Raw genomic sequence first — 70,958 nt, forward strand, 5'->3', positions numbered from 1 at the left:
TTGCTCAGCTACTTCTACTTGCTGAACCTCAGAATCCACAGTGGCTTGCTCGTCTACTCGCATCAACACAATACATACATAGTATAGCATAAATTAACATCACATCAAACATGTAAATAAAATATACAGTAAAACTCTACACATTAAAATGAGATCACAGGAACTGGAATCATTAAATTTGGAGTTATAGATTTCAAGTTATGAATTTCCTAAGATTTAATGTGCTTGAAATAGGATTAAATGATAAATTAACTTTCTTACTGTTTCATGTCAAAACAGAGATACTAAATGATAGAGAACAATATTACAAAATTTTAGAAACTGGAATGAAGTGATTTGGAATAAAAATGGATTTTCTATGCTTTTTACAAGTTTCTAGATTTATTTTTGTATTAAAAACGAATTTCTAATGTTATTTCACTATTTTTAATCTACTCTGGACTGGGCGTCAATTTCTGGTAAGCATAGGGTTCTCAGTGTAAGTTTTCTAAGACACAGAGCACAGTACGAGTGGATGGTGGGTTGTTTTCTGATAAGCGCAGGGATTCTTTTGTAAATTTACCCGGTCGAAGGGGTAGGTTTCGACCGGGACCACCGGATCTTAAATCTACGGTCAGGATTAGATTGTTAACCCGATGAAAGGGTACACATCGCCCACCGTCCGATCCAAGATCAACGACCGCGATATAATTTTGCTAGATCCAATCTCGTCCATCAGATCACGATCGACGGTCCGGATATAAAGCGCGAAGGGGTAAGCTAGGATCTAATCTCGGTCGTTCGCTGTCCATCCAACGGCCAAGCGATTTCTTCCCCAAACCACACTGGACACGGCGGCGCCGCCGGATAGCCGCGGTGAGGCATCGCCGGAGGGGTCTTGTTCTGCGATTCCCGGCCCCAACTTTCGATCCGACAGAGGCAAAATGTAACTGAAGTAAGGGCGGAACTATGTACAGGCATCTCACCGATGATGGTGCGCGGTGGTGATCGACCCGCGGTGAAGCGTGGATCCACAACCACGCCAGTCTCCGGCGAGCAATTCCCGAGTTCCACGCGGCTCTCAGCTCGACTTGAGGGCTCCTGCGGCTTCACTGCTTCCCGACGGACGTCCTCGCCCACACGCGCGGACCCGTGCGCGAGCACAGAGGAGAATCACCGGCGACGATGGAGTTCTTCCGCCAAGGTAGCTTTCAGTGGGGAATTTGTGGACGACGCGAGCGAGTACGGGTGAGAGGGGAGCCGTTGGAAGGCTGGGGTTTCGTATTTATGGTCCGACCGAGCGGAGTTGGCAGGTGGCCCAACTGGCGCGAGGAAGAAGGAGGTTCTCCGCACGGTCCGCGCGGGTGGTTGCAACGGAGCGCGACGGGATGACGAGTGGGTCCCGCATGCAGACTCCCAGCGCAGATCAGTGTGCGGCGCGCAAAACGCGAGGTGCGGCTGTCGAGGTGGACCCGCCTGCCAGTGAAGTGAGCGCGGGAGGGAAAAGGAGCTGGTGTCTGGGCCGCGCGCGCTGAATGGGCCGCACCAGAAAATAGAGGGTGGGCCAGATTCCAGGGTTTAGGCCCATTACGCCATTCCCCTTTCTTTTTCTTTATTCTTTTCTCTCTTCTCTATTTCAAAAATTAAATTTGAATTCAAACTTAAATTCAAACTTCTGTGGTTCATCACCACACTTATATTTGAGAAATTAGGGGTGTTAATTCCATATACATCTATATATATATTGTTTATATTTTCATAACCTTTAACTTCTTCCTTATTTCCAACCCTAATCTAAATTTAGGGTTTTAATCAAACTTCAAATAATTATTACCTTATTATTTTTATCCTCATTATTTTATTTAATGCACAAACATACATAACTCCAACAAAATGCACTTTCTTTTATTTTAGTTTCATTGGTTTAATTTAACCATCCTTGATTTTATGTATGCTCTTTTCATGATGCAATTAAGGCACATAAAATAAGGAAATCACTATATATTCCTTATATACAATTTTGGAGTATTACACAACGAGCAAGAGACCAAGAGCAGACGAGGAGCAGACCTGGATCCACGAGCAGAGGAGGAGAAGAGAATGGAGATCTACAAGCAGGAGCACCACCGATGAGGTGGACATATGTTGCTCTGTGAGCCGCCAACGATGCACGAGAAGGGAGCAAGGAGAGAGCTAGTTCGTACCATACCCGTCGTAGTTGATAGAGCGGGCTAGGAGGGAGAGAAGAGGGAGATCTATTTGCAGCACCAATGAGGTGGACATCTGTGAGCCGCCGACGATGGTTCCACACCGATGACCGAGCGTGATGCGGCGGCAAGGGTGGGGAGCAGGGAGCTAGGGTTAGGAAATCATCAATCGAGTGAGAGTGTGGGCAACGAGGCGAGGGCAAGATGAGGTAGAGTTATCCCCTATCGGGCCACATCGTGCCTGGGAAAATAAACGGGCTGGGTCCAGGCCGGCACGCTGTGCAGCTACATTAGCCTAAGCACGACACGGTGGCCATGCCGGCCTGGCCTGATCATGTTTTTCCTTGGGTCGGGTCGGGCCCGTGTCGGGCCAAAACCGTGTCGTGCCACGGGTAGCCTAAACGGCTCAGTCCGACTGGACATGTATAGTAATTACAAAAGCTTCTAATTATCTAAAAAAGTTGAATGGTCACACGTGCCATTGGTCTGGATATTTCTAGTGCTACAGAAGGTTCAAAATTAGAGTTGCTTATCTATTTAGATGAACCAAGTGTGCCTACTAGTGATAAGAATGTCAGCTTGCTCCCCTATTGGCAACAACATGCTCATAGGTTTCCAATAGTCTCTAGTACGCCAGAGGGATTTTTGGCTGTCCCAACAAGTAGTGTATCATCAGAGTCCACTTTTAGAATTGGAGGAAGAGTGGTTGATGATTATCAGAGTTGTTTGAAGCCTTCAATGGTTCAAGCACTATTTTATGCATCTAGTTGGATAAGGGGCTCTCAACATGAAGAAACTGCACCTATTCTTGTGGTATGTAATCCTATTATAGGTTGTAACATAGCAACTACATCTAATGTTTCTTTTGATTTTTGTTCTATGTAATTTCAATGTGTCATGTTTGGACTGTTCAGGAGGGAGATGATGGTGATATCGAGTTTGTGGAGTTCCCTAAGTGTGTGGTGGCGAGTAGTTAGTAAGTATATGTATATTAGCTATCAAAATCAATAATGATGTGTTGATATATAAACTATGCTGATTTATAAATTTTTGTACAGTCAAAGGAATAAGTGATAGCCTTTTGGTTTTGGTGGCATGATGCTAGCCTTTGAATGTTGGCAGATTCTAACTTAGAACTTCTAACGGAGACATTAGTTGTAGTTGTAGCCTTTAAATGTTGCTAGCCTTTTGTTGGCAGGTTGACATACAGCAGTTGTGTTGTTATGCACTTGTGCTTCTAGTGCAGCAGTGCTAGCCTTTTGGTGGTTCACTGTGACTGGTTCTGGAATCTGGACTTCTGGACCTTTCGTTGTTTAATTTTCATGGCAGGAAAGTGCTTGTAAAAGTGGCCAAAATCTTACTCACCTTGGAACAGAATGCACAATTGTCTTTAGTCTCTCTAGTCCAGTGGTACAATCTTGTTGGCGCAGAATGTACAAAGTGCTTGTTGGCAGGGGAAAGCGCCTTGCTGTGATGTAATGCTGTTGCTGGGAATCAGCCAATCAGGTTCATGGCCTCATGGGCGGGTCCTGCATGCTCTCGCTACTTCTCTGTCGGTTGTTGCTTGCTTGTTCAGTTTTCACTTTGTGTCTTTCAGTGATTCAGTCTTTGTCTTACTCTTGCTTGTGTGCACGATGCACTTGCTTGTTCAGTTTTCGTGCACTTGCTTAGTTGCTTGTTCAGTTTTGCCTTACTCTATTGGCTGTTGACTGTTTTGCCTGTTTACTATTCAGTTGTGAGCCTAGTTACTACAGAAAAGTATGCTATCTGCAGCAAATGATTCAAGGAAGGTAATTGGTAAAAAGAGTTATCTTGGGTGGTCCTGATGTCGGTACAGATAAGATCAGGACTAGATACATGCGTGCACGTCTAGCTTTTTATGTGGCTCGCGAGACAAACGAGCCAGCTCAAGCTGACAAATGAGCCAAGCTAAGTTGGCTCGTTAACTTAACATAGCAGCGACCGGTTGTAGAGAGCCACATGCGTGTACCGTCCAAAAATGAATGGAAAAAGGGAAAACAAGCACACAAAAAAATAAGTGGTACATAAAGAAAGGGATATATGGGTGGGCCCGGTTGACATGCTGATACCACACCGTACTATAGATGGCCAATAAGCACGAGGCCCGTGAGCCCGGCACGAAGCCCACTGTTTGAGCCCGATCTGAGCCCAGCACGACCCAGTTCTATGCGGGCCTGGACCGACCCTGCATGAATCACCGGGCCGGGTCTGGACAGGAAACTATGCACGGTGGGCTGGCCTGACATGACCCGTTTACCTTGAAGCCTGTCAAGCCCGCTTTTTACACTAAATTGTGCTTAACTGCCTGCTTAGCCCGTTTTCGGCCCACATTTTCCGTGTTTACCGGGCCGGCCCAGCCCGTTTAGACCCGCTGCGAGCCAGGCTCGAACAGGGAAACGAGCCCGCGGGTTTAAATGGCCCAGCCTGGTTTCCTAACCATGCCTAGTGGGCTGGACCTAAAACGGATCGGGCTTCACCGGACCCAGGCCGAACGGCCCGTTTGGTCATCTCTACACCGTACCAATACCAACGGCTATACCGTACCCTCCTTTCACAGAATAGTTTAATTGCCTACAACGACTGCACAAATAATATCAGCTGCTATAATTTCTACATGAAGAAATATGATGCACAGCTCATAAATCAATTAAATCCATATACGGAGTGCAAGTTAACCTAGAGGGCCGGAGAGGAGGAGGATGAACCAAATTAAGCACTATTTTGAGGCTTCTCTTGTTGCGCTTCCTCGTAGAAGAAATATAAATGGAGGTCGGGATGGTAGTATAGATTTTGGCATGCAGGGGGCACCGCACTAACTATACATAGCAATTCTCCATTTTTTATTTTCTTGTGCCGTGTCTGGCTGGCCCAGAGCGTCGGAGCGCTTGATGCCGCCGCCACCAACGCTGCCACCGTCGTCCCCGGACGACCCCGCGGAGCCATCGTCCATGGGGCGGGAGATGGACGACGAGGACCTGGTGGAGGAGCTCCTGCTCACCGTCAACGCGGCGCGCGCCTTCGCGGAGTTCCGGCGCACGCAGCGCAAGGAGTGCGCCAACCTCCTCCGCTGGCTGCAGCTCGTCCTCCCGCTCCTGGAGGAGCTCCGCGACGCCGCGCCCCGGCTCACCGACGACGCCTACCGCCGGCTCGCCCTTCTCGGCCGCGCGCTCGCCGCCGCGCGACGCCTGCTACGAACCTGCCACGACGGCAGCAAGATCTACCTGGTTGGTTCGATTCGATGTGCCTGTCAGTGCCATGCATGCTCATTAATGCCCTGGCGGCCCGGCCGGCCCATGCATGTTGTCATGTTGATACTCTTCCTTTTGTTTTTATTTGGTTTGGTTTGATTTCAGGCGCTTGAGAGCGAGACGGTGCTTGCCCAGTTCCGCGACGTGTACGAGAAGATGCACAGCGCGCTGGACGGGATGCCGTACGCCGAGCTCGCCATCTCCGACGAGGTCAAGGAGCAAGTAAGCCCTCGCGCGCGCGCCACCTACGCATACGCATCTCCGGCTAGCTGCCATCAATTCTTTACAGTGCCATTCAATTCTTCCAGGTGGAGCTGATGAACGCACAGCTGATGAGGTGCAAGAAGCGAACGGACACTCAAGACATGGAGCTGTCGATGGATCTGATGGTGATCCTCCAGAACAAGGAGGAGGAGGAGCAGGAGAGGAACGCCGACAGGGCCATCCTGGAGAGGCTCGCCAGGAAGCTGGAGCTGCAGACGCTGGCGGAGCTGAGGGCAGAGACGATGGCCGTAAAGAAGCTCATCAACGAGAGGAACGAGAGCACGACGCAGATGGTGGGCCTGCTGAACCGCTTCAAGGAGATCGCGGGCGTGGACGAGAAGGACGTCCTTGGCGGCGACGTGTCCATGCCCAAAAGCCTTGACAAGTGCCCCTCCCTGATGATCCCCAACGACTTCCTGTGCCCCATCACGCTGGGGATCATGACGGACCCGGTGATCGTGGCCAGCGGGCAGACGTACGAGCGGCGGAGCATCCAGAAGTGGCTGGACGGCGGGGAGCGGACGTGCCCCAAGTCGCGGCAGCCGCTGGCGCACCTGTCGCTGGCGCCCAACTACGCGCTCAAGAACCTGATCCTGCAGTGGTGCGAGAGGAACATGGTGGAGCTGCAGAAGCGGGAGCCGGCGGAGACGGAGTCGGAGCGGAAGGGGGAGGCGGCGGACGCGGCCGACAGCATCCCGTCGCTGGTGGAAGGCATGTCGTCCATCCACCCCGACGTGCAGCGCAAGGCGGTGAAGAAGATCCGTCGGCTCTCCAAGGAGTGCCCCGAGAACCGGGCGCTGATCGTCGACAGCGGCGGCATCCCGGCGCTGATCGGGCTGCTGGCGTGCCCCGACAAGAAGGCGCAGGAGAACACGGTGACGTCGCTGCTGAACCTGTCCATCGACGACAAGAACAAGGCCCTGATCGCGAGGGGAGGCGCCATCCCGCTGGTGATCGAGATCCTGCGGAACGGCAGCCCGGAGGCGCAGGAGAACTCGGCGGCGACGCTGTTCAGCCTGTCGATGCTGGACGAGAACAAGGCGGCGATCGGGAGCCTGGGCGGGCTGGCCCCGCTGGTGGAGCTCCTGCGCAGCAGCGGCACCGCCCGCGGGAAGAAGGACGCGGCCACGGCCATCTTCAACCTGGTGCTGAGCCCGCAGAACAAGGTCCGGGCCACGCAGGCGGGCGTGGTGGCGGCGCTGATCGGGGTGATGGACGACAGCGCGCTGGGCATGGTGGACGAGGCGCTGTCCATCTTCCTGGTGCTGTCGTCGCACGCGGCGTGCCGCGCGGAGATCGGGACGACGGCGTTCGTGGAGAGGCTGGTGCGGCTGATCAAGGACGGCACGCCCAAGAACAAGGAGTGCGCGCTGTCGGTGCTGCTGGAGCTGGGCAGCAACAACAGGCCGCTGCTGGTGCACGGGCTCAGGTTCGGACTCCACGAGGACCTCTCCAGGATCGCCAAGAACGGCACCAGCAGGGCGCAGAGGAAAGCCAACTTGCTCATCCAGCTCGCGCGCAAGCTCTGAGCCTGAGACCTTTTTTCTTTCTTTCTTTCTTTCTTTCTTTCATTTTCGGGTGATACAAACGTTTGTCAGCTGTCCTAATAGATCACTATAGTTTAGGAGTTTCTTTTCTTCATTGTTTCACCGAAATTTGTGAGAAAAAAATGTCTTCTCTTTTTTTCCCCTACTTTTCCATGTTGGGCAGGCCATCGTATTTTGGGCCTCTTTTGCCGTTTCGTCCGGATTGGATATCTGGAGCGGGCTAGATAATAAAGTGTATCCATCCATGGCATGAGCTAGGCTAGGTGTGATAGATGGCACGTAGGGTGATAATGACTCTAAAGATTTAATGATCGAATCAGGTTAGTATTAAACTCTATTTTTATTTATTTTTTAATTAAACTTTATTTAGAGTCTTAACAGTTTATGAAAAATTATTTGGATCATAATCCATTAGCACCCTAGTGGCACGTGGGCGCCTGTCGGCCTGTGTGTTGGGCACAGCGCATGCATGCGCATCCATACCAACGCGCCGGCCCATGTTTGCTGCTCTACCGCCGCCACCACCCCACATCACAGCTTTTCCGTTGCAGCGGTTCTTACCACTGGCAGAGGCGCGTGGAATAACTTGTCTTTTCGCCTCTGTGGATAGGATTCGTGCCGTATACAATACTCCGTATTAGACTAGATGTTTTTTTTTAAAAAAAAAAGAACCGTATGCTTCAGCTGTTGAAAACATCACGCTCAAATCCTGACTTTTATCAAGATACTACAACTTTGCTAACAAGGTATAGTAGTGCTTGGCAAGTGGGATTAAACCATTCCCGAAATAAATCTGAACAGACCAAAACAAACCAAAAAAACAAAGAAAGAATTATCAATCGAGTGGACGGGCGCTACATGTACAAAACTCGAACCCCAAAGTGGACGCTGTCGAGATCCCAAGCGACCGAACACAAGTTCAGTGCAGCAAGTTGTTTTTAGTTTTAGACTTTTTGTCAGGAAACGAAAAAAGGGGGCGCGCGAACAGCCAAGGCAGGCAGCGCCGTCAGAAACAGCAGGGCAGTGCCCCGGGGTTGGCTGGCTGGCTGGGACGCACGCGACCACGGTTTGGGCGGCATCCAGAGTCCAGACCACCCCACGGGCCATGCCGCACCACGTTAAAGCTTTATAAATGAAATCACCACGACGACCGCAATTCCATCGCAACAGCTCACCACCACCACCATGGCGCTCCCGCCGCACATCATGGCACTCAGCAAGGTGCAGCGCCTCTACGACGCCTGCGACGTCGTCTTCTCCTCGCCGCCGGTGGCGCCCACGCTCGGGGACATCACATGGCTGCAGAACATCCTCGGTCAGTTTACTACCTCTGCCTTGTTCGCCGCCTGGCCGCCCGGTCAATATAAATTAATTAATGTTTTTTTTCCTCTGCTTCAGATGGCGTGGAAGCAGCCGACGTCGGGATCGACGACGGGGAGAAGCCGACGTCGTCCTCGTCCTCGTCCGACGACGACCTCCTCCTGCCGGCGCCGGCGTTCACGCGGATCACCTACGTGCACATACACCAGTGCGACGATTTCTCGGTAAAGCTAGCTAGCTACCTAGCTGGAGTCAGTTTTGTGTTGTTGTGCTTCGTATCTGACCGATTCCCCCGCGTCCCTGCTCGTGCATTCATCACGCAGATTGGCGTCTTCTGCTTCCCGGCCGGCGCGACGCTGCCGCTGCACGACCACCCGGAGATGGTAGTGCTCAGCAAGCTGCTGTACGGCTCCGTGCGCGTGCGCTCCTACGACTGGGTCGCCGCGCCGCCTGATAATTCGCCGTCGCCGCCCAGGAGGAGGAAACGTGGCCTGGCCAGGGTGGTGGCCGCGGACGTGGTGCGCCGGGCGCCCTGCCCGGCGTCCGTCCTCTTCCCGCGCAGCGGCGGCAACCTGCACGCCTTCACCGCCGTCACGCCCTGCGCCATCCTCGACGTGCTCACGCCGCCCTACTCGGAGGACCACGGCCGCCCCTCCACCTACTTCACCGACGTCCCCGTCCCGTCCCTCCCGGGCTTCGCTGTCTTGGAAGAGACGGACCTGCCCGAGGGTTTCACCGTCGCCGGGGCGCCATATCTTGGCCCTCAGCTCACGGTCGATACGGAGGATGACGACGACGACAACTACGACAGCTACGACGACGAGCTAGTAGTTTAGCTTAGTTATGTTTTGCTTTTCATCTCTTGGTCGAAAGAGATAGATAGTAGTACATAGTTCATAGTTGCAAACTCAAAACTCTCTCATCTGATCTGTACAAATCCTTCCTTCGTCCAGGCCCAACCAACCGACGTGTGTAAATTACTAAGAACCTGCTATTCGTAACAAAGTTTGACAAATCCCACTTTATAATGTGAAACAAAACACACATGCCTAGAATTAATTAATGTGGTATACCAAGTTTTAATTAGCAGCCAACCAAATAGGAAGGTAGGTCCTTGTCAAGATGCCAAGGCAAGCTCCATAGTCGTCGTTAGGGCTGAAAAATATATAACTTCAAATTATTCATAGCTTTATTATAGATTTAAAAAATCATAAGAGCAAGAGAAAGCAATTAAAAATAGATTGTTATGTCATGCAACGTGACTCAAAATTGCTATATACATATATGTTTATAATAAGAACATATATTCTACTAAGATGAATATAAGAATCGATGTTTCCTATAACTTGTATAAAGCAGTTAAAATTATTGGAGCATAAAATAACCATAATGTTAGTTTACTAATTCGTGTCTCACTTCTTGGTGTGCCAGCCTCAGCGTAGGCCATCTAATCGTGTTGAGTCACAGCACAATAATTTGAGACATGTCGGGCCATGTTTTTTTGAGGTTCTATTTTTAGGCCGTGGACGACCCAAAATGGTCAGCCCAAATTTTCAGATCTAGTCGTGGTCCTGCTTGATCTGACAGTCTTCACCCCGAATCTCTATTTATATCCATACGGAAAAATATAAAGCGTCATTGACAATTGTCTCTGCTGCTGCTTGTGGCCTGTCACACCCTCACTATCACCATCCTATCCCTGTAGCCATGAAATTCCGTGGAGAATATTTAAGACCGCCTATTAACAGTCGTCTCAAAGTAATGGTCTCTGCTGCTTTTTTTTACGATTGGAAGTTAATTACTCAATCGGTTGCCATCCACTCGTTCATATAAAGGAGCAGTGGAGCATATCCTGTACGCAAAGGATGCCGGTGCTTCCATGCGCAAAATGCATCCAACCCATCGGTCCAATATTCAACGGTGTTGTGGTCTTTTTACAAATAAGGTCTTCCACTACCCACGCTCCCCACGCTAAGTGATGTTCTTTTTTTTCAAAAAAAATCCGACACCCCTTCTTTCCAAACAGCAGCAACATTTAACTAGTCTCTTGGTGATGCCCTAAGGCAGCAACATTCAGAAAATATAGTAGCTCAGTTTACATTCAAAAGCAAAATACTGAGGCTTTATTTGGATAACATTAACACATATAAATAGAACAGCACTAGCGTTGGGATGCGTTTGCCTGCTGTTTGGGGAGAAGGGGCGTACCGGGGTTTTTTTAATGAACAACACTAATGTGGGAAGCGTGGGAAGACTTATTTGCAAAAATGTCATAACACCGTTAGATACAGAACGGATCGGCTGGATGCATTTTGTGCCTGGGAGCACATGACTTCTTTGCGTACAGGATATGCTCCCACCTTTATCCCTGTAAAAATTATGTCAAACACACAGTCTACAGGTTTTCTATATTAAACATAGATTCAAAACCGATCTACAGGTTTTCTATATTAAACATAGATTCAAAACCGATTTGAAAACAAATCAGACTCCGAACTGGTTTTCTCGGTGTCAGGCTCTCCGGCTCAGCCACCAGTTTGGACAGCGGAAAGCCTAAAGGGATCCAATTTTTTTCCCCTATTGCTTCTTGATGCCAAGAACTTATTAGTAAAGTCTAATCTCTCTGTTAGCCCATTTTTTTAATGTGAACACTATATATGATATCTCTCTTGTAATAAGTTTTATTTTAACTTTCGTCCCCACGTGTGGTGGAAGTCCATGGACCAAGTCAAGCGAGTGAGTCTTTAAGGTAAGCCCAAGAGCCAAGAGACTATAAAGTTCATAGTAGCTACTAGCTAGCTGCCGGACCGATTTTTTTTTTCCAAAAGAGAATGTGATAACATAGTATGATATGATGCTTGGTTTGCAGCTTGCCACTAGCACCGTGCTGCTTGGGATAAAGGCGCAGAAAAGCTAGTGTGCCCACAAATGCTTGGACTGAACAAGGAAGAAAATACGGCACACGGCAGGAGAAGGGGGAAAAAAAAGCGATGTGATTTTGATTGCGCTCAAGCCCATTAAACTACTGCAGCCAGCTGCTGCTGTTCTGTCCTTGACTTGGAACCCCACGGGCAGGTAAAACAACCAGGCAATAAAATTACAATGACGAAGGTGACAAGAGTAAAATTACCATCCATCATCCAAATCGATACGCCATCCTTTCAAGGAGATCCTTCCTATCCGAGGGAGAAACCATAACGTTAATGGTCCCCTTCCCTCTCCAGCAAACAACGGCAATTGTGGAGGGATCCTTACAAATGGAATCTACACGCCTATTCCCTGAAATACCAGAGAAAGTTAGATTATGAACTAACTCATGGTTTCTTTTATCTTTACTCTTCAGGTAGGTCATAAACATTACCTTCGAGTAACACTACAACACAGCAACCAGGCGTCAAGGACGCAGCCTGCTCCCCGAATCTGGTGTCGGTAAAATGAGCAAAGCTTATGCTTCGGTACTGTACAAGGCGGTGGAACTCGAGTGCGGATGCATATAGTATCCTCTTGCTGATGGATGGAAGCACCAGCGATAATCCATCATAAGACAACCTATATGCACATGGACAGGGATCCTTTGATCTATGCCTTTCCTGAAACAGAACAGAGTACCTCAGAGTCTGAGTAAAATATGCAATGCTGAATCTTCCTGCGAGATCTTGAATCGGTAAGGGACACCGCGTGTTTAGAGCGCTTACAAACATTTTAACACCAAGTGAAGCTATCTTCAGCTGCCCACCAACTTTTGAATTCAGCTCCAAAATCTCTTTAACTGATTTTGATACGTAATATATTCTCCTTGCATTATCAGGACTTCTAGTCACCAGATGACCTTCGAGTGGGAATGATTCCTTGATGCCAAAGAAGGATTGTATACTCTTTATCACCGCTTCATCGTTCAAAACTAAGACAGGATCAACCCCTTCCCACCTGCTTTGCTTTTGCAACTCCATTCTATCTCCTGACTCTGCTAGAATGCTAACTATTTCGACCTCGCTTGAGTTCTTATCCTTTGAAGTTTGGCTGTCTGTGCCTAATTTCTGTCCCCTACCAAGCACTTCAGTATCATCAACTTCAGAAACATTGTGCTGACGGCGTGTCAAAGTAGTTTCATAGGGTCGTGTTTCTGGCTTGGGCTCTTTCTGGAACTGTATAGTTCTGTCTGTCCCAAGTCTGTGCTGAATTTTAGTATCCTTTATCTGACTGCCTGAAACAATATGGAACATTCAAGCATACAGTGGGAGTATTAATTATGCAAACGAGAGGTATTGAGTGGAATCATAAAAAAGGAAGTGCAGGATTACCATTCAAGGGCGATAATTTGTGAAGAACTGCGATGAAAAATGCCCCGCTGTTCTGGTCATGAGGAACAATCCTCATGCACCGATGCAGTGGAAACTTTGAACTCACAATGTTAGAAGTGCATTCCAAAATTTTAGTGGGACTAACAGAAACTCCATCCATATCTTGATTAAGTTTGCTTGTTTCTTCAATGTTGATATTTCTTGAGAAGCTGTTCATATTATTTATGTTCACTTCAACATCACCACACACGGTATGGCTTTCCTCGGTGCTATTACTTGCAGGAAACATGCTTGGAAATACTACATTCTTCCTATTGTGTGGAACTTCATCGTGACTCTGAAACCAAGATTCTCGATCTTGTACCTGCAAGAGTCAGAAAAGAAACCTAAGGAATAACCAGAATAGAAGGATAAGATTTTCGCCATGTTGAATATGTATTGTACATTGTCAATTAGGGACTAACTGTTCGACTAAAGTCATGAGATGGAAAAAAGGGTTTATTCTAAAAACAATCATAATTCTACAAATAAAAAAAGACAACAATAGATCCTCTGCTTAAAAATAATTGTCAACTTCAGCCAACACATAAACCATTTAAATCAACTGTGATGTCAATTGGACCAAAATGCTCATAGTTATCACCCGCATAAGAAAGAGGAACCAAATTAGATGGTATAGACAGAATCTATAGGGGCATTCGGGGAAAACATTTCAGGAATCATGAACAAGCTAAGGGGGTGTTTGGTTTCTAGGGACTAATTTTTAGTCCCACCATTTTATTCCATTTTAGGCCCTAAATTGCTAAATACGATTTTTTTGTCCCCACCATTTTATTCCATTTTAGTCCCTAAATTGCTAAATCGTATCTAGTAATTTAGGGACTAAAATGGAATAAAATGGTGGGACTAAAAATTAGTCCCTAGAAACCAAACACCCCCTAAATAAAGTGGTCAAAAGTGATAAGTATCTATACTTCGAGAGAGTAAAAAATGAGACCTTTGCTGACACGCTCAATTGATTTCTCCAAGTAAAAGATTATTAGTAAACTAAAAAATCATTATGAAAGTAAAGCTATTGGTATAGTATGTTGAGTCTTGAGTGTCATAATTGTGAATCCATACACATATACAAACTAGGATAAAAATTGTAATTAAGAATTAGCGATCTTACTAGATACAACACATAAAAAAGAATGTAACCAAGGGATCAACCTTGATATAGATACACAAACCTTCCAAGTGCTAAGCCCAGGACGCCGAACCAATTCAGGTAGCTCGCTAGAAACATCAAGGAGTTCAACAGAGTTTCCACTTCTTCGAAGGAGCTATATGATTACGAGGTACATGAACAACTTGCAAAGTGAATTCATATTACAGCACACATATTGTGAACAGAATATGAAAATGATTAAACGAATAGCAAATGGTATTTGTATGCAGTACCCTAAAGAAAAGGTAATTATGCATAGTCAAGGACTAAAGTTTTCAAAACTACACCAACACAAATAACATGTGGATTTTTTGGAATTTCCTCTACAAATCTTCAGAGTTCCGATGAGACGGTTCAGATTGCAGCTTGTGCTCAAGCTGCCTCATAAATCGAGTGGCATGAGACTGTAAGGCATACAAATTGAATTTCTCATCATTTTGGATTCTATAAGCTACCATAATTGCCTTATTAAATTACCAGCCGATAAATCACCCAAAACTATGTGACTAAACTGTAAGAACTTGAAATTGATTAGCCCATTAGGATCACTAGCCTAGTGGTATGGACACACTAATTCCCAGATTAATTAGTACATACCTCAATGGCTCAATTAGCAGCAGATCATTAGGGCAGGGATGTGCAGTGGAGTGCCATGTGCATCGGTCTTCACCTGACTGCCATGCCCTCTCGATTGGTAGATTAGGGGAGCACATTCATTCTGAGTGGTGTCCTCGCACACGTTTTTGGTCACCAGGAACCCCTCTTATGGCATCGCATCGGATGGGACCGAGCCAGTAGGAAGCAGTCAGCACCTCCGATCACGGTGTGCATTAGTTAGGGCATGTACAATGCATATTAATGTGTGCCTATGGGGTAAGTGTAAAAAAATGAAGACACACCTCTAGCTCGGTTTTCTAAGCCTAAGACACAGCTTCACTAGTAAACACACATAAAGAGTCATGTCTTAGAGAATTTTTATTAATTAAGACATAAGGTTTAGATACACCCCAGTGTAACTACATGTGTCTTCGTTGTGTCTTCTACTTTAAAAAAAAATCGTACCATCTACTATGGTGTCAAGGTTGTACATACCCATAGAGGTGGTGGGTCCCCATGCCCCTTAAGACTCAGTCATTAGTCCTAAGGAGATATCAACTCTAACATAAACTGCTCAACGCAGAGATTTTGCTCGTATCTAGGCTATAAGTCACAAAATAAATAACAGCTTTATGTTCAACAGCTAAAAGTAAGCAACTACAGTAGATACCTCAGCTATGACAGCTTCATTTTCAACAGGATTCAATGAACAAGTCGAATAGACCATCCTTCCACCCACTTTAAGTAACGCAATACCTTAAGAAATAAAATAAAACTGTGATATTACATACTGTTAACCTTAAAGCTTCAAATCATATATTTTGCTCCCAAACTGTGATATATTATGCAGTAGAAATCCTCACAAATTTCCAGGTAGGTATGTTTAAAACCTCATGGTATACTATGATTACTTGATTAGAATGAAAAAAAAACACCCCCAACAAAGTGTCAAATCAATATAAACAGATCCATACCACGCATTGCAATATTTACTTGCAGAAGATGAAGTTGGTTACCCATGCCTGAGTTCCTGAACAACAATAACAGATTGCGACCTGAGGATACATACAGGGAAGCATAAAACAGCAGACAAAACAAAGATCCTGTTATTACCACTTTCTCCACATGTCATGACCCTTGCGAATAGTCCCATCACCACTACACGGAACATCACAAAGTATGCGGTCGAATTCTAGCTTTTGTAGTTTGCAGGGATCTTTATATGAACCTGAACAATCCTTTGCAAGAGAACAATAGGGGAAGTTTTCTGCTCCATGGTTTGTTACTATTAGGTTGGCGGTGCACATTCTCTTTGTATTATGGATAAGGAGGTCACATCTTCGCATATTGAGATCGTTGGCTATCACCTAACCAGTCTCACAAGAACAAGGGAGAATATATATGTTAGTACTTAGATTGCCCCAGATTAGGGAGGGGGATTTGGGGAGAAATGAGAGGACAGGAAGAGTGACCAGTAGGACAACGCCCAAGTCAGGGGAAGAAAAGATGGGCTAACCCTTTGTCCCTTTGATCTACTTCTCCTTAAGTTGCAAGGGTACATGGGGCCTCTATATATAGGGACTGACTTAGGGACAGGGGTAGTACAGGACTACAGGAGATAGACCTCCTAGCCACCTAGGCTCTAGGTCCTCCTTAGTCCTTACCATGCCGGCGCCACGGCCTACAGGCCAGACTGAGCCGTTTACTGGGCCAAGTTGGTCCTAGGCCATATCAATATAACTAAAGTATTAATTTCTCATAAGTCTTTGGAAATTATAAAACGACTAGTTCTACTAGCTACATGTAACAAAATTGAATACTAACAACTAACATGACTCCAAAAATCATCAAGAGTTACACGAGCAATAGTTTTAGTGCCAGATGCAACTTAGGGAGAAACGTACCAATGCTCCTGGAAGTAGACCTAGTTCTTTTGATTGGTGAATCATCTCAAGTAACTGAAAAGTTTTAGAGCCTGGAGCAGCACACACTGCACAAGATATGCAGATACATGTGAGGCTATACTATTGGAGTATTCGGTCATCCAATCAAAATGAAAGAATACCCATTGACACAGTCGGTTTGCATGAGAAGCACAGGATATTTAAGATGACAGAGAAGAATTAAACAGGGACATACTATCAAGAATATGGTGATCAGGTTGTACATTCAGAAACAGTGGTGGAACCTGCAGAAATAAATTTCAGTTAATGAAACAAGACTTCATCTAAGAGAATAAAAAAACAACTAAAATACAAGATAACAGAGGTGGCAATGTTTATCAACAAACTGGTACAGGATGCCCACCATGCTAACAGCCTCTTGTCTAGTTATGTTACCAACCTCACTCTCATGCTTCAGAAACTCATGAAAACTGGAAAAGAAGATTGGATCAATAGAATAGATTAATCGATAGCACATCAATATAGAAACAGAAATTAATTGTTCAGAATAATAATAATACTTTGAAAGTAGAAGAAATATATAGCCGACTTCCCCATAACAATTTAAGCTTTTGGGAAAACTAACTGCTCATAAAAGCCAATACTACATAAGCCAATTTTCCTGAAATTAGATAAATTTTAATAACATAAATGTGGAACAGATATTTCCTGTTTAATCAGATGCTCTACCAATCTGCAGTACCAGTATCTGATGCTTATTGGATATCCTGATTCTTCTGACCCAATACAACTCAGTTTGAAGCCCACTTCAAGACCATCTCAGACATCTCCACCCCACCCCAAATCCCTACCATATATTCACTAATGCAAAGGCAAAAGTGTCTCGTATTTACGCTACATAGACCAAGCAAGATTCATGTCATGGCAAGACTTAAACACCATGCTACAATTAATTACCTTTCGAGTGCCTGATTTTTCCTCAATTCCTTCCGGGAGAAATTCAGGTGCCATGCAAGACTGCATGGATACCAAGGCAAGGGAGTTATAGCATCTTCTCCATGCATATCACTGACCTTTGCAGTGAGTTATTAAATTGTAAATTAAAAAATGTCAATGATCAAGTAAGGAGAAAATCATAGACGACAGAGAAAAGGCTACCTCACTCTCCAAAGATCGCCTAAATTCATTTTCTAACTTTGAACAGATATCTTTATAAAACTGGCAACTGAAAAGGAAAGTAAAGATGTAAACCTGTGAGAATAGCATGGTATTGCCTAATGGAATAAACTTTTGGCAGTAATTACACTGAAAGGTTTGGTAATGGCACACTTGAAGTTACCCTGAAACTGCATGAGTCTTATAATAAGTGACAATCACCCATTCCTAAGATAGTTCAGAAGTACAGGTCCCTTATTGGAGTACCATAAAGCGCAGGCTGCAAATAAACTATCTAATACCACATTTGCACATGACTACTTGAATGGCAGATTAACCAGATATACAAGTCATGGAGCAGCCAGCCTTCGATAACAAAAGGCTCCGGGCGCAGGACGAGAAGAAGGGATGGGCATCACGTTTAAGAGAACATGAATATCTTTGACGACAGTGGTCCATGTGGAGTTACTCAAGCCAAGGAATCCGACAAGTAAATTAAGACCTCAGTGAAAATTCATGATTTCACTTCAGAGTAACCAGCATTACCAGGCATTGATTCTAAAAGTCGCTGGTAATGGTTTCCGTAGAACACTCATGAAGGCATCCCACTCCTCCTCGCGGACAATTTGCTGAACCTGCCCAAACAAATATGCAAGTGCGATCACACACACTGACACACATCCAGAAGAACAGGACCCTGAAACCATGCCATTTTGTACGCGACACTATAACTCCAAATAGGAAGACTAAACTCACCTAGCACAAGAGTACAAAGTGGTAACCAGTTAAACCGCAGACCAATGATACAGAAAGATTGTTCATATATGAACACATTTGTCATTATTGCAGCAACGAAAAAGTTCCAATCTCAACAAACAAGCTGTCACCAGAGACTGCAGCCTGAATTCACTCCAAATCGCGCCAGCCAATGCGATAGATAGGGAAAACGCTATGCGAAATCGAAATGGGAACCACACCTTATAGTACTCCTCGAAGGCAGCGTTCTCGAGTACCGGCGGCTGCCGCGAGGGTTCGGCCTCGCCGCTGGTGGCAGCGCCGGCAGCGGGAGGCGCAGGAGGAGGGATCGGGGGACTGTGCCTCCAGAGGCTCTGGAGCGCCTGGGTGAACTGGCGGCACGGCGCGCCACCGCGCCTCCTTTGGCTGCCCCCGACGCATCGCCCCCGGTGGCCGCCGGCGACGATGCGGTGGTGGAGCGAGAGCGAGACAGGGGTCCTGGCGGCTAGCATGCTTGTGCTCGTGGACTGTGATGGCCTGGTGGGGTGGGGTGAGGTGGGTGGGCCCAGTAGGATTGGGGTGTCATCGAGAAGGATAAATGTGCAGTTGCGACTTGCGAAGATGCACAGGCATGGCAACCGAACATCTGGTCCTAATTTCAAAATCTGGCATGTTAAGTATTTAGATTTTACGGAACAAAATGATGATCCCCAGATTTATTATACATAATATAAGCATTTATACTTAGCGTGCTTTGATTCCTCGAAAACTGAAAGTCGTCTACGGTGCAAATGCATGAAACCTTGGAGACACACAAGAACAAAATTTGACTAGTTCAAAACGAACTTAACAACGAGAATATGCTGGTAAATTAGGCCGTCTCCAATAACATACTTTAAATTACATCCTCTAAAGTAATATTCGATGTTTATTATAACACACTCTAAAAGATTATATACACCGTATATTCCTCGTCTGCAGCAGTATTCTCTAAATTTTATCATCTATATCATATTCTCTACATTTCTTCTACCATATGTAGATAACTTTTTTAAACCGTATTTTTGACAAAAAAAAACCTTGAGTCGTTCACGAATTCGAAATTATTTTTTATCCGTATTAATAAACACTTTTTACAATCACCGCACACATAGCACATCGTCCTTGTAAACAGCCACTTTCTTGTTCGTTTGCCTCTCCCCGGCAGCTTCGGTCACGCGATGTGCATAGCGCCGCCGCAGCCAACCGCCTCCGCGCAGCCGCAGCCAGGTTCCTCCACGCTGGTCGACAGTGGACTGGTGGTGCACCTTCCCGACCGAGCTCCTCCATGCCACCGTTGGCCTTCTGCGACTGGGTCCCCCCGACACCCTCGACGGCTCAACGCCTCAACCTCTCCCCCAAGTAGCTCATCGCCGAGCTAGCCCACTAACACGAATGTCGTCGTGTCGTGGAACCTTCGCCCCGACGGCCTGGTACTCAACGGGTTGAAGCAGTAGCGGAGCCGGCGGCGCAGCGAAGCTACCGTGGTGTGGCACGCCGTTGGTGGAGACGAGGAGAACCAGACAACAGCTCCGCGCGGACATATAGGGCGTGTTTGTGATTCTGTACCGCTCGGCCCGTCCAACATGATCAGGTCTGGCTTGGGTTGGCCTCCTGCAGCTGCGACTTACCATGTTTGAGTTCATATACAAAATGAGCCCGGCCAAAATAAGATATTGTTTTGTCACCTCTCAGTCACCTGTCATCACGTGAATTTTTTCTGCCTTGCACCGCGAGCATGCTGCGAGCAGCCGAGCCCAAAAAAACGAACCCCATCGTCGTTTCCAGGGAGCCAGGCGAAGCCGTCGCTTTTGCACACACACGACTGTACTCTTTAAGCGGGCCAGGCACGCAAACACGTCCAATTGCAGCTCGGGAGCGCAGTCAGGCTGCTGGGCCACCGTCGCAAACACGCCCATAGCGGATGGATAGCAACACTCTACATTTAGAGGTCACTGAGCTGCCGCTATATTTTAGTGAACCATTTATTGGTTCTTGTTGGACGGCAGTGAACGATGATAGTGTCTCTTGCTGGAGACAGACTTATCTATTATGTAAAACGAACATAGCCATAGTTGACAGATTTTGTATAAATTTGAATGTCCATTTATGAACCGGAATACACACACAACTTCTTTGATCACCCACAACCTGAAAGAGAAACCGAAGGTAGTATTTGAAAGATTCCTGCTTCGAATGGTCATACTGCCAGTCTTTCACCGCCTGTTCATTCATGTTTCAACCGATTAATATCAACTTCAGCAACTGCATAAACCTACCAGACAGATTCAACGTGTAGTGCAATTTTCAAGAGAGAAATTTAGAGCAGCTACTTTACTAGTAGGAGAGCATGTGAAGGTAAGCTTGGCGACACAAACACAAGATTCTTCCACATCATAGCAAATTCGCGTAGGCGAAAAAAACTTCATTGCATATCTTGAGAAGGTCGGTTATGAGGGTCACCTGGTTTCAAGTCATAAAGACAAGGCACACGAGTTACACCAGTTCTATGCTTCAACCTTTGTGTTGAGCACCAAATTGAGCGCGCGGACGGTCCGCGGTCCGGACGGTCCGCGCCTGTGGGACGGACGGTCCGCGCGTGCGAGAACAGATTAGGGTTCCGAGTTTTGTGCTACGGTTGTTAGCTAAAATCATGGGATAAACTCGGAAATTAGTTTGTAAAGGGTGAAAGTTGCCTAGAGGGGGGTGAATAGGCAAGTTAAAACTTTTTCAACAAAAACTAGAAGCAAACTGGGTAAAACTGAATTGATCTCGAAATTCACCCAGTTAACTTTGGAAATGAGATGTTCTAGTTGATCCACAGGGTTCAAAATAGTAGATCTGAGAAGGGCACTTCTCAAAATCCACACACCAAATATATATAAACAAATCTTCCACGCATTGGTGAGAGAACGAAGAACACAAACAAACACAATGAGCAAGAACACAAGAGACACAAGATTTATCCCGAGGTTCGGTCACACCACAAAAGGTGCCCTACTTCCTCGTTGAGGCGCCCACAAAGAGCCGGGTCTCTTTCAACCCTAATCCTCCCTTTGCCGACCACAAAGGTCAAGCCCACACAATATTTTTTTTGCTCAAACGAGCGGGTAATACAAACTTTCTTGTGGTCTTCCACAAGATTTGGAGACTCACAAGAGACACCTAGTCGTCTAGGAGCTAGAAGCTCCAAGAGTAATGAATCCACAAAGAACTCGATGTAGTACCAAAGCTCGAATGAAGAAGAGCAAGAGAGATTTAGAGATGGAGCACAAAAACCGCAGCTCTCAAGCTCACTCAAAGATTCCTCTCCAAAGATTTGAAATGGGAGAGGCAAGAGATGTGTGAGAGAGAGTGGGAGGTGTTTCTCAGGTTAGAAATGGAGTTCAAGTCGTGCTCTTCTGTGGAGGAGAGAGGTGGGAGTGAGTATATATAGGTGGGGCTCCAAAACTAGCCGTTTTTGACTTTTCTGCCCAAAAACCGGTTGAACCGGTCCCAAAACCGGTTGAACCGGTTTTTCAAAAAAGCTGCGCACAGCTTTTTGGCTGACACAGCAGACTGGCAGAAAAAGTGAACAGTGCAAAAACCGGTTGAACCTATTTTAAAACCGGTTGAACCTGTTTCCACCAGACAAAAACCGGTTGAGTGTCCGGTTGAGTGTCCGACTGAACCAATATTTTCCAAAAAGGTGAACAGTGCAAAAACCGGTTGAACCTGTTTTAAAACCGGTTGAACCTGTTTTTCCAAAAAGCAATTTTGGCCAAGATAGATTTTAAAAGGTTGAACTACATACTTTCACTAAGGATTAACAAGGGTAAAAATTGAAGTTTTAGATCAAGGATTTTGAGCTTTAGTACCAACACCAACCTTCTTTATGGATCCCCCTTTATAGTACGACGATTCCTATACTCAAGTCAAATAAAATATAATTAAGTAAACTCCTTGAGTCATTGGTGTCTCAAGTGTGATTTCTCCATGATGTTGCTTCATAAGGATCACAAACATCTTTGTCTCACCTTTTGAAGCAAACACAAATCGAGCCTGTGACTTGTGCCATTTCACCATATATGAGTTCAAATCATGGCTTCAAGTCACCTTACTGATGCATCAACATGTTGTAACTCTTCATAGCTGATTAGTTCATCGACTTAGTGCAAGTACTCTCTTCTTCACCTTAGCCATGGTACCTCGGTCTACAAGCCATCGCTTGGCCTTCACCTTCGCTTAGTTCCTCGAAGCCCTTTCCTTGCTATCTTCACCCTATCAAGCCATTCTTGAGTCACATCCTATTGAGCATCCATTGAGAGAATCATTTCTTCAATATTGTGAACCTTGCTTGAATGTCATCTAGATATAACTGCTAAGATCAATCAAGCTCTAGTTTGATTCTCATATATTCATATATGGACTAATAGTAATATGGTCAAGCCAATTCACGATTCCTCATATCTTATTCACTTTGGCTTGACCAATCCTCTTAATCACTTCAACCTCTATTATGATCATATTTATGCATAGTGATTTCTCAGGACTTGTCCATATATTCAAACCAATATAGAGACCATTTTATATCCATTTGCATTGTCTCACTGGTTATTTGACCTTGTGTTGAACCTTGTTCACTGATCATTATACACTATTCAAGTATGTTCATCATACTGAATTTCCTGTTCAACACTTAGCAAACTTGTTAGACCTTTAAATGTGTTGTTATCCAAATCACCAAAACTCACAAAAGGGATGAATGCACTTTCAAAGGGTCCAGCCCCCCTCCTCTATAAATAGAGAGGTATACGGCCGATTTGTAATCAACAATCGAATCAATACAACTTCTATTTCGCATTTTATCCTAGGAGTAGTTCTAGTCTAGTTTAGGTTTAGCCTCTCAATCCCCAAATTCTTCGTCTCTCTTCGGCTCTACGTCGATTAGAGGAGTCTAGGTCGGCCGGCCCGAGCCTAGACACCACCTAGGATCTCTCCTCCCCGACGGGGTCCCTCCCGGGAGTGAGATCCAGGCGCCGCCGGCGACTCCCGCCGCCTCTGCGTACGCGCGGACCGTCCGGTCCCCAGGGCGCGGACCGTCCGGCCGTCAGGCAGAGAAGCCCTAGCTGGGCACCAGGTCGCGGACCGTCCGGCCCCAGGCCGCGGACAGTCCACCCCTGCGCAGAGAGTACCACCGCGCCTCGCACCAGGTCGCGGACCGTCCGGCCCCGCGCGCGGACCGTCTGCCCCTGTGCAGAGGGCACCGCCACGGTTCTTGTTGAGTGTTTGACGCTCCGAAAAGGCGTCAACATACTTTTTGGCGACTCCGCTGGGGACAACACATATAGACCTATCAAATCGGCCCTCAATGGCCGGTTCAAAAGATAGCTCTGAGGTTTCCACCAGCAATATCATCACACCGACATGGGAGACCTTGCCGGCTGAAGAACAGCTCCTGTTCGAGGAGCGCTAGGAGCAGCTGATCCAAGAAGCAAAGGCGAAGTTCCTGGCTGACTTCAAAGTGGACAGGAACAACAAAGTCGTTCGGCAACGGGCGACAGATCTGGCTTCGCTCCGACCTACTACGATTACCCCAAATGTAAGTAGCACCAACGAACTCCAATCTCTTAAAGCTTACATAGACGAACAGCGAGAACAGATGCAAAATATCATAGGGGTTATGCAAAACGATTGTAGGAGACTAGTACGTGCATTTGATAAATCTAGTATAGCAAATTTTCCTTCACACGAGGTTGAATTAGGAGATAATACACGTAATACATCGGTTAGAGGTTGTCACGACCAGTCACACCCCCCTTATGGGATGCCGATGGACACGTACCCTGAGCAAACGCAAATCGGTAGTAAACCAGCCGATCTACACATGTTCGGACCGTCCGCTCGCGAGCGCGGACCGTCCGGGTCAGCCACAGTCGGGCCCATTTTTAATGAGTTACCTAGACACGCACCCGAGCCACCACATAGGGCACCGAATTTAAACTATCTAGTCGGACGGTCCGCATACAACGACGGACGGTCCGCATATAATCACGAACGGTCCGGGTACGTATCCGGACAGTCTGCACATGAGTCTTTTGAGGGGGATTATTACCTGAATCCTCGCCCGTCCCAGCAACACTTCCCATCACATTATGCAATGCACCAGCCCATTAATTCAGGATCCAGAGCCCAGGAAAGCTTTCCGGCCCCACCTAGAAGGCCGGAAAGAAACGATCAAACATATGAGCCATATAGGGCAAATGGAAATGCACCACGTAGCTCAAACCAATGGGGGAAACGACAACATACTAACATGCAACCAACCCCACCTATGTTTGACCAGAGAGCCGGTGGTCTTGCACCGACTGCCATTGATATAGTGAGGGAAGAAATAGCTGGGGCGCTCCGAGATAAGCTCGGAGTAAGCATGATCCCTGGGGGGCAATCATATCGGAAGCCTTATGACAGCCGATTTGATCACCACCCATACCCACAGGGAACCAGGATACCCGAGTTTGCAAAGTTTTCGGGTGACCAAGGAAAGAGCACGCGTGAGCACATAGGCCAGTTCCTAGCACAATTAGGAGAATTGGCCGACACTGAAGCATTCCGTGTGCGTTTATTTTCATTATCCTTAACAGGGACTGCATTCACATGGTATGCCACGCTCCCTCCTAATTCCATTTTGTCATGGGGAGACTTAGAGCAAAAATTTCATGAACATTTCTTCTCTGGTGATTATGAGCTAGATTTAGTAGACTTAGTGACCCTACGACAAGAAAAGGATGAATCGGTTAGTGATTATATCCGGAGATTCCAGGATACGAGAAACCGATGCTTTCAAATTCATTTAACAGATAAACAACTAGCGGGAATAACCTTTGATGGATTGCGCTATTATTTAAAAGAGAGATTAGAAGGCATCCAGTTCTTTACTCTAGCACAATTACATCAGAGAGCTTCGGCTTGTGAAAGCCGAAGCAAAGAACTAGTCAGAACGGTTCATCATAATGTCCCTATAATAGAACACAATCAAAGTAGTTCGGACGATGAACCAAAGAAAGTTTACACTGCCGAAATAGTTTGGCCCGAGCAGGCCAAATCTTCAGCTTGCTCCTCCTTGCAGTCAGTTCAAAGGAACGACAGGAGGAGGTTAAGTTTACATTTAATGTCGGCAAATGTGATAAGATATTCGATGAATTACTAAAAAATGGTAACATTAAAATTGATTATATCGTTCCACCTGCCGACGAACTAAAGCGTCGCGCATACTGCAAGTGGCACAACTCATTTTCCCATGCCACTAATGATTGTAATGTGTTCCGACGACAAATTCAATCAGTCATTAACGAGGGACGATTGAAATTTCAGGAGGACACGGAGCCCTTCCCAATGAATGTGATCGACTTTAATGGCAAAAAGGTCCTAATTCGGCCCAACACAGCCGATAAGGGCAAAGACAAAGAAGTCATCATCGGCAACGCACGGGAGGCCGATGGAAACAACAAAATTTCTTGCAGGAAAGTGATGGCCGAGAAGACTCCTGATGGAGGAGAGACACTGAAAGTAACCATCACAAACTCCGGCACTGGGGGGCAAGCGCAGACCAGGGGATATGTGCGAGAACCCATACTACGCATCGCGGACGGTTCGGTGTCCAGGCGCGGACGGTCCGTAACATCACCGGACGGTCCGGAGCGTTCCAGCGGACGGTCCAGCAACGCCGAAGAGCCGCGACGACCACGTGCCTTCGAACCACGACGACCAGAAATAGGTACGTGGAAAACTAACACGTTCAAGGCAACTGGTCGGTTGGTAAAATCTAGCCCGACCTTTGATCAATTATTGTCTAAATATGTGAAAAAGAAGGCTGACCCCAGCGACCAGCCACCAAAGGGACCTCGCTTACCCACCCAGGTGCGACGGCAGGTTAGGCTGATTGGACCACCACACCAATCGGAAAGGACAGGAGGTCATAATGTTCAATTAAGACCTAACGTACCTGCATGGACACCTCCACCACCATATCCAACTATGCCATATCCATATACATACATACCTCCACCATATGTCCCAAATCAAATGTGGGACATGCCACCATACCCATTTGGGATGCCACAGTACCCCGCTTGGGGGGCACCCCAAACATCTGTATTCAATAGGTTGACACCTTCAGTACAAGACCGATTGAGAACCCCTCAATCTGGTCCACGAGCACAGGCCTAGCAAGATTGCCGAACAACTCGGCCCCAAAGGCTGACTAATCCGGCAGAGGGGCATACAACTACAACCTCCAACAGTACGAAAAAGGGAGATGTCATTAAAATAGGAACGACAGATGTCGTCGTACAACAAAATAACGAAGGGCCGATGATTTTTGGTGAATCGGCCAACACAAACAAAAAAGAAAGTACGACTGTCAATAAAATAGCTGATCCAGAATACTCCATGCCCCGATGGTGCCCATCGAGACTGACACGATCGCAAAAGCGAAAATTACAGTGCCTCAGAGCAAAGGAGAATCAGGAAAAAGAGGCAGAAAGAATATTCAATGACACGCATCCGCAGTATCCGCCAACACAAAAGAGATGGAGACCAAAGGCCGTTGAGAAAAGTCAAACGGCCACAAAGATAGTAAATAAAATGACAAATGTGCATCTCTCTGCAGGTATGGTAGACTGTCCGGCTATAAAGGCCGGATCATCTGCACAGGACGCGGACCATCCGACCCCTAAGGCCGAACCATCCGCACTACACCAAGACACCTCCGACGACGTACCGACGCCCATGGAGGAAGACGACCTGCAAGGAGAAGACCTGGTCGACTACGGAGCTACGCCAGAACACTTAGAGAATTAGGAAGGCAAGGTGACGAATTGGTCAGGACCAGTATGACGCTCGGCGATGTTGGGATTGACAGTTCGATCAAATCTAAAGGGATCACGTCCGTTGAGTCAACCATCGAGACCAAGGCCACTGCGTACCATCCTAGTAAGTGGCAAGATGCCTAAGAAAACCGATGTGATAACATCGAGTTAATTGCTTTTGGTTCGCTCAGCTCTACCAAAAGGCAGGGGGGCATATGTTGAGCACCAAATTGAGCGCGCGGACGGTCCGCGCCTGTGGGCCGGACGGTCCGCGCGTGCGCAGAACAGATTAGGGTTCCGAGTTTTGTGCTACGATTGTTAGCTAAAATCATGGGATAAGCTCGGAAATTAGTTTGTAAAGGGTCCAGCCCCCCTCCTCTATAAATAGAGAGGTATACGGCCGATTTGTAATCAACAATCGAATCAATACAACTTCTATTTCGCATTTTATCCTAGGAGTAGTTCTAGTCTAGTTTAGGTTTAGCCTCTCAATCCCCAAATTCTTCGTCTCTCTTCGGCTCTACGTCGATTAGAGGAGTCTAGGTCGGCCGGCCCGAGCCTAGACACCACCTAGGATCTCTCCTCCCCGACGGGGTCCCTCCCGGGAGTGAGATCCAGGCGCCGCCGGCGACTCCCGCCGCCTCTGCGTACGCGCGGACCGTCCGGTCTCCAGGGCGCGGACCGTCCGGTCGTCAGGCAGAGAAGCCCTAGCCGGGCACCAGATCGCGGACCGTCCGGCCCCAGGCCGCGGACAGTCCGCCCCTGCGCAGAGAGTACCACCGCGCCTCGCACCAGGCCGCGGACCGTCCGGCTCCGCGCGCGGACCGTCCGCCCCTGTGCAGAGGGCACCGCCACGGTTCTTGTTGAGTGTTTGACGCTCCGAAAAGGCGTCAACACTTTGGCTGCCATACAACGAGGTCTACGACGATCAATTACAATGGGCTAGACATAAGATAGCATGACCTTCGATGCTTGGATGCACCCATATCTGTAGATGAGGTCAGATCGGTGGTCCTTAGTATGCTTCTAGAAAAATCGCTAGGCCTTGATGGGTTCATTGGGTCTTTCTATAAGCTTTGCTGGGAAGTTATCAGATATGATATATGCATGGCTCTTCAACATGTGTTTAATTTCCAAGGGCATGGAGTTTATTGAACACAACATATATAACCCTCATCCCAAAGAAGGAAAATGCAAGGACAACCTCAGACTTCAGACCCATCAGCCTAATGCACAGTGTGGCGAGAATCTTATCAAAGATTCTGGCAAAAAGGTTAGTACAACATCTACCTACCATGGTTTCGCACTGTCAGAGTGCATTCATTAAGAGCAGAAGCATCCATGATAATTATAGATACGTGCAAGGGGCAATAAACCACTACCACAAATCAAAGCAACCAATGATGTTCCTGAAACTGGATATTGCAAAAGCGTTTGATAAGATCAGGTGGAATATATGCTAGAGGTTATGCACCAGTTCGGCTTCAACCATAGATGGAGGGAGATCTTATGTTTCATGTGGGTACATAGCCATTCCAAAATTTCTTCTCAATGGGACGCCAGGTAAATCAATCAGGCACTACAATGGGCTACGACAGGGGGGGTCCTTCATCTCCGATGTTGTTCATATTAGCAATGGAACCGCTGCATATGCTACTGGAAGCTGCAAGTAGGGCACTAGGCGTGGCCTGCTGCAACCGATCAGTGATGACTCTATCAGTATGAGAGCAAGCCTTTACACGGATGATGCGAGGTTATTTGTTTGCCCATCTGTTCACGACATCAGCAACATTCAAATCATCCTTCAACATTTTGGAAATGCATCCAAACTAAGGGTAAACTTCCTAAAATCAGAACTGTTCTTGATCTCGAGCAATGGGTCGCAGCCATCAGTTTGGACTCAACACTTTCTGGGAAAAGTATCGCATTTACCAGCAACATAACTTGGCATGCCTCTCTTAGAATAGGCAGACCTACGAGAGGCAATGAACAAAAGTTGGTGGACAAGATTGCAGGTCGTTTGGCAACTTGGATGGGCAAACTTCTAAACTGCGCAGGAAGACTTGCACTAGTAAATGTGGTGCTCTCCAATATGTCAGTATATTACATGACTACCAACGCTTTATCCAAACAGACGGTAAAAAATTGACAGAATCAGATAGAATTTTCTATACAACGACGATGATATGGGAGGCAGTAAGTGTTGCCCGGTCAATTGGAGCATAACTTACAGTGACAAAAGGGTGGGAGGGTTGGGGATAAAGAACATTGAATGTTTTAATAGAGCACTAAGGTTAAGGTGGCTATTGCAAAAATAAGTGCACCCCAAAAAAACATGGGTTCAACTGCCACTGTAGTTTTCCGATGCTGAGCTCAAATTGTTCCAAGTTTGCACATTGATAGAAGTCGGGAATGGACATAAAATGAAGTTTTGGAATGACCGATGGCTTCAGGGATTCGCCCCAAAGGAAATTGCACTGTGTAGGATCTAGGGCACCGGCTAGAGGGGGGTGAATAGATGATTTTGACTAAAATAAAATACACTAGAGAAATTTAATCAAATCAACAAGAGATATAAAATTACTAGCCTTGATAAGACAACAAAATATAATGAGCAATTTAAGCTAACTCCACAAAAGATAGACAATATACAAATTATCAACTACTTATAAGTAATGTATAAAAGTTGAGAGAGAGAGACCGAAATTTATTCCGTGGTATCGGTGATTTGACGTTCACCCCTAATCCACGTTGAGGTGGAATTCAAGCTCTCACTTGCTCCTCTACCAAGACGCGACTTGATCTTTGAGTCAAGTGGACAACAACTCACTCAATACCTCGATTTCACTAGTGTCGCCTTTGCCGCTTCGGCGAGGTGGGCGGCAACCCCTCACAATCAATCCCGCGGCTCCTCCACAATCTTCACGGAGAGCTCGACGGAGACAACACCCGAGCCGTCTAGGAGGCGGTAACCTCCAAGAGTAACAAGTCGATGACGCTTGCCCGATGTACCACCTAGTGCCTTAAAAGGTCACAACGAATGCAAATGCACTAGAGCGTCTCAATCACTTACTAGAATGTAATATCAATCAACGAGTGTGAGTATTTGAGTGGAAGGATCACAAATAAGCTCAATGTGTGCTAGGAGTGGCCAAGAGAGCCCTCACACATGAGCTCCACTTCTATTTATAGCTCTCAACACATACATAGCCATTATGTGCAACTAGCATAACTTCTGCGCACACGCGGACGGTCCGCGCCCCATGGCCGGATGGTCCGCCATACCAGTAACGACTATATTGACCATTTGAAACCTGTCAGAGCTGTCAAAAAAGTCAAGGCCGAACGGTCCGGAACCTGACAACTTGGAATAACAGAGCGCTAGTCAGTCAAAGTAATTCGAGCAGACTGTCCGCCATTCATGGTCGGACGATTCGCACATGGACCACTTACCGCCCGGCTAAAAACCACGAATGGTCCGTAGTACAAGGATACAAAACACACCATCCCTGCCTAAACTCAATTCATCTTATGGGGACGGTCCGGCCTCCTGGCCCATACGGTCCGCCAAGGGGAGATAGAGACAGACGACCAGGAGACCTCTCTAGTAGAGTCGCAGATGATCTGGCCTTCTGACCCGGACGGTCCGCCGACCATAGAGAAAAAAGATTTTGTGCTAGTTCAAAAGAATTCTAATTTTGAAACCCGAAGCGTTGTTAGCCCTCATGCAAATGCTACCGTTTATGCTCTACGAAGCACTAAGTTTTACACCATTCAAGTTCATTGACCCCTCTTAATAGTACGACTGTCTATCCTATTAATCCGGTTATTTCTTCTCTAAACACCTGCTGACTGGCAAAAGCAAAAACCTATGTTTTACCTTTGCCTTCACTTGATCCACAATCAATGGTTATGAGTCTCAAGGACTTTAATGTATCCTATGGTCTAGTCCTGCATTCTTATTTCTCTAAGAATTGTTAGTCCATAGTCAGTTGTCATTAATTACCAAAATACCACTTAGGGGCCTAGACGATTCACACACGGATCAGCTTCAGAACCGCTGGCGCAAAAATTGACGATGGCACACGCATTTGAAGACAACAAGTGGATGCGAGGCTTGCATCGGCTGTTTACTGAAACTGGTTTGTTGCAGTTCCTGATCCTATGGCACGTGCTTCGTACAATGCATCTAACCGACACTCCTGACTACATAACATGGCGGCTCAAGTCCGATGGGCGTTACTCGATAAAGTCGGTGTATGATGCACATTTCTTAGGGGCTATTCCATGTAATGGCCGATCAATGATTTGGAAGATAAAGGTGCAGAATAAGTGCAGAATATTTCTGTGGATTCTTGTTGGGCCATGTGTCTAGTGTTGGCCCATTAACGTGTACATATATACTGAAGTGTGTGTGGTGTAGTGTGTTATGTACGCTTCCATCTTCCAGAAAAATCCACATGGTACCAGAGCCGGGATCAACGGCGATGGCGTAGCGGTGAGGAGGTGGAGGAGTGTCTTCGGCCTTGACGGAGAAGACCACCGAGAAGGAGATCAGCGACGGCCGAAGGAGGCCGCCGAGGCACACGAGCGGTCAAAGAAGGCGAGGGAGTACAAGGACGCGGCGGCCGGTGATAGTCGCCTAGAGGGGGGGTGAATAGGGCGAAACTGAAATTTACAAAAATAATCACAACTACAAGCCGGGTTAGCGTTAGAAATATAAACGAGTCCGCGAGAGAGGGCGCAAAACAAATCGCAAGCAAATAAGAGTGTGACACGCGGATTTGTTTTACCGAGGTTCGGTTCTCGCAAACCTACTCCCCGTTGAGGAGGCCACTAAGGCCGGGTCTTTTTCAACCCTTTCCCTCTCTCAAACGATCCCACGGATCGAGTGAGCTTTCTCTTCTTCTCAATCAACCGGGAACAAAACTTTCCCGCAAGGGCCACCACACAATTGGTGCCTCTTGCCTTGGTTACAATTGAGTATGATCACAAGAACAAATGAGAAAGAAAAGAATGCGATCCAAGCGCAAGAGCTCGAAAGAACACAAGCAAATCACTCTCGCTAGTCACTAAGGGCTTGAGTGGAATTGGAGAGGATTTGATCTATTTGATGTGTCTAGAATTGAATGCTAGAGCTCTTGTAGTAGTTGAGAAGTGGAAAACTTGGATAGCAATGAATGTGGGGTGGTTGGGGTATTTATAGCCCCAACCACCAAAAGTGGCCGTTGGCTGGACGTCTCTGTTCGATGGCGCACCGGACAGTCCGCTGCACACCGGACAGTCCGGTGCCCCTGCCACGTCACCATTGCCGTTGGATTCTGACCGTTGGAGCTTCTGACTTGTGGGTCCTTCTGGGTGTCCGGTGCACACCGGACATGTACTGTTTGATGTCCGGTGCACCGGTATGGGCGATCCTGACGTCTGCGCACGCTGCGCGCGCAATTAATGCTCCGCAGGGAGCCGTTGGCGCCGCAGAGAGCCGTTGCTTTGCTGGCACACCGGACAGTCCGGTGCACACCGGACAGTCCGGTGCACACCGGACAGTCCGGTGCCCCCAGCCAGAGGTGCCCTCGGTTGCCTCAATGCTCCTTTGTTGAATCCAACACTTGGTCTTTTTATTGGCAAAATGTGAACCTTTTGCACCTGTATAACTTATACACTAGAGTAAACTAGTTAGTCCAATATTTGTGTTGGGCAATTCAACCACCAAAATTATTTAGGAACTAGGTGTAAGCCTAATTCCCTTTCAATCTCCCCCTTTTTGGTGATTGATGCCAACACAAACCAAAGCAAATATAGAAGTGCATAATTGAACTAGTTTACATAATGTAAGTGCAAAGGTTGCTTGGAGTTGAGCCAATATAAATTTTTTTGAGATGCGCATGGATGGTTTCTTTGTTTTTGACATATTGGACCACATTTGCACCAAGGGTTTTGTTTTTGCAAATTCTTTTGTAAATTCTTTTCAAAGTCATTTTGCAAGATAGTCAAAGGTAAATGAATAAGATTTGCAAAGCATTTTCAAGATTTGAAATTTTCTCCCTTTGTTCAAATGCTTTTCCTTTGACTAAACACAAAACTCCCCCTAAATGAGATCCTCCTCTTAGTGTTCAAGAGGGTTTTAAGATATCAATTTTGAAAATACTAGTAACTCCCCCTTTAGAACACAAAGAGATACCAATTTTGAAATTTTATCAATTGAAAATCATCAAATTTAAAATTAGGGTGGTGGTGCGGTCCTTTTGCTTTGGGCTCATATTCTCTCCCCCTTTGGCATGAATCGCCAAAAACGGAATCATTAGAGCCCGATGAAGTACTTTCTCCCCCTTTGGTCATGAAATGAATAAGTGAAGATTATACCAAAGTTGGAGAAATGATGCGGAGCGACGGCGAAGGATGAGTAGTAGAGTGGAGTGGAAGCCTTTGTCTTCGCCGAAGACTCCAATTTCCTTTCAATATACCTATGACTTGGTTTGAAATTCACTTGAAAACACATTAGTCATAGCATATATAAAAGAGACATGATCAAAGGTATATTTATGAGCTATGTGTGCAAGATTAGCAAAAGAAATTCCTAGAATCAAGAATATTGAGCTCATGCCTAAGTCGGGTAAAAGATTGCTCATCAAGTGGCTTGGTAAAGATATCGGCTAATTGATCTTTAGTGTTAATGTATGAAATCTCGATATCCCCCTTTTGTTGGTGATCCCGAAGAAAATGATACCGAATGGCTATGTGCTTAGTGCGGCTATGCTCGACGGGATTGTCGGCCATTTTGATTGCACTCTCATTGTCACATAGCAAAGGGACTTTGGTTAATTTGTAACCGTAGTCCCGCAGGGTTTGCCTCATCCAAAGCAATTGCGCGCAACAATGGCCTGCGGCAATATACTCGGCTTCGGCGGTGGAAAGAGCAACCGAATTTTGCTTCTTTGAAGCCCATGACACCAAGGATCTTCCCAAGAACTGGCAAGTCCCCGATGTGCTCTTCCTATTGATTTTACACCCCGCCCAATTGGCATCCGAATAACCAATCAAATCAAATGTGGATCCCTGAGGGTACCAAAGCCCAAACTTAGGAGTATAAGCCAAATATCTCAAGATTCGTTTTACGGCCGTAAGGTGTGATTCCTTAGGGTCGGCTTGGAATCTTGCACACATGCAAACGGAAAGCATAATATCCGGTCGAGATGCACATAAATAAAGCAATGAACCAATCATCGACCGGTATACCTTTTGATCCACGGACTTACCTCCCGTGTCGAGGTCGAGATGCCCATTAGTTCCCATGGGTGTCTTGATGGGCTTGGCATCCTTCATTCCAAACTTGCTTAGAATGTCTTGAGTATACTTGGTTTGGCTAATGAAGGTGCCTTCTTGGAGTTGCTTGACTTGGAATCCTAGAAAATACTTCAACTCCCCCATCATCGACATCTCGAATTTTTGTGTCATGATCCTACTAAATTCTTCACATGTAGATTTGTTAGTAGACCCAAATATGATATCATCAACATAAATTTGGCATACAAACAAATCATTGTCAAGAGTTTTAGTGAACAAAGTAGGATCGGCCTTGCCGACTTTGAAGCCATTAGCAATAAGGAAATCTCTAAGGCATTCATACCATGCTCTTGGGGCTTGCTTGAGCCCATAAAGCGCCTTAGAGAGCCTATAGACATGGTTAGGATACTCACTGTCTTCAAAGCCGGGAGGTTGCTCAACATAGACCTCCTCCTTGATTGGTCCATTGAGGAAGGCACTCTTCACGTCTATTTGATAAAGCTTGAAGCCATGGTAAGTAGCATAGGCCAATAATATACGAATTGACTCAAGCCTAGCTACGGGTGCATAGGTTTCACCAAAATCCAAACCTTCGACTTGTGAATACCCCTTGGCCACGAGTCGAGCTTTGTTCCTTGTCACCACACCATGCTCGTCTTGCTTGTTGCGGAAGACCCACTTGGTTCCTACAACATTTTGGTTAGGACGTGGAACTAAGTGCCATACCTCATTCCTTGTGAAATTGTTGAGCTCCTCTTGCATCGCCATCACCCAATCCGAATCTTGAAGTGCGTCCTCTACCCTGTGTGGCTCAATAGAGGAAACAAACGAGTAATGTTCACAAAAATGAGCAACACGAGATCGAGTAGTTACCCCCTTATGAATGTCGCCGAGGATGGTGTCGACGGGGTGATCTCGTTGTATTGCTTGGTGGACTCTTGGGTGTGGCGGTCTTGTTTGTTCATCCTCCTTATCTTCATCATTTGCATCTCCCCCTTGATCGTTGCCGTCATTTTGAGGTGGCTCATCTTCTTGATCTTCTTGTTCAACCTCTTGAGCCTCATCCTCAATTTGAGTTTGTGGAGATGCTTGCTTGGAGGAGGATGGTTGATCTTGTGCTTGTGGAGGCTCTTCGGATTCCTTAGGACACACATCCCCAATGGACATGTTCCTTAGCGCTATGCATGGAGCCTGTTCTTCACCTATCTCATCAAGATCAACTTGCTCTACTTGAGAGCCGTTAGTCTCATCAAACACAACGTCACAAGAAACTTCAACAAGTCCTGAGGACTTGTTAAAGACTCTATATGCCCTTGTGTTTGAGTCATATCCTAGTAAAAAGCCTTCTACAGTTTTGGGAGCAAATTTAGATTTTCTACCTCTTTTAACAAGAATAAAGCATTTGCTACCAAAAACTCTAAAATATGAAATGTTTGGCTTTTTACCGGTTAGGAGTTCATAAGATGTCTTCTTGAGGATTCGATGAAGATATAACCGGTTGATGGCGTAGCAGGCGGTGTTGACCGCCTCGGCCCAAAACCGATCCGGTGTCTTGTACTCATCAAGCATGGTTCTTGCCATGTCCAATAGAGTTCGATTCTTCCTCTCCACTACACCATTTTGTTGTGGAGTGTAGGGAGAAGAGAACTCATGCTTGATGCCCTCCTCCTCAAGAAAGCCTTCAATTTGAGAGTTCTTGAACTCCGTCCCGTTGTCGCTTCTAATCTTCTTGATCCTCAAGCCGAACTCATTTTGAGCCCGTCTCAAGAATCCTTTTAAGGTCTCTTGGGTATAGGATTTATCCTGTAAAAAGAACACCCAAGTGAAGCGAGAATAGTCATCCACAATTACAAGACAATACTTACTACCGCCGATGCTTATGTAAGCGATCGGGCCGAATAAGTCCATGTGAAGGAGCTCCAGTGGCCTGTCGGTAGTCATGATGTTTTTGTGTGGATGATGGATGCCAACTTGCTTCCCGGCTTGACATGCGCTACAAATCCTGTCTTTCTCAAAATGAACATTGGTTAGTCCTAAAATGTGTTCTCCCTTTAGAAGCTTATGAAGATTCTTCATTCCAACATGGGCTAGTCGGCGATGCCATAGCCAACCCATATTAGTCTTAGCAACTAAGCAAGTGTCGAGTTCAGCTCTATCAAAATCTACCAAGTATAGCTGACCCTCTAGCACTCCCTTAAACACTATTGAATCATCACTTCTTCTAAAGACAGTAACACCAACATCAGTAAAAAGACAGTTGTAGCCCATTTGACATAATTGGGATACGGAAAGCAAATTGTAATCTAAAGAATCTACAAGAAAAACATTTGAAATGGAATGGTCAGGGGATATAGCAAATTTACCCAAACCTTTGACCAAACCTTGATTTCCATCCCCGAATGTGATAGCTCGTTGGGGATCTTGGTTTTTCTCATAGGAGGAGAACATCCTTTTCTCCCCTGTCATATGGTTTGTGCACCCGCTGTCGAGTATCCAACTTGAGCCCCCGGATGCATAAACCTACAAAACAAGCTTAGTTCTTTGTTTTAGGTACCCAAACGGTTTTGGGTCCTTTAGCATTAGAGACAAGAACTTTGGGTACCCAAACACAAGTCTTGGAGCCCTTGTGTTTGCCCCCAACAATTTTGGCAACTACTTTGCCGGATTTGCTAGTTAAAACATAAGATGCATCAAAAGTTTTAAATGAAACAATATGATCATTTGATGCATTAGGAATTTTCTTTCTAGGCAACTTGGCATGGGTTGGTTGCCTAGATCTAGATGTCTCACCCTTATACATAAAAGCATAATTAGGGCCAGAGTGAGACTTCCTAGAATGAATTTTCTTAATTTTACTCTCAGGATAGCCGGCAGGGTACAAAATGTAACCCTCGTTATCCTGAGGCATGGGAGCCTTGCCCTTAACAAAGTTTGACAATCTTTTAGGAGGGGCACTAATTTTGACATTGTCTCCCCTTTGGAAGCCAATGCCATCCTTGATGCCAGGGCGTCTCCCATTATAGAGCATACTTCTAGCAAATTTAAATTTTTCATTTTCTAAGTTATGCTCGGCAATTTTAGCATCTAATTTAGCTATGTGATCATTTTGTTGTTTAATTAAAGTCATGTGATCAACAATAGCATCAATGTCAATATCTCTACATCTAGTACAAATAGAAACATGCTCAACGGTAGATGTAGAGGGTTTGCAAGAATTAAATTCAACAATCTTAGCATGAAGTAAATCATTCTTATCACTAAGATTGGAAATAGTAATATTGCAAACATCTAGCTCTTTAGCCTTAGCAATTAAATTTTCATTTTCTTCTCTAAGGCTAGCAAGGGAAATGTTTAATTCATCAATCCTAGCAAGCAAATCATCATTATTATCTCTAGGATTGGGAATTGAAATATTGCAAACATGAGAATCAACCTTAGCACTTAAACTAGCATTTTCATTCCTAAGGTTGTCAATCAATTCATGGCAAGTGCTTAGCTCACTAGATAATTTCTCACATTTTTCAATTTCTAGAGCATAAGCATTTTTTACCTTAACATGCTTCTTGTTTTCCTTAATAAGGAATTCCTCTTGAGAATCCAAGAGATCATCCTTCTCATGAATAGCACTAATTAATTCATTTAATTTTTCTTTTTGTTGCATGTTTAGGTTGGCAAAAAGAGAGCGTAAGTCATCTTCCTCATCACTAGCACTATCATCACTAGATGTTTCATATTTAGTTGAGGATCTTGATTTTACCTTCTTTTTGCCGTCCTTTGCCATGAGGCACTTGTGGCCGACGTTGGGGAAGAGAAGTCCCTTGGTGACGGCGATGTTGGCGGCGTCCTCGTCGTCGGAGGAGTCGCTTGAGCTTTCGTCGGAATCCCACTCCCGACAAACATGGGCATCGCCGCCCTTCTTCTTGTAGTATTTCTTCTTTTCTCTCCTCTTGCCCTTCTTGTCGTTGTCCCTGTCACTGTCACTTGATAATGGACATTTTGCAATGAAGTGACCGGGCTTACCACACCTGTAGCAAACCTTCTTGGAGCGGGACTTGTAGTCTTTCCCTCTCCTTTGCTTGAGGATTTGGCGGAAGCTCTTGATGACGAGCGCCATCTCCTCATTGTCGAGCTTGGAGGCGTCGATTGGTTGTCTAGTTGATGTAGACGCTTCCTTCTTTTCCTCCGTCGCTTTGAATGCGACGGGTTGAGCTTCGGATGGCTCACCAAGCTCGTTGATCTTTCTCGAGCCTTCTATCATGCACTCAAAACTTACAAAATGCCCGATAACTTCCTCGGGGGTCATTTTAGTATATCGAGGATTACCACGAATTAATTGAACTTGAGTGGGATTAAGAAAAATGAGAGATCTTAGAATAACATTTACCACTTCGTGGTCATCCCACTTTTTGCTCCCGAGGTTGCGCACTTGGTTCACCAAGGTCTTGAGCCGGTTGTACATGTGTTGTGGCTCCTCCCCTTTGTGAAGTCGGAACCGACCGAGCTCCCCCTCGATCGTTTCCCGCTTGGTGATCTTGGTGAGCTCGTCTCCCTCATGCGCGGTTTTGAGTACATCCCAAACCTCCTTGGCGTTCTTCAACCCTTGTACCTTGTTATACTCCTCTCTACTTAGTGAGGCGAGGAGTATCGTTGTAGCTTGAGAGTTGAAGTGCTCGATTTGGGCTACTTCATCCTCATCGTAGTCTTCATCCCCTATGGACGGTACCTGCGCACCAAACTCAACAACATCCCATATACCTTTGTGGAGCGAGATTAGATGAAATCTCATTAAATCGCTCCACCTAGCGTAATCTTCACCATCAAAAGTTGGTGGTTTGCCTAATGGGACGGAAAGTAAAGGTGTATGTTTGGAAATGCGAGGGTAGCGTAGGGGGATCTTACTATACTTCTTGCGCTCTTGGCGCTTAGAAGTGACGGATGCCGCGTCGGAGCCGGAGGTGGATGGTGATGAAGTGTCGGTCTCGTAGTAGACCACCTTCCTCATCCTCTTGTGCTTGTCCCCACTCCGATGCGGCTTGTGAGAGGAAGATTTTTCCTTCTTCTCCTTGTGGTGAGAAGAGGAAGATCTTTTCTCCTTCCGCTTGGAGGAGTTCTTCTTCTTCTCCCTTCTCTTGGTGCGGGACTCTTCCGATGAAGTGCTCCCTTGGCTCGTAGTGGGCTTGTCGCCGGTCTCCATCTCCTTCTTGGCGTGATCTCCCGACATCACTTCGAGCGGTTAAGCTCTAATGAAGTACCGGGCTCTGATACCAATTGATAGTCGCCTAGAGGGGGGGGTGAATAGGGCGAAACTGAAATTTACAAAAATAATCACAACTACAAGCCGGGTTAGCGTTAGAAATATAAACGAGTCCGCGAGAGAGGGCGCAAAACAAATCGCAAGCAAATAAGAGTGTGACACGCGGATTTGTTTTACCGAGGTTCGGTTCTCGCAAACCTACTCCCCGTTGAGGAGGCCACTAAGGCCGGGTCTTTTTCAACCCTTTCCCTCTCTCAAACGATCCCACGGATCGAGTGAGCTTTCTCTTCTTCTCAATCAACCGGGAACAAAACTTTCCCGCAAGGGCCACCACACAATTGGTGCCTCTTGCCTTGGTTACAATTGAGTATGATCACAAGAACAAATGAGAAAGAAAAGAATGCGATCCAAGCGCAAGAGCTCGAAAGAACACAAGCAAATCACTCTCGCTAGTCACTAAGGGCTTGAGTGGAATTGGAGAGGATTTGATCTATTTGATGTGTCTAGAATTGAATGCTAGAGCTCTTGTAGTAGTTGAGAAGTGGAAAACTTGGATAGCAATGAATGTGGGGTGGTTGGGGTATTTATAGCCCCAACCACCAAAAGTGGCCGTTGGCTGGACGTCTCTGTTCGATGGCGCACCGGACAGTCCGCTGCACACCGGACAGTCCGGTGCCCCTGCCACGTCACCATTGCCGTTGGATTCTGACCGTTGGAGCTTTTGACTTGTGGGTCCTTCTGGGTGTCCGGTGCACACCGGACATGTACTGTTTGATGTCCGGTGCACCGGTATGGGCGATCCTGACGTCTGCGCACGCTGCGCGCGCAATTAATGCTCCGCAGGGAGCCGTTGGCGCCGCAGAGAGCCGTTGCTTCGCTGGCACACCGGACAGTCCGGTGCCCCCAGCCAGAGGTGCCCTCGGTTGCCTCAATGCTCCTTTGTTGAATCCAACACTTGGTCTTTTTATTGGCAAAATGTGAACCTTTTGCACCTGTATAACTTATACACTAGAGTAAACTAGTTAGTCCAATATTTGTGTTGGGCAATTCAACCACCAAAATTATTTAGGAACTAGGTGTAAGCCTAATTCCCTTTCAGCCGGCAAGGCGCGGGAGGCCGCGGACACCACGGACAGCGCTGTGGAGATAGGGGTGCTTGGGGAGGCTCTCCAGCTGCCGCAGCTCGTCCAACCCTTGAGGAAGCTGCCGGCACACAGGTACTGCGCAGCACACATATATTGCTTCGGTGGTTGATTGAGCTATGAAGGAGAAGAAAGGGAACAAGTCCTTAGGTGACTTGCCGTGAAAAAAAGAAAGGAAGAAGAGGAAATCTTCTGCTGGGAGAAGAAATTTTAGTTTCCTAGTTATTATTACATATATATTATGGGGGAAAATCAAGGAATTGAGCAGGTTCTTGGTAAATTGGTCGAATTACTGTCAGCAAAAAGAGATGAGGCTCCATCATCAATTAAAGACAATGTTGCTCATATAGAACCAGTTCAGAAGATAGACCTAATGCCAAATGAGATTAAGTTAGAAGGGGTGAAAAATTATTTGGCATGGTCTAGAAGAGCATTGCGATTATTGAAGGCAAAGAGACTCGAGGGCTATGTTAAAGGAGATGCTGTTGAGCCCAAGGATAAGTTAAGTGATGAATGGAAAGACTGGGATGCTATAAACTCTTTAGTGGCAGCGTGGATGTTGAGTTCTATGATTCCAGCAATTGCTAGCACTGTTGATACAATCATAAGTGCTGCAGAAATGTGGAAAGCACTTGAAGAAATGTACTCGGGAGCTGGAAATGTTATGTTGATGGTGGAGACTGAAGATCGCCTCCATAATATCAAACAGGGGGAGCGATCTGTGGCGGAGTATGTTCAGGAGTTACAATGTTTATGGGCTGATGTTGATCATTATGATCCTATTGAGCTACCACACTCAGAGTGTGTTGCTTGGGCGAAGAAATGGGTAGAAAAAAGACGTGTACTTCAATTGCTAAGGGGGCTAAACTTAGAGTTCGAGGGAAGACGTGCCTCCATGTTTCATCAATCCACTCTTCCTAGCCTACAAGAAGCCATAGCTGCCATATCCCAGGAGGAGTCAAGACTCAAAGTGATGAGAGAAAGTTCTCAAACGCCGCCTCATCCTGTGTTTTCAGCTATGAGAACCAAAGATACTAGAGAATTTTACAATTGTGGTGATGTTGGACATATTGCACGTAATTGTTCTAAGCCTTCCAAAGTTAATCGTGGGAGAGGAAGAGGGGCTCCTAGAGGCGGCAGAGGTCGTGGAGGCAGGAGTTGGGCAAGGGTGAATGCAGCAACTACACAAGAAGAACTTGAAACATTTATGGAACACGAAGATGAAACAAAGTTGAGGAAGAAAAATCAAATCTCTGGAGATAAAGATCAGGAGTCTCACATCGGGGATTTTGTCCACTTCGCCTACACTGATGAAGGTAATTATGCTCATGCTTTTGTACCCACACAGGTCACACAGTTAAAATGGATTTTAGACTCAGGAGCATCAAAGCATGTCACAGGCACGTCCAGTGAGTTTACATCATATATAAGATATCCCCCCACACGTAAAGAAATTATACAAACTGCTGATGGTACACCACAACCCATCAAGGGTGTTGGCACAGTGCAATGCACTCCATCTATTAAGTTGTCATCAGTTTTGTATGTGCCAACCTTTCCTGTCAACTTGATATCACTAAGCGCCTTGGTTGATCAATTGGATTGTCGTATTATTCTTGATCGAGATAATTGTTTAAATCAGGAGAGGGAAATAGGGAAGAGACTTGGGACAGCTACCAGGCGTAATGGATTGTGGTATATGGATCATGAGGGGACTAATGGTACAATATGCACTATGCTGGCAACAAGAATGGAAGAGAAGGAGGTTGCAGTGATGCTCTTGCATTGTAGATTAGGGCATCTTTCTTTTGATAAGATATGCAAAGCTTTTCCTGATGTAATGTGTGGGGTGGATAAAAGCAAGCTATTGTGTGATGCCTGTGAGTTTGCAAAACACACAAGGACATCTTATATTAGTCGAGGTATCAGGAGTATATCTCCTTTTGTGCTAGTTCATTCTGATGTTTGGACATGTCCTGTGACTTCTATTAATGGGATGAAGTACTTTGTTACTTTTATCGATTGTTTTCTCGGATGACTTGGGTCTATGTGATGAAGCATAAAGATGAAGTATTGAAGTGTTTTCAAAATTTTTGTGCACTAGTTGAGAATCAATTCAATACTCAAGTCAAAATCCTAAGAACAGACAATGGAACCGAGTATGTAAACAAGGAATTTAATGCCTTTCTGTCAAGAAATGGTATATTACATCAGACATCCTGTCCTGATACACCTCCACAAAATGGTGTGGCTGAAAGGAAGAATCGTCACATTTTGGAAGTTGCTCGTTCACTGACGTTGAAAGTCGCCTAGAGGAGGGGGGTGAATAGGGCGAAACTGAAATTCTCACCAACAATCACAACTACGAGACGGGTTAGCGTTAGAAATAATAATGAGTCCGAGAAAGAGAGTGCAAAACAAATCACAAGCGAATGAAGAGTGTGACACACGGATTTGTTTTACCGAGGTTCGGTTCTCGCAAACCTACTCCCCGTTGAGGAGGCCACAAAGGCCGGGTCTCTTTCAACCCTTACCCTCTCTCAAACGGTCCCTCGAACCGAGTGAGCTTTCTCTTCTCAAATGCTTGGAACACAAAGTTCCCACAAGGACCACCACAAGATTGGTGTCTCTTGCCTCAATTACAAGTGAGTTTGATCGCAATGAAGAATCAAAGAAGGAAGAAAGCAATCCAAGCGCAAGAGCTCGAAAGGACACAAGCAAATCTCTCTCACTAATCACTAGGGCGTTGTGTGGAGTTTGGAGAGGATTTGATCACTTTGGTGTGTCTAGAATTGAATGCTAGAGCTCTTGTAAGTAGTTGAAGTGGGATAACTTGGATGATTTGAATGTGGGGTGGTTGGGGGTATTTATAGCCCCAACCACCAAACTAGCCATTTGGTGGGGCTGTCTGTCGCATGGTGCACCGGACAGTCCGGTGCACACCAGACATGTCCGGTGCGCCAGCCACGTCACCAAAGCCGTTGGGTTCTGACCGTTGGAGCTCTGACTTCTGGGCCCGCCTGGATGTCCGGTGGCGCACCGGACATGTACTGTAGAGTGTCCGGTGCACCAGCATGGGCGTGCCTGACCTCTGCGCGCGCTGGCGCGCATTTAATGCGCTGCAGGTAGCCGTTGCCCCGCAGTTACACCGGACAGTCCGGTGTACACCGGACATGTCCGGTGAATTATAGCGGAGCAGCCGAAGCGAATTCCCGAGGCTGGCGAGTTCCTGAGGCCGCTCTTCCTTGGAGCACCGGACACTGTCCGGTGTACACCGGACAGTCCGGTGAATTATAGTGGAGTTGCCTCTGGATTTTCCCGAAGGTGACGAGTTTGAGTTGGAGTCCTCTAGTGCACCGGGCATGTCCGGTGGCACACCGGACAGTCCAGTGCGCCAGACCAGAGGTGCCTTCGGTTGTCCCTTTGCTCTTTTGTTGAACCCAATACTTGGTCTTTTTATTGGCTAAGTGTGAACCTTTGGCACCTGTATAACTTATACACTAGAGCAAACTAGTTAGTCCAATTATTTGTGTTGGGCAATTCAACCACCAAAATTAATTAGGGACTAGGTGTAAGCCTAATTCCCTTTCAATCTCCCCCTTTTTGGTGATTGATGCCAACATAAACCAAAGCAAATATAGAAGTGCAGAATTGAACTAGTTTACAAAATGTAAGTGCAAAGGTTACTTAGAATTGAGCCAATAAATATTACTTTCTAGATGTGCATGGATTGTTTCTTTATTTTTAACATTTTGGACCACGCTTGCACCACAAGTTTTGTTTTTGCAAATTCTTTTGTAAATTCTTTTTAAAGTCCTTTTGCAAGATAGTCAAAGGTAAAAGAATAAGATTTTGAGAAGCATTTTTCAAGATTTGAAATTTTCTCCCTTTGTCTTAAAATGCTTTTCCTTGACTAAAACAAAAAACTCCCCCTCGAATAAATTCTCCTCTTAGCGTTCAAGAGGGTTTTAAGACATCAAATTTTGAAAATACTACTTGCTCCCCCTTTAGAACATAAAGAGATACCAATTTGAAATTTTCAGTTAAAACCAATAATTTTAAAATTAGGGTGGTGGTGCGGTCCTTTTGCTTTGGGCTCATACTTTCTCCCCCTTTGGCATGAATCGCCAAAAACGGATACTTTGAGTGAGATATAAGCCCTTGCCTAACTATATTTTCCCCTTTGGCAAATAAAACATATGAGTGAAGATTATACCAAAGATGGAGAGTTATGCGAAGCGGCGGCGAAGGATGAGTAGTAGAGTGGAGTGGAAGCCTTTGTCTTCGCCGAAGACTCCAATTCCCTTTCAATATACCTATGACTTGGTTTGAAATACACTTGAAAACACATTAGTCATAGCATATATATCAAAGAGACATGATCAAAGGTATATTTATGAGCTATGTGTGCAAATTAGCAAAAGAAATTCCTAGAATCAAGAATATTGAGCTCATGCCTAAGTTTGGTAAAAGTTTGTTCATCAAGTGGCTTGGTAAAGATATCGGCTAATTGATCTTTAGTGTTGATGTATGCAATCTCGATATCCCCCTTTTGTTGGTGATCCCGAAGAAAATGATATCGAATGGCTATGTGTTTAGTGCGGCTATGCTCAACGGGATTATCCGCCATGCGGATTGCACTCTCATTATCACATAGAAGAGGAACTTTGGTTAATTTGTAACCATAGTCCCGCAGGGTTTGCCTCATCCAAAGCAATTGCGCGCAACAATGGCCTGCGGCAATATACTCGGCTTCGGCGGTAGAAAGAGCGACCGAATTTTGCTTCTTTGAAGCCCAAGACACCAAGGATCTTCCCAAGAACTGGCAAGTCCCCGATGTGCTCTTCCTATTAATCTTACACCCCGCCCAATCGGCATCCGAATAACCAATCAAATCAAATGTGGATCCCCAAGGGTACCAAAGCCCAAACTTAGGAGTATATGCCAAATATCTCAAGATTCGTTTTACGGCCGTAAGGTGGGATTCCTTAGGGTCGGATTGGAATCTTGCACACATGCAAACAGAAAGCATAATGTCCGGTCGAGATGCACATAAATAGAGTAATGAACCTATCATCGACCGGTATACCTTTTGATCGACGGATTTACCTCCCGTGTCGAGGTCGAGATGCCCATTTGTTCCCATGGGAGTCTTGATGGGCTTGGCATCCTTCATTCCAAACTTGGTTAGAATGTCTTGAGTGTACTTCGTTTGGCTAATGAAGGTGCCCTCTTGGAGTTGCTTGACTTGGAATCCTAGAAAGTACTTCAACTCCCCCATCATCGACATCTCGAATTTCTGTGTCATGATCCTACTAAATTCTTCACATGTAGATTCGTTAGTAGACCCAAATATAATATCATCAACATAAATTTGGCATACAAACAAATCATTGTCAAGAGTTTTAGTAAATAAAGTAGGATCGGCTTTTCCGACTTTGAAGCCATTAGCAATAAGGAAATCTCTAAGGCATTCATACCATGCTCTTGGGGCTTGCTTGAGCCCATAAAGCGCCTTAGAGAGCCTATAGACATGGTTAGGGTACTCACTATCTTCAAAGCCGGGAGGTTGCTCAACATAGACCTCCTCCTTGATTGGTCCATTGAGGAAGGCACTCTTCACGTCCATTTGATAAAGCTTGAAGCCATGGTAAGTAGCATAGGCTAATAATATGCGAATGGACTCAAGCCTAGCTACGGGTGCATAGGTTTCACCAAAATCCAAACCTTCGACTTGTGAATACCCCTTGGCCACGAGTCGAGCTTTGTTCCTTGTCACCACACCATGCTCGTCTTGCTTGTTGCGGAAGACCCACTTGGTTCCTACAACATTTTGGTTAGGACGTGGAACTAAATGCCATACCTCATTCCTAGTGAAGTTGTTGAGCTCCTCTTGCATCGCCATCACCCAATCCGAATCTTGAAGTGCTTCCTCTACCCTGTGTGGCTCAATAGAGGAAACAAAAGAGTAATGCTCACAAAAATGTGCAACACGAGATCGAGTGGTTACCCCCTTATGAATATCGCCGAGGATGGTGTCGACGGGGTGATCTCGTTGTATTGCTTGGTGGACTCTTGGGTGTGGCAGCCTTGGTTCTTCATCCTTCTTGTCTTCATCATTTGCATCTCCCCCTTGATCATTGCCGTCATCTTGAGGTGGCTCATCTCTTTGATCTTGTCCTTCATCAACTTGAGCTTCGTCCTCATTTTGAGTTGGTGGAGATGCTTGCGTGGAGGAAGATGGTTGATCTTGTGCATGTGGAGGCTCTTCGGATTCCTTAGGACACACATCCCCAATGGACATGTTCCTTAGCGCGATGCACGGAGCCTGTTCTTCACCTATCTCATCAAGATCAACTTGCTCTACTTGAGAGCCGTTAGTCTCATCAAACACAACGTCACAAGAAACTTCAACTAGTCCTGAGGACTTGTTAAAGACTCTATATGCCCTTGTGTTTGAATCATATCCTAGTAAAAAGCCTTCTATAGTTTTAGGAGCAAATTTAGATTTTCTACCTCTTTTAACAAGAATAAAGCATTTGCTACCAAAAACTCTAAAATATGAAATATTGGGCTTTTTACCGGTTAGGAGTTCATAGGATGTCTTCTTGAGGATTCGGTGTAGATATAACCGGTTGATGGCGTAGCAGGCGGTGTTGACCGCCTCGGCCCAAAACCGATCCGGTGTCTTGTACTCATCAAGCATGGTTCTTGCCATGTCCAAGAGAGTTCGATTCTTCCTCTCCACTACACCATTTTGTTGTGGGGTGTAGGGAGAAGAGAACTCATGCTTGATGCCCTCCTCCTCAAGGAAGCCTTCAATTTGAGAGTTCTTGAACTCCGTCCTGTTGTCGCTTCTAATTTTCTTGATCCTTAAGCCGAACTCATTTTGAGCCCGTCTCAAGAATCCCTTTAAGGTCTCTTGGGTATGGGATTTTTCCTGCAAAAAGAACACCCAAGTGAAGCGAGAATAATCATCCACAATAACTAGACAGTACTTACTCCCGCCGATGCTTATGTAAGCGATCAGGCCGAATAAATCTATGTGAAGGAGCTCCAGTGGCCTGTCACTTGTCATGATGTTCTTGTGTGGATGATGAGTGCCAACTTGCTTCCCGGCTTGGCATGCGCTACAAATCCTGTCTTTCTCAAAATGAACATTTGTTAGTCCTAAAATGTGCTCTCCCTTTAGAAGCTTATGAAGATTCTTCATTCCAACATGGGCTAGTCGGCGGTGCCAGAGCCAACCCAAGTTAGTCTTAGCTATTAAGCAAGTGTCGAGTTCAGCTCTATCAAAATCTACCAAGTATAGCTGACCCTCTAACACTCCCTTAAATGCTATTGAATCATCACTTCTTCTAAAGACAGTGACACCTACATCAGTAAATAGACAGTTGTAGCCCATTTGACATAATTGGGATACGGAAAGCAAATTGTAATCTAAAGAATTTACAAGAAAAACATTGGAAATGGAATGGTCAGGAGATATAGCTATTTTACCCAAACCTTTGACCAAACCTTGGTTTCCATCCCCGAAAGTGATAGCTCGTTGGGGATCTTGGTTTTTCTCGTAGGAGGAGAACATCTTCTTCTCCCCCGTCATGTGGTTTGTGCACCCGCTATCGATGATCCAACTTGAGCCCCCGGATGCATAAACCTACAAAACAATTTTAGTTCTTGATTTTAGGTACCCAAATGGTCTTGGGTCCTTTGGCATTAGAAACAAGAACTTTGGGTACCCAAACACAAGTCTTGGAGCCCTTGTGTTTGCCCCCAACAAACTTGGCAACTACCTTGCCGGATTTGTTAGTCAAAACATAAGATGCATCAAAAGTTTTAAATGAAATGTCATGATCATTTGATGCATTAGGAGTTTTCTTTTTAGGCAACTTGGCACGGGTTGGTTGCCTAGAGCTAGATGTCTCACCCTTATACATAAAAGCATGATTAGGGCCAGAGTGAGACTTCCTAGAATGAATTCTCCTAATTTTGCTCTCGGGATAGCCGGCAGGGTACAAAATGTAACCCTCGTTATCCTGAGGCATGGGAGCTTTGCCCTTAACAAAATTAGACAATCTTTTAGGAGGGGCACTAAGTTTGACATTGTCTCCCCTTTGGTAGCCAATACCATCCTTGATGCCAGGGCGTCTCCCATTATAGAGCATACTTCTAGCAAATTTAAACTTTTCATTTTCTAAGTTATGCTCGGCAATTTTAGCATCTAAATTTGCTATATGATCATTTTGTTGTTTAATTAAAGCCATGTGATCATGAATAGCATCAATATCAATATCTCTACATCTAGCACAAATAGACACATGCTCAATAGTAGATGTAGAGGGTTTGCAAGAATTAAGTGCAACAATCTTAGCACGCAAAATATCATTGTTATCTCTAAGATTGGAAATTGTAACATTGCAAACATCTAATTCTTTAGCCTTAGCAAACAATTTCTCATTCTCATCTCTAAGGCTAGCAAGAGAAATATTCAACTCATCAATCCTAGCAAGTAAATCAACATTATCATCTCTAGGATTGGAAGTTGAAATATTACAAACATGAGAATCAACCTTAGCAATTAATTTAGCATTTTCATTTCTAAGGTTGGTAATAGTGTCATGGCAAGTGCTTAGCTCACTAGATAGTTTTTGACATTTTTCTATTTCTAGAGCATAAGCATTTTTAACCTTAACATGTTTCTTGTTTTCCTTAATTAGGAAGTCCTCTTGGGAATCCAAAAGGTCATCCTTTTCATGAATAGCACTAATTAATTCATTTAATTTTTCCTTTTGTTCCATGTTAAGGTTGGCAAAAAGGGTACGCAAGTTATCCTCCTCATCACTAGCATTTTCATCACTAGAAGACTCAAATTTAGTGGAGGATTTAGATTTAACCTTCTTCTTTTTGCCGTCCTTTGCCATGAGGCACTTGTGGCCGACGTTGGGGAAGAGGAGTCCCTTGGTGACGGCGATGTTGGCAGCGTCCTCGTCGTCGTCGGAGGAGTCGGTGGAGCTCTCGTCGGAGTCCCACTCGTGGCACACGTGGGCATCGCCGCCCTTCTTCTTGTGGTACCTCTTCTTTTCTCTCCTCTTGCCCTTCTTGTCGTTATCCCTGTCACTATCACTTGATAATGGACATTTAGCAATAAAGTGACCGGGCTTACCACACTTGTAGCAAACCTTCTTGGAACGGGATTTGTAATCCTTCCCCTTCCGTTGCTTGAGGATTTGGCGAAAGCTTTTGATGATTAAAGCCATCTCCTCATTGTCGAGCTTGGAGGCGTCAATCGGTTGTCTACTCGGTGTAGACTCCTCCTTCTTCTCCTCGGTCGCCTTGAATGCTACCGGTTGTGCTTCGGACGTGGAGGGTTCATCAAGCTCGTTGATCTTCTTTGAGCCTTTAATCATACATTCAAAGCTCACAAAATTCCCGATTACTTCCTCGGGAGTCATTAGTGTATATCTTGGGTTGCCACGAATTAATTGTACTTGAGTAGGGTTAAGGAAAATAAGTGATCTTAAAATAACCTTAATCACCTCGTGGTCATCCCATTTCTTGCTCCCGAGGTTGCGCACTTGGTTCACCAAAGTTTTGAGCCGGTTGTACATATCTTGTGGCTCCTCTCCTTGGCGAAGACGGAAGCGACCGAGCTCCCCCTCGATCGTTTCCCGCTTGGTGATCTTGGTGAGTTCATCACCTTCGTGCGCGGTCTTGAGTAAGTCCCAAATCTCCTTCGCATTCTTCAATCCTTGCACCTTGTTATATTCCTCTCTACTTAGAGAGGCGAGGAGAATGGTTGTGGCTTGGGAATTGAAGTGCTCGATTTGGGCCACTTCATCCACATCATAGTCTTCATCCCCTACGGATGGTACCTGTACACCAAACTCAACAACATCCCATATACTTTTGTGGAGTGAGGTTAGGTGATATCGCATCATATCACTCCACCTAGCATAATCTTCACCATCAAATGTTGGTGGTTTGCCTAAAGGGACGGAAAGTGTAAACCCTGGTAGGGAGTATTAATGACCTTTGTCATTGATGATAATAAAGTGCTCTTTTGATGAGATGATGTGAGCATGAGACACCTTTTATTTCAAATAAATACCAAATAAAAACACATAAACCCATGCATCATGCTAGACTTCTTTTTGTTTGTGCATCGAACCCAAATTTGTAATTAAGACAAGGCTAGCTTTGAATTTAAATTAGAGCATCAAATAAAATAGGAGAAATAGAGTTAAACGGGGAGGATAGCTAATAATTTTTGACAATAAATAAGTAGTAATTATTACAAAAAGGATGTAGTATCATTCATAGTGGAATTTTATTTGAAGTTCAAACTAGAAATTAAATTCAATTGAGCCTTATGAATTTAGAAAAAAAACAGAATAAAAAAAGAAAAAATGAGGGAAGTCGGCTCTGCATTTGGGCCCATAACCCTTCCTCGCCAGCCCATCTCCATAGTCTCTCCTGTGTAGCCCACGTTTTCTTTTTCTCTCTTTGCGGCTGCCTAGTAGGGCCCACAATTCATCCTTACTCCCCCTTGCTCTCAGCGTGGCTGTGGCTCTGACGGTGGGTCCCGGCCAACAGGATCATCTCCTGCCCCGTATCACCCCCAACCGAACGCGATTCCCTAGCCGATTTCCTCGCTGTGACCCAAAAAGCATGATCGGATCCCCCCTCGAAGCATATAAGCCTCCTGCGCACCCCTCTCTTCCTCCAGCGGTTCATTCCCGACCACGAGGAGGGCACGAAGCTGATGGTCGTGAACGGCGAGATGAAGGTCGTCGCGGGTGGAACGATGGGATGCCACCGTCGTGGGCGGGTGGTCGACCTTGGGGACTTCACCAGTGCTCCCCATGCTCGAGTGCAGCCCGCTCGACTGCTCATGGGAAGACCCTTTGGGTGGCTCTTTGTACGCCCAGACTTCCGCACAGGTGGCTTCGGTGCGGCGGCAATTCCTCACCGGGTCTCAGGCAGTATCGCCTTGCCGCACTGCTCCGTGGATGGAGACAATCATGGCAGTACTCCAGGGTGAGAACTCGTGACATTTGCTCGACTTCGCATCCTCATGAAGTTGCTGCAGCCGGTTTTGATTTTGGTGCTCTAGTGCGTTGGATCGGGTAGCTCACCGGCAAACTCCATCGTGGGCATGTGCGCGCCGCCGTAGTTCGGGTCGGCTGGGTAGCTGGGAAAGAAGACAGACCATAGACCGTTGATACATGATGGATGGCTCAGATCGAGCGTTGCGTACTCCCCTGGGCGATTTGATCGGGACCGTAGGGGTATGATCGGGCGGCTTAGTGTAACTCGAGCTTTATAAAATCTGGACCGTCGATTCCAGATCCGATGGGAACGATATAATATTGGTTCGGTCATGTGTCGTTTGATCTTGGCGCTTGCTTTCTGATCGGACGGTCGTGATCCTTGCATACCCCTTCGCGTGGCAACTTCTCAAAAGAGTCCCTCGGGTTAATATAAATCAACCCGCGGTCCACTGCGGGGTTGGACTGAGTCTATGGAATTTTATACGTCAGCCCCTAGTCTTTCGCAAAATAGTGTCCCCAGTCCAATCAGAGAATAAAAGGGATAAAACAATTCAGAAAAAGGATTTTTAGTTTAAAAATAAATCAAGAAACTTGTTTAATTCGTATTAAATCCATTTTAACTCCAAATTAATTCATTTCAGTTGCATTAGACTTGTAATAATATTGTTTATCATCTAGTAACTTTATTTTGTTATGAAACCTAAACTGAAAATTTTGTACTTAATTTCTTTTATACACCACTATTAAATCTTTAGAAACTCGTAACCCAATAACCGTAACTATGTTTTGATCCATTTTAGTTGCATTAGTCTCACAATGATATTTATTGTCATCTGGTAACTTTGTTTTGTCATAAAATATAGGTTAAAATGTTGCACTTAGTTTATTCTATATTTAACCAAGTGGATCTTAGGAAAACCATAACTTCATAACCGTAACTCCGAATTTAGCGGTTCTCGAACCCACGATCTTGTAGCGACGCGTAGATTATTATTACACAGTTCATTCTTATGCTTGGTGTGATGTTAATTTTGCCTACACCATGTTTGTCTGTATTGCTACGACTAGCAGAGAGGTTACGAGTCACTGGAACAGTAAGTTGGTACCTGGAATCTCAAGTCCCAGGCAAGTTGTGCCCTTGATCACTTCTTTTACCCACTCATGTTCTAATTAATCATAATGATCTGCATAGGTTAATTTGATGGGACCCAATAGGTTACCCTAGTTTGTCTATCTTTATACCTTGTTTACCACTGAACTTTTTGGGTAGTACTTGCTAGTGCTTTATGTGGTTTTGGGTATGAAGGTACATTATTCATGATCACACTTTTATTATATGTTTATTATTACTGTTCATGATAAGATCATTATGTTAATTGGAACATGGAGAACCACCCGGGAAAACAGTGCTACCACAAGGGAGGAATGGGACCCCTTGGCTGATTAATTAGGAAAGCTAGTGGAAGACTACCTTACCCGAAAGGGGCAAGGGCAGTAGGGGAGTGGTCAGTGTAGGGAGGCCCTCGGGAGGATTTTGCTGCGATGGCGGTCCTGCAAGGGATTCCTGCATTGGAACTTCCTATAAACTGTAGCGGGTTTTCTGAAGCTAGTGGAACTTTGTAAAGGCCTCGTAGTGTTACCCTGCCTCGCCTCCTCGGTAGAGGTGTATGGGAAGTCGCGATCCCTTGGCAGATGGGTAACATGACTTCTGGGTAAAGATGCGCAACCTCTGCAGAGTGTAAAACTGGTATACTAGCCGTGCTCACGGTCATGAGCAGCTCGGACACTCACATGATTAAATTATGGAACTTAAACTCAATTTGTCATATGCATTGCATCGCAGGTGAAGTTGTTACTTTTGTTCTATTACTTAATTGGGTTGGTATTTACTTATACTTAGTAATTGCTAATAAAATTTTGACCAACTTTAAAAGCAATGCTCAGCTTTAACCATCCTCTTTGGTAAGCCTTACACTTCACGTGAGCTCCCACCTTTGGCGAGTTCATGCACATTATTCCCCACAACTTGTTGAGCGATGAACGTATGTGAGCTCACTCTTGCTGTCTCACACCACCCCACAGGTCAAGAGCAGGTACCGCAGGATGATGCGCTCGGAGGATGCTGTGAAGTGTTCGTGAGAGATCTAGGTCGTCGTCTCCCAGTCAACTCTGGGTTGCTGGACCGTTGTCTCCTTATAATGTAATTATTTATTTTGTATAGAACTCCTATTATATATAAAGTTGTGACATTCGATCCTATGCCACTATACATCATATGTGTGAGACTTGGTCCCAGCATACCTGGTGTTTATGTTCGCGCCCGGGTCTTGGTGCCCCGAAACCCGGGTGTGACAGAAGTGGTATCAGAGGAATGTTGACTGTAGGACGAAACCTAGACAGAAATGGATAACCCTTATCTACTTACCTTTGCTACTCTGATTCTTTCTAAACTTATCTTAATCTTTTCTCATCTATTTCCGCTTACTCTGATTATGCTTACCTTTTAATTCTAAAGACAAATGTGGATTTCACGCTTTGAAATCCTGTGCCTAAAGTGACTTTTAGGAATAGAAGACCTAATCTTAGGGAAAAAAACTATTTTGTTTATAAGTATCTATACACTTGAATTTTTGTTCTTATGATACTTGTTTGATTTGGATCTTTAATTGAGTGTGATTAGTTGTGGAGTAATGTCCACAATTACATCTGCATATACATATAAAAAAAATTATTATAAAAGTAACTAGACAAAATGGATTATCCCTCATTAAAAAAAAGGGTATCTAGCTTAAATAGATCCATCTCATTTAAAAGATTCTATCCTACACTCATAGATCCATCTTATCTTAAAAGATACTCATCTTGAAAAAAAACCTTATGTCATCCTAATAGATCTAACTAACCTCAAAGGATTCAACTTCTATCTTATCCTTATAGATCTATCTTGTTCTAATAGGCATACCTATCCCATTCTACAGTAACAACCTTGATCTAGCCTAAATAAATAGATCTTATCTAGTTATTCCAATCTAATCTAGGGCCCATCTAATCTACTATGATCCAACTTAAAATGAGTTACCTAATAAGATAGTCAATCCTGGTGGAATACATTAGACCCTGCTTCTATAAACAAGTTTGAGATCTTAGATCAACTCGACCCTACCCAACAAATTAACCTACAAAATAGGTTACATAACCTATCCAAACCATTCAGAAACAAAACAACCAAACCAGATTCTGACTAATCTCATTTAACTCATAGCCATCTACTAAACCAATCTAATATGATCTACTTAAACAGATTGGTGATACTGGTAGAAGAGATTAGACCCTATTAGCCTGCTATTAACTCAACCTAGTACATTAGACCAACCCAACCATAAGTAGAAGAGCTAAACCAGCCAATAGAGTCATGATGGATTGCATAATCTGTCTATTCCCAACAAACATCAAACAAACTTTTGACCTACATCATGTAGTCTATCTTATACATATCTATCTTAACCACACTCCCCAACTTCGATGATATACACTAACCTCGAATCAATGAGACCAAGACCGGAGAAGAAGAAAAAAAAGATTAACCTCGTCAAGGAAGGAGAGAAGTCAAACTTGATCTTTAGATGCATTACCATCCAACACGGAGTTCTTCTCACCATAAACTGTCTTACCCCAGGCTATTCTTGCCCTAACCTTCCTATCTTTTATCCTACATAGTAAGTGACTAGATGCCTCTGCTTACCTAATCACCATCTTATTTGTGTTAAAGACATATATATATATATATATATGTTGGTATTAAAACCAAACAAAAAGCTAAACCACAAACCAAACTATCTATAACCCTTTTCTTACAAATCTCGAGGACGAGATTCTTTGTAAGGGGGGTAGGATTTGTAAACCCTGGTAGGGAGTATTAATGACCTTTGTCATTGATGATAATAAAGTGCTCTTTTGATGAGATGATGTGAGCATGAGACACCTTTTATTTCAAATAAATACCAAATAAAAACACATAAACCCATGCATCATGCTAGACTTCTTTTTGTTTGTGCATCGAACCCAAATTTGTAATTAAGACAAGGCTAGCTTTGAATTTAAATTAGAGCATCAAATAAAATAGGAGAAATAGAGTTAAACGGGGAGGATAGCTAATAATTTTTGACAATAAATAAGTAGTAATTATTACAAAAAGGATGTAGTATCATTCATAGTGGAATTTTATTTGAAGTTCAAACTAGCAATTAAATTCAATTGAGCCTTATGAATTTAGAAAAAAACAGAATAAAAAAAGAAAAAATGGGGGAAGTCGGCTCTGCATTTGGGCCCATAACCCTTCCTCGCCAGCCCATCTCCATAGTCTCTCCTGTGTAGCCCACGTTTTCTTTTTCTCTCTTTGCGGCTGCCTAGTAGGGCCCACAATTCATCCTTACTCCCCCTTGCTCTCAGCGTGGCTGTGGCTCTGACGGTGGGTCCCGGCCAACAGGATCATCTCCTGCCCCGTATCACCCCCAACCGAACGCGATTCCCTAGCCGATTTCCTCGCCGTGACCCAAAAAGCATGATCGGATCCCCCCCTCGAAGCATATAAGCCTCCTGCGCACCCCTCTCTTCCTCCAGCGGTTCATTCCCGACCACGAGGAGGGCACGAAGCTGATGGTCGTGAACGGCGAGATGAAGGTCGTCGTGGGTGGAACGATGGGATGCCACCGTCGTGGGCGGGTGGTCGGCCTTGGGGACTTCACCAGTGCTCCCCATGCTCGAGTGCAGCCCGCTCGACTGCTCATGGGAAGACCCTTTGGGTGGCTCTTTGTACGCCCAGACTTCCGCACAGGTGGCTTCGGTGCGGCGGCAATTCCTCACCGGGTCTCAGGCAGTACCGCCTTGCCGCACTGCTCCGTGGATGGAGACAATCATGGCAGTACTCCAGGGTGAGAACTCGTGACATTTGCTCGACTTCGCATCCGCATGAAGTTGTTGCAGCCGGTTTTGATTTTGGTGCTCTAGTGCGTTGGATCGGGTAGCTCACCGGCAAACTCCGTCGTGGGCATGTGAGCACCGCCGTAGTTCGGGTCGGCTGGGTAGCTGGGAAAGAAGACAGACCATAGACCGTTGATACATGATGGATGGCTCAGATCGAGCGTTGCGTACTCCCCTGGGCGATTTGATCGGGACCGTAGGGGTATGATCGGGCGGCTTAGTGTAACTCGAGCTTTATAAAATCTGGACCGTCGATTCCAGATCCGATGGGAACGATATAATATTGGTTCGGTCATGTGTCGTTTGATCTTGGCGCTTGCTCTCTGATCGGACGGTCGTGATCCTTGCATACCCCTTCGCGTGGCAACTTCTCAAAAGAGTCCCTCGGGTTAATATAAATCAACCCGCGGTCCACTGCGGGGTTGGACTGAGTCTATGGAATTTTATACGTCAGCCCCTAGTCTTTCGCAAAATAGTGTCCCCAGTCCAATCAGAGAATAAAAGGGATAAAACAATTCAGAAAAAGGATTTTTAGTTTAAAAATAAATCAAGAAACTTGTTTAATTCGTATTAAATCCATTTTAACTCCAAATTAATTCATTTCAGTTGCATTAGACTTGTAATAATATTGTTTATCATCTAGTAACTTTATTTTGTTATGAAACCTAAACTGAAAATTTTGTACTTAATTTCTTTTATACACCACTATTAAATCTTTAGAAACTCGTAACCCAATAACCGTAACTATGTTTTGATCCATTTTAGTTGCATTAGTCTCACAATGATATTTATTGTCATCTGGTAACTTTGTTTTGTCATAAAATATAGGTTAAAATGTTGCACTTAGTTTATTCTATATTTAACCAAGTGGATCTTAGGAAAACCATAACTTCATAACCGTAACTCCGAATTTAGCGGTTCTCGAACCCACGATCTTGTAGTGACGCGTAGATTATTATTACACGGTTCATTCTTATGCTTGGTGTGATGTTAATTTTGCCTACACCATGTTTGTCTGTATTGCTACGACTAGCAGAGAGGTTACGAGTCACTGGAACAGTAAGTTGGTACCTGGAATCTCAAGTCCCAGGCAAGTTGTGCCCTTGATCACTTCTTTTACCCACTCATGTTCTAATTAATCATAATGATCTGCATAGGTTAATTTGATGGGACCCAATAGGTTACCCTAGTTTGTCTATCTTTATACCTTGTTTACCACTGAACTTTTTGGGTAGTACTTGCTAGTGCTTTATGTGGTTTTGGGTATGAAGGTACATTATTCATGATCACACTTTTATTATATGTTTATTATTACTGTTCATGATAAGATCATTATGTTAATTGGAACATGGAGAACCACCCGGGAAAACAGTGCTACCACAAGGGAGGAATGGGACCCCTTGGCTGATTAATTAGGAAAGCTAGTGGAAGACTACCTTACCCGAAAGGGGCAAGGGCAGTAGGGGAGTGGTCAGTGTAGGGAGGCCCTCGGGAGGATTTTGCTGCGATGGCGGTCCTGCAAGGGATTCCTGCATTGGAACTTCCTATAAACTGTAGCGGGTTTTCTGAAGCTAGTGGAACTTTGTAAAGGCCTCGTAGTGTTACCCTGCCTCGCCTCCTCGGTAGAGGTGTATGGGAAGTCGCGATCCCTTGGCAGATGGGTAACATGACTTCTGGGTAAAGATGCGCAACCTCTGCAGAGTGTAAAACTGGTATACTAGCCGTGCTCACGGTCATGAGCAGCTCGGACACTCACATGATTAAATTATGGAACTTAAACTCAATTTGTCATATGCATTGCATCGCAGGTGAAGTTGTTACTTTTGTTCTATTACTTAATTGGGTTGGTATTTACTTATACTTAGTAATTGCTAATAAAATTTTGACCAACTTTAAAAGCAATGCTCAGCTTTAACCATCCTCTTTGGTAAGCCTTACACTTCACGTGAGCTCCCACCTTTGGCGAGTTCATGCACATTATTCCCCACAACTTGTTGAGCGATGAACGTATGTGAGCTCACTCTTGCTGTCTCACACCACCCCACAGGTCAAGAGCAGGTACCGCAGGATGATGCGCTCGGAGGATGCTGTGAAGTGTTCGTGAGAGATCTAGGTCGTCGTCTCCCAGTCAACTCTGGGTTGCTGGACCGTTGTCTCCTTATAATGTAATTATTTATTTTGTATAGAACTCCTATTATATATAAAGTTGTGACATTCGATCCTATGCCACTATACATCATATGTGTGAGACTTGGTCCCAGCATACCTGGTGTTTATGTTCGCGCCCGGGTCTTGGTGCCCCGAAACCCGGGTGTGACAGAAAGTAAAGGTGTATGTTTAGAAATGCGGGGGTAGCGTAGGGGAATCTTACTATACTTCTTGCACTCTTGGCGCTTAGAAGTTACGGACGGCGCATCAGAGTCGGAGGTCGATGTTGATGAAGTGTCGGTCTCGTAGTAGACCACTTTCCTCATCCTCTTGTGCTTGTCGCCTCTCCGATGTGACTTGTGGGAAGAAGATTTCTCCTTCTTCTCTTTGTGGTGTGAAGAAGACTTCTTCCCTTTGGAGGAGTCCTTCTTCTTCTCCTTCCTTTTGGTGCGGGACTCTTCCGATGAGGTGCTCCCGTGACTCGTAGTGGGCTTGTCACCGGTCTCCATCTCCCTCTTGGTGTGATCTCCCGACATCAATTCGAGCGGTTAGGCTCTAATGAAGCACCGGGCTCTGATACCAATTGAAAGTCGCCTAGAGGGGGGTGAATAGGGCGAAACTGAAATTCTCAACAACAATCACAACTACGAGACAGGTTAGCGTTAGAAATAATAATGAGTCCGAGAAAGAGGGTGCAAAACAAATCACAAGCGAATGAAGAGTGTGACACGCGGATTTGTTTTACCGAGGTTCGGTTCTCGCAAACCTACTCCCCGTTGAGGAGGCCACAAAGGCCAGGTCTCTTTCAACCCTTACCCTCTCTCAAACGGTCCCTCGGACCGAGTGAGCTTTCTCTTCTCAAATGCTTGGAACACAAAGTTCCCACAAGGACCACCACAAGATTGGTGTCTCTTGCCTCAATTACAAGTGAGTTTGATCGCAATGAAGAATCAAAGAAGGAAGAAAGCAATCCAAGCGCAAGAGCTCGAAAGGACACAAGCAAATCTCTCTCACTAATCACTAGGGCGTTGTGTGGAGTTTGGAGAGGATTTGATCACTTTGCTGTGTCTAGAATTGAATGCTAGAGCTCTTGTAAGTAGTTGAAGTGGGAAAACTTGGATGATTTGAATGTGGGGTGGTTGGGGGTATTTATAGCCCCAACCACCAAACTAGTCGTTTGGTGGGGCTGTCTGTCACATGGTGCACCGGACAGTCCGGTGCACACCGGACATGTCCGGTGCGCCAGCCACGTCACCAAAGCCGTTGGGTTCTGACCGTTGGAGCTCTGACTTCTGGGCCCGCCTGGATGTCCGGTGGCGCACCGGACATGTACTGTAGAGTGTCCGGTGCGCCAGCATGGGCGTGCCTGACCTCTGCGCGCGCTGGCGCGCATTTAATGCGCCGCAGGTAGCCGTTGCCCCGCAGTTACACCGGACAGTCCGGTGTACACCGGACATGTCCGGTGAATTATAGCAGAGCAGCCGAAGCGAATTCCCGAGGCTGGCGAGTTCCTGAGGCCGCTCTTCCTTGGAGCACCAGACACTGTCCGGTGTACACCGGACAGTCCGGTGAATTATAGTGGAGTTGCCTCTGGATTTTCCCGAAGGTGACGAGTTTGAGTTGGAGTCCTCTGGTGCACCAGACATGTCCGGTGGCACACCGGACAGTCCAGTGCGCCAGACCAGAGGTGCCTTCGGTTGTCTCTTTGCTCTTTTGTTGAACCCAATACTTGGTCTTTTTATTGGCTAAGTGTGAACCTTTGGCACCTGTATAACTTATACACTAGAGCAAACTAGTTAGTCCAATTATTTGTGTTGGGCAATTCAACCACCAAAATTAATTAGGGACTAGGTGTAAGCCTAATTCCCTTTCAGATGTTTACAATGAATGTTCCGAAGTTCCTATGGAGTGAAGCTGTATTGACTGCCACATATCTTATTAATCGCACTCCTTCAAAAATACTTGCAATGAAGACTCCATGTGAGATTCTTCTCGGTGAGAATAAGTTTGTGGTTCCACCTAAAATTTTTGGATGTACATGTTTTGTCAGAGATCATAGACCTCAGGTGGGGAAGTTGGATCCTCATGCTGTGAAGTGCATTTCTGTTGGATATCCTGCAGGGCAAAAGGGATACAAGTGTTGGAGTCCTAGTGAACGACGTTTGTTTGTAAGCATGGATGTTACATTTAGAGAGACTGTGCCTTTCTATGGTGAGAAGACAGATCTAAATTTTTTTCTTGATTCTGTCTCTACTAGCACAGATGAAGCTAGTTGAGAGGGGGAGAACAGAATGGTTTATTCAATGGAACAACAACCAAATAAAATGGAAGTGGTGATTGGTGCTTCTCAAAAGATGCAAGTAATGCCAAGTGAATTGGAGACACATCCTAGTCACGAGAATAATAAATCTTGTGGAGACGACTTACGATATAAGGGCGAAGTATATACAAGAAGGAAGTCCCATGTGCAATCTCAGGCTCCTGAAATGTAACATCCCAAAACCCTAACCTAGGTTTGAAACCTTAATCTACCCTTTCCCTCCTTTTCACCCTCTAATTCCAAAAACTCCCTTAGATTTTCTTTCATCATATGCATACACCTTGTTTGATCACAAGCACCTCACTTAGATTCTATTTTTCCAGCACCTAGATGGTCCACAAAATAATTTGTTCAAAATAAAAAGATGCAAAAAGGGAAATAGGAATTAGAAAATAAAAAGAAAAAGAGAAAAACCCTTTCCCCCCCTGCTGGGCCGATTCCCGGCCCAAACCCACGGCCTCCTCTCCCTCACGCCTGCGCTCCTCCTCCTCTTTCGGCCCATCTCCGGCCTGCCTCCGCGCGCTCGCCAGCCCGCTCCGCGCTCCGCCTCCCTCTCACTGACAAACCGTCCCCACCCGTCAGCCTCGCCCCACCCTTCACCCTCGCTCGCGATCACTCCCACTGGCAGTGTGGCCCCGCTTGTTAGCCGCTTCGTCGTCCTCCCCGCGTACGGCTCACCACGGTCACCTCCGGCCATCACCTCCGTCCCCTCCTCCATCTTCTCGCCGCACAGGGAAGTTGGGCACCGCCCTGTCCCCCCCCCTTGACCAACGTCCTTGCCGGTACCGCCGCGCCGTGGAGTCTCATCGGCGGCGCTGTGCGGCATTAATGCCGGCGCTGTGTAGCTCACCGGCGTCCGCCGGGCTCCGTCGCTCCCCTCCCCTCGGGCGCCTATAAAAAGGCTGCCCCGGACACCTCCTTCCCTGCACCGGCCTCGACCACTCTCCTCCTCCCCTCGCCCGAGCGCAATTCGCGAAGCGCCGTCGTCTCCCCCCTCTCCGGTGAGTCCTTCCCCCCCTCCTCCCTCCCCCTCTACGTTGGTCCAGCGAGAAATTGAGTGAGCCGAGCAGCTCCCTCACGAGGCCGCGAACCCGAAGCACCACTTCCCAGCCCCAGTCCCTCACCCAGAGCCCACCGGCGGCGATCCCCGCCGCGGAACTCCGCCACCTCCCCGCGGACAGCTCCCTCCCAACCCCCTCCGATCGAATTGAGCCTACCCTTAGAATCGCCAGCCTCTGCCCGTACTAAACCACCCTCCCTTGGACCGAGAACCGGGCCACCGGCGGCAAACCGCCGTCGAGCCCACCAGCGGCCGGCTTTCCCCCCCCCCCCCCCCCCGCCCGCTCGGCCGGTTCGCCCACGCCATCTGGCCGCGACGCCGTCTCCCCCTCTGCTCTCGCTGCCAAGTGGGCCCGCAACGACGCCGTCACCCTCGCGCACCCGCACCGTCTCCCCCTCCGCTTGTGGGCCGCCGCTGGGCCGTAAGCGCGCCCCCGCGCGCGCTCGCGCCCGGGGTGGGCCAAAAACCCTTCCCCCAGCCCAGCAAAGGAGAGATCTTTTTTCTTTTTCTTTTCCACTTTTTTCCATTCAATTAGTTTTCTTCAATATTTTATGCACCAAAAATTACCCAAATAATTTCTAAAAAGTCCTAAGTGATGATAATGTTGGTAAATAACACACTACAAATAGTAGACCACTGTTGATGTATTGGTTATTGTCTGTTTTAAATAGAAGAAGCGGGGACCGCAGATCCGAAACCCGTAGCCCCGGAAGAAGGGCCGGAGCCCGAACTTCCGGAAGTAGATCTTCTGTGCCAGGAAAGCTTCGACGAAGGCAAGTCCACCCTTCCCTTGATGCATGAATTACCTATTCTCTCTACCACTGCCTAGGCCAGGAATTTCGGGGGAATATTGCATTGTGAGTAAGAGATGGCCCACATTGACCTATATATATAATCTGGATACGAAATGTGGATCAGGAGGAAGGGCAATGTGTTTCTTCAATTAAAGTCTCCTTTTTTTTGAAAAGTTATGCGATGAAGGGTACTCACCCTCATCACCTTAGGAGTGGGATGATCAGGGACTCCCTGGTTTAGGGGAGGGCCTAAGTTGTTGGCTCAGCTGGTTTAGGCATGAGCAGAAGGATTGTCCCCTCATATAAGGACCGGTTTGTCATTTTCACTACCTGTACTCCTTTATAGTACAACCACTTGAGACTGTGTGGGCAGTCACTCAATCCAAACTCGTGCGGTCCAACCCCAGGGTTAAGAAGGCTGGGGAGCACCGGGAGGATAAGGAAGGGGAATGTTTTGTTCGGTTTGGACATGGTGGTGGCCTGACTCCTTCCGGATAACCATTAAGGTTAGGACGTACGAGGAAGGAAAGAGATCCGGCATTCGGATCTCACGACGGTGAGATCGCAGAAACCGGGCTAGTGGGTAAAGTGTACCCCTCTGCGCAGAGTTAAAAACCTATTCGAATAGTCCGTGTCCACTGGTATGGACGAGTCTGGTATGGTATGACAATTAGAGATTTTTTCTATAAGTTCCATGAACGGGGAAATGTGTGTGTAAGTGTGTAGTGAGAAAGAAAACAAGACCACGGGAGCAGGAAGCTCAGTGGTGGTTGAGTAATTCGTTATTTTAAGTCCTTGGGGAAAAACCTTACAGCAACTGCCTCTCTCTGAGAAAATAAAGAGTGACTTCAACCCCACCAAATAAAGCATGTATGATATAGGCCCCTTTCTCTTTATGGGAGCGGGGTGGGCTTGCGGAATACCCAGCGTATTCACCCAGATTTATTTATGTTTTTCAGCAGCCGAAGATTTCTTTTCTGCTATGCTTGATTGAGAGGGCTGTGTCTGCACCCAGTTCTGCCTGTGGCCTGGGCTAGTATATTTTCCTACTATGCTTTTTATTTTGGCTCTCTTGAGCTTGTACCCCGGTATTGTAATGACCTTTATCTAAACTCTGTACTATTTGAAGTAAGGAATGTGTTTACTAGCCTCCTGGGACTAGTAATTGTATCACATTTGAGTCCCAAAGGATCGGGACGCTTCAGGTGGTATCAGAGCCATAGGACTGGCCGTAGGTCGCAGCCCTGACCCTAAAACTTGCCCTAAAAAGGAAATACCTCCTTCCCCAAGAAAAATCTTCTCTTCTCCCCCCCCCCCCCCGATTTTAATAGACCCTTCTTTTCCTATTCCAGATGGAGGACTCTCTGGCCATTAGGATATCCTACTGCTCGGAGGTGGAAGGGTTCCCACATCTTTTACGAAGTTGTGCGCTTCGCATGGGAATCCGCAAGAAGCCGGAATACGTCTGGAAGGAGTATCTCGAGGGCGGAATGGAGAAATGCTCTATGGCAGTCTACCTGGGAGAAAGCCGAAACTATCCGAACCATCCTTCCTTCCAAGTCACTTTTACCGGATACCGCTTTCCAGATACTTGCTAGAATGTTGCCCGATCAGCCCTCCGACAGCTATGCCAGAACTACAACAAGGTGATCTTTGAAACCCCCTTTCGCTACTTTCCACCCAGCAACAAGAATACCCCCACCTGGAGGAAAAGACTTCAGGTCCTGTCAGGAGGAGATCCTATTGAGAATGATCCCACCATCGTCTACATGGCTAGATACCTTCACACCCTCGACAACCAATATGACGACCTCACCCTCCACTGCACCTACCTAACCTCCCGGGTGGAAAGTCTGGAGCAAAAGGCCAGGGAACTTTCAGGGGAAAAAGTGTCCCTTCAAGAGAGCCTCGCAATAGCTGATGGCGAGGAAGCCAACACCCGAGAGGCCTACCACACCCTAAAGATGGACTATGACAAGAAACTGAAGAAGCTCGCCCCTGCAAGAAAAATCCACAAGAAGACCAAAAGCCAAGGATGTCAGACTGAGCAGAAGGAAGAAGCCCCTCCAACCCTACCCCCTGCTGGGTTAAGGAACTCGTCCGACACCGAGGAGATGTCCCTAGCCAGCCTTGATGACCTTCTCAAGGAATTTGGGGACACTTTAGAGAAGGAGTTCGGGAGTACCCTAGCTAGTACTCGCGTGTAATGAACTTATGGTAGCCGTGTGCTGTATTATGTAATGGCTTGATGTAATGAATAAAATAACTAGTTAAAAAAAGGGCATGTGCATGGTAGTGACTCTTTTCCCTGGCAGATGGCTTCGGATAAAACCACGCCTACCGCCTCCGGGATTGGAGCAGGTTTTCCCCTAGGAGCAGCAGGAGAAGCTGGCGGAGAAGGGGATGGGACCCACCTCCCCGCACCTCCGGAACTACCACTAGATCTGGCCCAAGTTCTAGCCAATCAAACCCGACTCATTGAAGTCCTCACTAGAAGTCTGGAAAACCAGCGCCCAGGTGGTGGAAGGCCACAGGACAGGATGGGAGAATTTTTGAGACTCAAGCCTCCCACATTCGCGGGATCCAGCAATCCCCTCGATGCAGATGACTAGCTTCGCACGATCAAGAGGAAGCTAGAAGCCATCGGATGCCCCGAAAATCAGCGTGTCCAACTGGCAGCTCATCAGCTTTTGGGAATGGCTCTAGCATGGTGGGACACTTTCAGTGAGGCCGTCAGAGATGCTACCTGGGCAGAATTCGAAACAACTTTCCGTGAGCACCATGTACCCCAGGGGATAGTTCAACTCAAGGAGGATGAATTCCGGGAGCTAACTCAAGGCGGGAGAACAGTCAGTGAGTATGTGCACAAGTTCACAGAGTTGGCCCGTTACGCGCCTGACGATGTCAGCACCGAGTCTAGGAAGATGGCGCGTTTCCTGAAAGGACTAAGACCCGAGCTTAAGACCATCCTCGCCAGCCAAGACTTCCTCAACTTTTCTCACCTCTCCAACAAGGCTATCCAAGTGGAAAGGGCGAAAGAGGAAGAAAAAGGGCACCTCAAGAGGAAATTCCAAGTTCTCCGAGCTCAACAGCAAGAGCGTCACCAGAGAGCTCGACCCTTTGGACTTCCACCCAGGGGACCAAGCTTCAATAAATCATCTGGACCCACTCCGTCACGCTACAGTCACCAGAGTCAGAGCTCCCTTTAGGCACCCTCTGTTGCAAGCAACCAACCGCCAGCTAATGCCTGTTGGCACTGCGGAGACCCCAGTCACTTCAAGAATAACTGCCCTCAGTTGAAGGCACCCGGGCCGACCTACTCCAACTCGGTGAATGGCCCCAAGATTCCCTCAGCACCTACCTCCAAGGCACCTCCTTCCAATAGCCAGCAGAGCAGGACTCAGTACCAGGGCAGAGACCGAGTCAACCACGTCGACGCTCAAGAAGCCCAGCAAGCTCCGGGAGTAGTGCTCGGTGAGTTCCTTGTTGAATTTACTCCCGCTTCTGTACTTTTTGATTCAGGAGCATCCCATTCTTTAATAGCCACCAAGTTTGTGGAAAAGCATGGCATCCCCTCTACACCCCTAGCCATCCCTTTGGTCACCCGAACCCCGGGATCAGACCTCCTATGCCAACTCTGGTGCTCTCAAATCAGAATTCTCTTAAGTGGGGTAGTGTTCCTGGCAGACTTAACCGTCCTGCCGTCCCAAGGGATTGATGTGATCCTAGGAATGGATTGGCTAACTAAGCACAAAGGTATCATCAGCTGCGCGAACAAGACCGTCCTTCTCACCGATCACCAAGGAAAAGCAGTTTCCTATCAAGCCCAGCCGCCCGCAAACGATCCAATGGTGTTTAATCTGGCAGCAGAAAACATGTCTGTAATCGAAGAGTTTGAGGATGTATTTCCAGAAGAGTTGCCCGGAATGCCACCAGAAAGAGGAGTAGAGTTCTATATAGATCTCATTCCTGGCACTGCGCCCATCGCAAGGAGACCATACCGCATGGCCCCCACAGAGTTAGCAGAATTAAAACTCCAAATTGCAGAGCTGCAACAAAAAGGGTACATCCGTCCCAGTTTGTCTCCCTGGGGAGCACCCATTCTTTTCGTTACCAAAAAGGATGGAAGTATGAGAATGTGTATTGATTATTGATCCTTGAACGAGGTTACAATCAAGAATAAGTACCCTCTCCCTCAGATCGATGACCTCTTCGACCAACTACAGGGAGCCAAATACTTCTCCAAGATAGACCTCAGGTCGGGGTATCACCAACTGAGGATCAAGGAAGCAGACATTCAGAAGACTGCATTCGTCACCAGATACGGGCAATATGAATTCACAGTGATGCCATTTGGGCTAACAAACGTACCCGCCTTTTTCATGAACCTCATGAATAAGGTATTCATGGAAGAATTGGATAAGTTTGTTGTGGTTTTTATCGACGACATCCTCATCTATTCCAAGAGTCACAAGGACCACGAACGTCACCTCCGAATCGTCCTCGGAAGACTTAGAGCACATCAACTTTATGCTAAACTCAGCAAGTGTGAGTTCTGGTTAGAGAAGATAGCCTTCCTGGGGCACATTTTGACTGCAGAAGGAATAGAAGTGGACCCATCCAAGGTAGAAGCCGTTTCAAATTGGAAACAGCCATCCAACGTCAGTGAAGTACGAAGCTTTCTGGGAATGGCAGGGTATCACCGCCGCTTTATCAAGGGATTCTCCAGCATAGCAAAACCTATGACCGAACTTATCAAAAAGGACAATAAGTTTGTGTGGGCTCCAAAGTGTGAGGAAAGTTTCCAGATCATCAAGGAAAAGCTTACAACCGCGCCCGTTTTGACACTACCAGATATACACCAAGATTTCGTCATCTTCTGTGATGCTTCAAGGCAAGGCTTAGGGTGCGTCTTGATGCAAAATGAGAAAGTTATTGCTTATGCATCCCGCCTACTCAAGCCACATGAGCAGAATTACCCCACCCACGACTTGGAATTGGCAGCCATAGTACACGCTCTAAAAATATGGAGGCACTACCTGATTGGGAACAAATGCCACATCTTCACCGACCACAAGAGTCTAAAATACATTTTCACTCAGCCGGACCTCAACCTCCATCAAAGAAGGTGGCTTGAATTGATCAAGGATTATGACCTCGAAATCCACTACCACCCCAGGAAGGCCAACGTAGTAGCAGATGCCCTCAGCCGAAAACCTTTCGGGATGAAGGGGACCAACTTTTTAGAAGACTGGAAGAAGGAATCAGCTCAGCTAAATGCATGCCTGGGAGACAACAGTAGCCTGGAAGTCAAGCCAATGCTAGAAGATCTCATATGCAAGACTCAAAACCTGGACGCAGAGACAGCCAGACTTATGGAAAGAGCCCGCAAGGAGCAACTTCCGGATCTTAGGACAGATGAACAAGGAGTTCTTTGGTTCAAGAACCGTCTGTGTGTACCAATAGGAGAAGCACGGGAAGTCCTGCTCAATGAAGCCCACAACTCGGCTTACTCCATCCACCCAGGGACCACCAAGATGTACCTGGACCTCAAAGCCAGATACTGGTGGAAAGGGATGAAGAAGGAAATAGCACAGTATGTGGCCCAATGTGACACTTGTCAGCGAACAAAGGCCGAACACCAGAAACCTGCAAGCCTACTGCAACCCCTCCCAGTGCCTGAATGGAAGTGGGAAGAAATAGGCATGGATTTCGTAACCGGACTACCCAGAACGCAGAAAGGGAATGATTCTATCTGGGTAATAATTTATCGTCTCACCAAAGTGGCCCACTTCATTCCAGTAAAAACCACTTTTGGAGGAGCCGCCCTTGCCCGGATATACCTTAAGGAGATTGTTAGGCTCCATGGCATTTCGCGGAAGATAGTATCGGATAGAGGAACGCAGTTCACTTCAAAATTTTGGAAAGGCCTCCAGCAAGCAATGGGCACCAAGCTAGATTTCAGCACCGCTTATCATCCCCAGTCAGATGGTCAAACAGAGAGAGTCAACAAAGTCCTCGAAGATTTACTCAGAGCCTGCGTGTTAACATTCGATAGGGATTGGGAGTCTAGTTTGCCGTACGCCGAATTCTCGTACAACAACAGCCATCAGGCCAGCATCAAAATGTCACCGTTCGAAGCACTGTATGGAAGAAAATGCCAGACTCCCCTAATGTGGTCCAATGTAGGAGAAAGGACACTAGAAGGACCCGACTTTGTTAAAGAAGCCGAAGGGAAAGTCACCTTGATCCGCAGGAGGTTACTTGAAGCTCAGAGTCGACAGAAGAGTTACGCAGACAATAGACGAAGGGAACTCAGATTTGAGGAAGGAGATTTCATTTATCTCAAGGTCTCCCCCGATGCGTGGTGTCAAACGGTTCCAAATGAAAGGAAAGCTGGCACCACGTTTCATCGGCCCCTACCCCGTCATTGCCCGAATAGGACCCACAGCATACCGTCTTGAGCTACTAGAATCCATGTCAGATATTCACAATGTGTTCCATGTGTCTCAACTCCACAAATGCCTAAAGGTACCAGAAAACCACGTCGAGGCAGATGCAATTCAAATTCAAAAGGATCTCCAGTATCGGAAAAAGCCAGTAAAGATTCTCGACTCAGCAGTCAGAAGGACCCGCAACTCGAAAGTGAGTCTCTGTAAGGTTCAGTGGAGCAGAGATGGAGAAGAGGAAGCCACATGGGAAAGTGAGGACTCTCTGAGGAAGGAATACCCTTACCTTTTCTCGAGCCCCGTCTGAATCTCGAGGGCGAGATTCCCTTAAGTGGGGTAGGTTTGTAACATCCCAAAACCCTAACCTAGGTTTGAAACCTTAATCTACCCTTTCCCTCCTTTTCACCATCTAATTCCAAAAACTCCCTTAGATTTTCTTTCATCATATGCATACACCTTGTTTGATCACAAGCACCTCACTTAGATTCTATTTTTCCAGCACCTAGATGGTCCACAAAATAATTTGTTCAAAAGAAAAAGATGCAAAAAGGGAAATAGGAATTAGAAAATAAAAAGAAAAAGAGAAAAACACTTTCCCCCTGCTGGGCCGATTCCAGGCCCAAACCCGCGGCCTCCTCTCCCTCGCGCCTGCGCTCCTCCTCCTCTTTCGGCCCATCTCCGGCCTGCCTCCGCGCGCTCGCCAGCCTGCTCCGCACTCCGCCTCCCTCTCACTGACAAACCGTCCCCACCCGTCAGCCTCGCCCCACCCTTCGCCCTCGCTCGCGATCACTCCCACTGGCAGTGTGGCCCCGCTTGTCAGCCGCTTCATCGTCCTCCCCGCGTACGGCTCACCACGGTCACCTCCGGCCATCACCTCCATCCCCTCCTCCGTCTTCTCGCTGCACAGGGAAGTTGGGCACCGCCCCGTCCCCCCCCCCCCCCCCCCCCCCCCCCCCCCCCCCCCCCCCCCCCCCCCCCCCCCCCCTTGACCAACGTCCTTGCCGGTACCGCCCCGCCGTGGAGTCTCATCGGCGGCGCTGTGCGGCATTAATGCCGGCGCTGTGTAGCTCACCGGCGTCCGCCGGGCTCCGTCGCTCCCC

General features: G+C 46.2%; 3 protein-coding genes and 1 long non-coding RNA gene across 14 annotated transcripts; 3 read left to right on the forward strand and 1 right to left on the reverse strand.

Annotated features, from left to right (window-relative positions):
* Positions 1 to 4,917: 4,917 nt before the first annotated feature.
* LOC103641388 (U-box domain-containing protein 15) lies at positions 4,918 to 7,405 on the forward strand. Its single transcript, XM_008664748.3, has 3 exons — positions 4,918 to 5,431; positions 5,561 to 5,677; positions 5,764 to 7,405. The coding sequence occupies exons 1-3, from the start codon at positions 5,096 to 5,098 to the stop codon at positions 7,246 to 7,248; spliced, it is 1,938 nt and encodes a 645-aa protein (XP_008662970.1). The 5' UTR covers positions 4,918 to 5,095; the 3' UTR covers positions 7,249 to 7,405.
* A 1,021-nt stretch (positions 7,406 to 8,426) lies between these two features.
* Positions 8,427 to 9,490, forward strand: LOC100280802 (uncharacterized). Its single transcript, NM_001367141.1, has 3 exons — positions 8,427 to 8,581; positions 8,665 to 8,810; positions 8,910 to 9,490. Exons 1-3 carry the CDS (start codon positions 8,452 to 8,454, stop codon positions 9,420 to 9,422), a joined length of 789 nt encoding a protein of 262 aa, NP_001354070.1. The 5' UTR covers positions 8,427 to 8,451; the 3' UTR covers positions 9,423 to 9,490.
* On the reverse strand, positions 9,428 to 19,128 carry LOC103641349 (RNA cytosine-C(5)-methyltransferase NSUN2). 11 transcript variants are annotated; one of them, XR_004855413.1, is made up of 18 exons: positions 18,731 to 19,094; positions 18,300 to 18,388; positions 17,757 to 17,823; positions 17,556 to 17,671; positions 17,002 to 17,068; positions 16,834 to 16,882; positions 16,599 to 16,684; positions 15,808 to 16,061; positions 15,669 to 15,724; positions 15,365 to 15,450; positions 14,120 to 14,212; positions 12,888 to 13,251; positions 12,282 to 12,790; positions 11,948 to 12,176; positions 11,717 to 11,865; positions 10,795 to 10,954; positions 9,660 to 9,741; positions 9,428 to 9,574 (listed from the first exon to the last, which is right to left on the reverse strand). XR_004855413.1 is itself a non-coding variant. In XM_035964186.1 (16 exons), the coding sequence occupies exons 3-15, from the start codon at positions 17,783 to 17,785 to the stop codon at positions 11,723 to 11,725; spliced, it is 2,076 nt and encodes a 691-aa protein (XP_035820079.1). In that variant the 5' UTR covers positions 17,786 to 17,823; positions 18,300 to 18,388; positions 18,731 to 19,128; the 3' UTR covers positions 9,463 to 9,741; positions 11,717 to 11,722. The 11 variants fall into 11 exon arrangements, 5 of the variants coding, with proteins under 5 accessions (XP_035820079.1, XP_008662926.1, XP_035820080.1 ...); XR_560270.4 differs by lacking the exon at positions 10,795 to 10,954; XR_002266288.3 differs by lacking the exon at positions 10,795 to 10,954 and adding an exon at positions 14,695 to 14,909 and having other exon boundaries at positions 9,463 to 9,741; positions 17,556 to 17,666; positions 18,731 to 19,049.
* Positions 19,129 to 56,726: 37,598 nt separating this feature from the next.
* On the forward strand, positions 56,727 to 59,266 carry LOC103641396 (uncharacterized). The gene is made up of 2 exons (XR_002266789.2): positions 56,727 to 57,038; positions 59,135 to 59,266. It is a non-coding gene; the product is annotated as an uncharacterized lncRNA (long non-coding RNA).
* Positions 59,267 to 70,958: the final 11,692 nt, after the last annotated feature.

This window comes from Zea mays, chromosome 1 (genome assembly GCF_902167145.1).
Source record: "Zea mays cultivar B73 chromosome 1, Zm-B73-REFERENCE-NAM-5.0, whole genome shotgun sequence".
Lineage (NCBI taxonomy): Eukaryota > Viridiplantae > Streptophyta > Magnoliopsida > Poales > Poaceae > Zea > Zea mays.

What these genes read in the sequence shown, in the direction of transcription:
- LOC103641388 (XM_008664748.3), top strand. Translation starts at nt 5,096, where the DNA reads ATGCCGCCGCCACCAACGCTGCCACCGTCGTCCCCGGACGACCCCGCG. An exon ending in ACGGCAGCAAGATCTACCTG is followed by an intron (nt 5,432 to 5,560) that starts GTTGGTTCGATT and finishes GTTTGATTTCAG; the next exon opens with GCGCTTGAGAGCGAGACGGT. An exon ending in CCGACGAGGTCAAGGAGCAA is followed by an intron (nt 5,678 to 5,763) that starts GTAAGCCCTCGC and finishes CAATTCTTCCAG; the next exon opens with GTGGAGCTGATGAACGCACA.
- LOC100280802 (NM_001367141.1), top strand. Translation starts at nt 8,452, where the DNA reads ATGGCGCTCCCGCCGCACATCATGGCACTCAGCAAGGTGCAGCGCCTC. An exon ending in ATGGCTGCAGAACATCCTCG is followed by an intron (nt 8,582 to 8,664) that starts GTCAGTTTACTA and finishes CCTCTGCTTCAG; the next exon opens with ATGGCGTGGAAGCAGCCGAC. An exon ending in ACCAGTGCGACGATTTCTCG is followed by an intron (nt 8,811 to 8,909) that starts GTAAAGCTAGCT and finishes TTCATCACGCAG; the next exon opens with ATTGGCGTCTTCTGCTTCCC.
- LOC103641349 (XM_008664704.4), bottom strand. Translation starts at nt 19,000, where the DNA reads ATGCTAGCCGCCAGGACCCCTGTCTCGCTCTCGCTCCACCACCGCATC. An exon ending in ACTTTTAGAATCAATGCCTG is followed by an intron (nt 17,824 to 18,299) that starts GTAATGCTGGTT and finishes TTTCCTTTTCAG; the next exon opens with TTGCCAGTTTTATAAAGATA. An exon ending in CAAATTATCGCCCTTGAATG is followed by an intron (nt 12,791 to 12,887) that starts GTAATCCTGCAC and finishes ATATTGTTTCAG; the next exon opens with GCAGTCAGATAAAGGATACT.